At 45.3% G+C, this 72,089-nt stretch overlaps 1 protein-coding gene across 1 annotated transcript; it reads left to right on the plus strand.

Moving 5' to 3' along the window:
* Window positions 1-1,027: 1,027 nt before the first annotated feature.
* LOC146868657 (uncharacterized) lies at window positions 1,028-55,410 on the plus strand. Its single transcript, XM_085615954.1, has 3 exons — window positions 1,028-1,357; window positions 48,790-48,930; window positions 55,110-55,410. The coding sequence occupies exons 1-3, from the start codon at window positions 1,309-1,311 to the stop codon at window positions 55,298-55,300; spliced, it is 381 nt and encodes a 126-aa protein (XP_085472080.1). The 5' UTR covers window positions 1,028-1,308; the 3' UTR covers window positions 55,301-55,410.
* The last annotated feature ends 16,679 nt before the right edge of the window (window positions 55,411-72,089 follow it).

Here is a 72,089-nt window from a genome sequence, read left to right on the forward strand (position 1 = left end):
TGTATTGATTGCAGGTATGTGTAATGGAGCAGTAGACATGAGTATCAAAATAAAAGCACATTCTGGAGCAAAGTTACACTTCCAAACATTAGTATGTAATTTAACACTCAGGTGTCACATAACAGCTAACTCTGTGCATGGGGTTAAACATTATTCCAATCTACCTGTGAAACAGTCTCACTGGTTTGATTCACTGATGGTTGGAGCAGCACAGGAGGCGGCAGGCCGCGAAAATTGGACATAAATTACTGTAGTCCTCGGATGACGTTGCAATATTTGTAGGGGAGACTGCCCTATTCTAAGTTAAAAAAAAATGAGTAAAAAATAAACATTCCTAACAATAAAGATAAAACGTGTTTATTAATTCATTCTTTTGTTCCATGGCCACGTTCTTGTTTGGCACAAAACTAGCGTGCTTTGCAAAAATCTCAGGAATTCTACGCTTTTTGTGGCTAAGAGAGTAAGTACAAAGTTGAAAACATATTAAATTGGCACTTAATTCTTTTAGAGGACACTTCTAATTCTGCTTTGAAATAGGAAGTCATTGCGAACCAATGCACATTTTTCAGACTGTATCTGACAAACCAATGTTCCGGAGACAAGGGAAGGCAGAGTATCTCCCTGCAGCCGCCGCAGGATGACTGTAAGAGCATTAAAGGGAGCGTCTGGGATTATACAAATGCTGTTGAAAGATTGAAAAGCAGACAGCGAGGAAATGAATACTGGTGGGCGGAGTAAGCGAACATCACAGTTTCACACATGTGACCTAGCCTCCGATTCAACAGCTGGAGGGACGGCACACAATGTCCACCGCCACACTCCAAACCATCGCAAAAGATGGGAACATAATGAAAACAAAGGAAACACAAAGAAAACAGCCCTTCTCTAATCCGGTCGAATTACAGGATTCCCCTTGGATTTAGGACTAAATCTTCATTAAGGAGAATTTGCCTCCGAGGGCTTAGCGTGGGCCGTATCACTGATCAACGCGGGGCTGGCCGAGGATGGAGGGCAGGTGGGAATTCATTCCAAGCGCCCAGTGTGCCTCCTTACGCCCACCAATCCACCGGAGGGGGGGATATTAGCATCGGATTTCCAATGGTTATTAGATACACAACTGGCAGGAGCGTGGGTAGAGCGAGCAAGCTTACGTGAGTTGGAGCCAGATAACCGTGAAGCTTGCTGGTGTGGGCACAAGAGTCCACCCAGAATCAGAAGGCAGGTTTCCAGGTGACGGGATGGCAGTAAATGAGGTGGAGGTATTCCCATACGGACCCTAAAAGGACTTGACGGCGTGTGCTGGTAACAATGCATGGGATTCTAATGCTGCTTGGGGTAGCTCTGCTTCTTAGCAATGGTAAGTGATTTGGATGTAAATTTACATTTTTGGTGAAGGATAAATTGTTGGAGATGAGTAAACTTTGTTAAGGAGATCAAGTGATTTGCCCAGGCTCACACAATTTGGCCAAGGGCTGAAGCCATGACCAGACCTCAGATCTCCTTGTGCTATAGCCAACAAATGGCCGCCTAGACCGCATTCTTTTTGTAGTATGCATACTGCAGCCCCTGCTGACTTGTTCTTCAGTGTGTATTAATTCATTTTCACATGATTGAGCTTTGTGTCTCCCTCTGTCTGTGATTGGTTGTGACGAATGACAGAAATGAGGATTGAAATGAGGTTTGAAAACTTGACATATTAGCTTTATTTAGAATCTGTATTCTGACCTGACATAGGACAGCAGACTCTAAGGGGTCTGTTAGGATGGCCAGTGGATCTCCACCGCTGGCCCGGCACTGGAGATCTGCCCACCATATGTCCCTGGTTCACCCCCTGCCATATTAGTATGGCGGGGGGCCCCGCGGCAGACGGGAAGACCGTCCGCCGCTTTTCCGCAGGTCGAAATATCGACCGGGCGGAAAAGGGACTCAATATGGTCTGCAAGACACCGCTATCCATATTACTATGGGGCATTTCTCATGCCTTTCCATGGCGGAGACTCCACCATGGAAAGGCATGCAGTAAATGCTACGGGGGCCCCAAGGTGTTGGAGGGGTGGGGGGGCTGCACTTGCGGGGTACCTATGGTACTCCCCAGCATTGGCATGGACAAGGTGGCAGGCACGTTGTGCATGCGAATACACCACGTCCCTTCACAACATTGTGGCGGGCGGTGCTGTGAGCACCGCCCACCACAATGCTGTGAATGCGGGATGCCACCGCCACGGTGGCGGTGGCATCATAATTGACGGTGCGGGACCGCCGCACCGCTGGCGGACGGTCCCAGCACCGCTAGGGTGGCGGGCAGATATGAATCCACCGGCCATCCTAAAAGACCCCTTAATGCGCAGACACAGAATAAGGCCACTAACTATTTCCGTAGGTTAATGCGCTTGCTGCATAGACCAGCAGGCAGCTGCCGGTCACAGGTTCAAACAAGGTCTGCTGACTCTAGTCTATTCACTTTAATGAATTAAATGAACACAGACTTGGCTGCAGAACCTTACTTCAGATAAAGATTTTGGAAAGAGTATGTATGACGCTCCAGAGGTGAGGAGAAGGTGAGATGAATTGGGCAGGTAGAGTGGATAAAAGGTGAGAAGAGGTCGTGTGAGCCAAGATCATTTAAACAGAGATAGGCTTAGGGAAAGGTGTGATGTAGTTAGACGGGAGGATCTGAGATCACTACAAAGAGGATTGGAAGCAGTGCTTAATTTGTGCTGGTGGTTTCTGGTGTTTGCATTGGCTTTTAAATGTCAGCACCGACTTTAGTGACAGTCCACCACATGGTGGCGCTATCTTTTAAATTTAGAGATGAGTTCAATAACCATCTTTATTAAGCCAATATACATTGAAAATGAATAATACCAGCCTCTCACGCCATTATTATAGATTTGTGTGGCCTAAAATAGTCTAAATTATCACACTTTCAGGAGTGCGATGGTTAGGGGGTTATGTTGATACTGCTATTGGCAGCACTGGTGGGGTAGAGGTGGTGCAGGCTGCAGTGGGTTCTGACAAGAGTGCTGGCACCTACTTTTTTTTACAAATTAAGCACTGATTGGAAGGAGGTGAGAGAAAGTGGAAGGGGAAAAAGGAAGTGGGTTCTGAGTCAATTTCTATTGTAGGGGTTACTGAAAGAACTGCTCTTTGTACCACAGAATGACAAGTCCTGCAGCAGTCCAGCATCTTCTGCTCGAGGTCTAGTGTTGAGGGCATAGACGGGGATGCAGAGGTGGCACAGGACCATAGAGAAAGAGTGCATGGTTACAGGTGATAAAGATGAAGGCGTTGTGCTAGTAGGCAGAGAGTGGGTGGTGAGAATGCAAGAGAGAGAAAGAGAGGTGCAGCAAGAAAGGGGAGGTGGATGGATGGGGATCAACCCATCTGTGGACACGTGGCAGTTTAAAGGTAACCATTGAGGAGGTGCGCATCTTAATCTCTCTGTAACATTAACCGAGAGACAGAAACTCAATAATGAGAGTGGAGGATTAGGTATAGGTGTAGGGAGAAAAAGAGAGAGAGTGAGCCAAAATAAGAGAGAAACATAGTAAATCATAGGCAAAAAGAGAGAGATGAAAAGAGAGAGGAAAGGCAATTATGTAGAGAGTTAAGGGAATGAGAAATAGATAGAGAGAAGGGGAAAGTGGAGAGATGGAGACATGAACAAAAAGAAAGAGCGAGAGAAAGATATACATGTACACACACATACACACACACACACACATTATCTACTGGCGGTCGCCAGTAGATAGTTATAGTTAGGACCGAGTTCCCATAGGAAATCTGAAAATTCTATTTTGAATAACTTTGGCGCCGGTTGACGAATCCTCGCGAAATTTTCAAAACTAATGGGGCGCTCCGCTCAGCTCCTACCCTGAAAGTCTTGGGGTGATTCGTCAAGCGGGGGCTGAGAAAAAAGGGGGGTCCCAAAACGCATTTTCCTTATGCTTTTTCCCATAGGACCTTTAGTCGAAGGTACAGCCCGAACGGCTGAACAGAATTACTTGAAATTTGGCAAAGAGGTAGTCCTCAGGTCAGGCATGTGCCTTTTGCATATGTGGTGTCAATCTGTTCAGTAGTTCCTGAGAAAATTGCAGTTAAAAGTACATAAATATCTATATGCGCGCACCAAATGTCCGCGAGCGTAATTCTGATTGGTGGTTAGATGTCAGTCAACATTCCAATCGGTCGAAATCAGGATGTGTCGGACGCCATTTTGTGTGTGACAGTGAAAAAGAAAGGTGGAGAACGTGAAAAGGGGGCAGGGTAGAGAGTTCCTGACCCCCTAGCCTTTGTCAGGGGGTCCCTGAAGGACCCCGAAGGGTGAATTTAAAAAAAAAAATTTTTTTTAAAAATCGCAGGTGCGCGCATGGTGGGCGCACCGTGAGAAACCCTTAAAAAAAAAAAAAATTAAACTGTTTATAAGTTTATAGAAGATTTTAACTATGCTGTTCAACTTTATCCAAATAAAAAAAAAAAGAGCTGAGCCATTCCATATTACAGGATACAGTCAATCTATAACTATATACATAGGTAGTTTATTGTAAAATAAATGTATAAAAAATATAATAATACATACATAAATTAGCATTTAAAAAACCTTACAAATTCACTAAAAAACCATAGGTTTCACACACGTTATAGTTAGAAATTAGCATTTAAAAAACGTGCAAATTCACTTAAAAAACCATTGGTTTCACACACGTTATAGTTAGGAATTAGCATTTAAAAAACCTTGCAAATTCACTGAAAAAACCATAGGTTTCACACACGTTATAGTTAGGAATTAGCATTTAAAAAACCTTGCAAATTCACTGAAAAAACCATAGGTTTCACACACGTTATAGTTAGGAATTAGCATTTAAAAAACCTTTCAAATTCACTGAAAAAACCATAGGTTTCACACGTTATAGTTAGCTGGACATTTCACTCGTAAAAAAACATTGAAATTCCCCCGTTATAGTTAGTTCAGCTAACTATAACTCGCGCGACCGCAATCCACTGCTGATGACGTCACATATTACATCACTGTATTCACTAAGATACTGTTAATAAGTCAGTTATACAATTAATTTTACAAAAAAAACCATCCATTTAGACACTTATTTACCCATTTATTCTTCCATTAACCTTTAGATATACATATATAAAAAATATTTATTTTTCAGAAAGACACATATTCACTGGATGATGTCATCAGTGATGTCATCAGTGATGTCATCAGTGATGTCACTGACCATGTCATGAGTGATGTAATATGTGACGTCACCAGCAGTGGATTGCGGTCGCGCGAGTTATAGTTAGCTGAACTAACTATAACGGGGGAATTTCAATGGTTTTTTACGAGTGAAATGTCCAGCTAACTATAACATGTGTGAAACCTATGGTTTTTTCAGTGAATATATATATATATACAGTATGCTAGAAAATCGACATAATAGTTGATTTGTACAGATGGGTTTATATAAACGTACATTTTCGAACACTGTTAAGGTGCACTAACATATGAATGTTTACCTATTACAAAATGGCGCTGATGTTAGAGCGACCATATGAGTCCTTTCTTTATTTTGTTGATAAGGGTTACGTTGAAAAACATGGCGTTTCCGATGTGCTGGTGACATCGAGAAAGGCATTTTCGCCGAAACGCGTCTGTTGCTGGTCATTTGGGTATTTCAATAAATTGTGTTCAAAACGTCCTGCGAGTGCGACAATTTCCTTTTGATAAAAAGAAAAGGAGCCGAGAGAGATATTGTTGCGGAGTCCACACCCGCAAAGTCTGCACCTGCCTGCGAGTGCTCCGCTTTTGTGTGGAACAACGAGCGGATATATATATATATATATATATATATATATATATATATATATATATATATATAGATAGATATATAGAGAGAGAGAGAGAGAGAGAGAGAGAGAGAGAGAGAGAGTGAGAATGAGAGAGAGAGAGAGAGAGAGAGAGAGGGAGTTGGAGACAGTGGGAACGAAAGACAATAGGAGAGATAGAGGAATGGAGAGAAAATATGGGCCTTATTCACAAAGGTAAAGATTACTATTTTTTGCCACTGACAAACTGAGTTAATTGTAAGCTTATGGCTGCTGAGACGCTGCAGTCAGGACAGAGAACTCTGCACATAAAAAGCTAGGACAGACCTATCTTTTTTATGTGTGGATCTCTCTGCCCCGACTTTGAAGTACGCAGTTGTAAAGTTTGTGGGAAAAAATTTTGTAAACTTACACCAAAGTGTAAGTCTACCTTCATGAATCAGGCCCTGACAGCGCAAGAGAGAGAGGGTACCTCACTCATATCTGTTTACATATACGTCTCTCTCTACCACATTCTAACATTTTACCTACGTCACCATCCCCGTTTCTCTGTCAAACTCTCCCTTTGTCTGCCTCCCTGTATTTTTAGGTCTCGCCTATACAGCGCCCATGTTCTGCTTAGGAGAACCTTTAGCCGTCGCTCTGCTCTTTTTGGAAGCACATACTCGTGCTTGTGGCGGCATCCACCTTGCGGGAGCGAGCAGCGTCGCGCATGCTAATTGGCTGTTGCTCGCTCCCGCAAGGCACATGGTGCCACAAGCACGAGTGTGCTTAAAAACAGCTGCTTGGTTTTTTTTGATCTGCGATCTCTATTTCAAGCCCCTAGTGTTGCAGTCTTTATTTGGTGAGGTTTTGCTTCTGTACTGGGTTTTTGGTTCTGTTTCGATATTATGTAAAGTAAGGGTTTGGGCATGTGATTTGTCACCTTTTAACTTAGTGTGGTTCTTTGGTTGTGTCTTTGGCACTATTGTCTAGCCCTTTAAGAACATTAATATATTGTCCTTCTTTTAGTCTTGCATTGGAGTTTTAGAGCTATGACATCTTAACTCATTGGTGCCATAAAGGCTTTTGTAGTCAGTCGTTTAGCATCTGCTAACGTAGCCTGTGTGTATTCTTTTCCTTGCCATTAATCCAGATTTAAGAAAGTACTTCACAGCATTAAGCGAAAATTGAATATTCTCAGTTCCGCTCGGCATAATTTTATGTGCAAACGTTTTTCTCCGTGATCTTTTTTTGTACCCCTCCCTCCCCCGAATTGTAACTTTAGTTTGGGTCAATTGGTGTTGGTTGGTGAATGGAAAACTCTGACCAAGATAACCGATGAGTTCAGAGACACCATTTGACCACATTAACTGCGGAACGCTCTCAACCAACGTGATTGTCCTCACAATGAGCTCCCAATCTGACTGCTCCAGAGCGCAAGAACCTGCTGATGCTCCCAGCAATAATGGCACCCATGGGAATAATATAGGAACTATCACTTTCTCCCCTCTCTCGCATACACGCATAGCAGGTCACAGCACCATCATTCTCTGAGTCGGACACTGTGTTGTCGGGTAAAAAATGATGTGAACTTTTAGTTTTAGCACCCCCCCTTTAATTCTGAAGTTGACACTTTTGTTCCCAAAGTCGAAGTCTGGCGATCGCCAGTAAGGGCGAGAACTGTGATCTGCGAGACAAATGCCTACTTGGTGCAATATGAATAATGAAGCGGTTCACAGATATGCTTTCCTACCAAAAAACAAAACAAAAACAGCGACGCAGAATTCGACCATTCATAATTATTTGACAAGTACCCCCAATCCATGCACTCCAGGGATTACATCCGAAATTGGTGCAATTACTGACAGGGGAGGGTGATATGCATGGGATACCTCAGCAGAGATGTTATGACGCTACAAAGTGCAGTATTGCATGCAAAGTTTGGACATCTTCGTGCCCGGTTTAATGTCCCCAGTGATAAAGGGGTGTGCTGTGAGTTTACATTGCTAGATGCGCGTACATTTAAACGATGCAGTAGACTTTGTACCTTTGCTTGTTTTAAGACAGGAAGTGAGGTGGTGTGTTTTTGACAAGTAGCCCTGCTTGGTTTCAGGCAATTCAAGATTCATTTCTGGTCACTCCAGTCTTAGCTGCCTTTAGCCTTTCCAAATGATTGGATGTTGCTGCTCGGTGGCCAAGGCCAGGCTCCTCCACTCCGGGCTGGCGCGTTGCACTTCTAGACAAGGTACCTTTGGGAGGCACGATTGGTTGGGAAACTCAATACCTGCTTTCGGAATGGTTTTCAATACATTTCCTACAAGACCGTGGCTTACAAAGCAAGTGATAGAGCCTTTGAACCACAAGTATTTGAAAATATCAAGTGATTTACTACCCTTGTCTTTAGTCGTGAAAAACTACTCGGCAGGGTGGGAAGCATTTATGGTAGCTTCTCAGTGACGTAGGTTCCACTTATCTTCCTTCACATCTCAGTAGGTTGTACACATTTTTAAAATGCTTCTTTCTAACAAAGAACCTTTTGGGTGACCAGCAGCAAACTCCCAGATCATTAGAAATCTCTTTTCCGATAGACACGGTGTGCCAGATGGTGGACTTACACAATCAGTCACACCCCCCGAAATCAGTAGCTGCTACCGACACAACACACACCAAAAATTGCATCTTTTTACTACTCTGAATCCTGGATAAGCCAACTCAATGGTAGTTCCATTCATTGTTTGGGATCACTTGAAATGTGGGGCTTGATAGAGGAAGAGTTTGCCTTTGTTTTTTTAATTAGTTTTCAGCAGACTCTCAACACTTAATATTGACACCTTTGTGTGCTTTGCAGATAGGTTTGATGAATGCCACCTGAAATGTACAGCAAATACCACTTGAAATGTATAGCTTGAAATGCTTAGCGACAATGATTGTTATTGGCATTATTTTATTGTGTTCAGGAAATCATTTAACAACATTTTCTTTCTTCTGATGAACATCCATGTAGGGGATTCATCTGCTTAAATTGTGCCCTTGTAATCGTTTTGTCTAGACTGTTTATAGCTCATCCTAGATCTTGGGTTTTTTATTTTTACCCCACCGCTTGTATGTTTTCTGCTCTCTGGATGATCTACCAGTTCTGTCTTCTCTAAAGGTACTCTTACCCTGGCAGTACCAGCACTTCTTAGGCTGAGATGTAAAGTGTACAGGAGGTTTGCTGCCATGGGTGGAAGTGTTTCCATAAGTGATGCTAGACAGGTGCAGTGAAAGCACATACAAGTTAGGGTATTACAAAGATTGTAGTTAGCCTTGGTAGATAGACAGGACATTTACACACAAGACTGACCTCTCTGGGGGCTCACACATGGCTAAAAGTAAAATAAACTATTAACTTACAGTGGTTACATTTCAAGAAAAAACCCTTTAGTGCCTGCTTCTTTCTAGGGCATGCACCCAAGAGTTGGAACTCCTTATTTTACGTAAAGTCAGAGAATTTATGAAAATAGCTGAGGCAGCAAAAAAGTCATTCAATGAAAGGAGGGGGGTAGAGGGTGAGGCTGTCAGGCCGATCCGGATTTGGAATGTGGATATTCTGTGACAGCAGGCGGTCCAAAGTGGCCTATAGTGCAGGCAGTCACTGTCAATGTCAAACCACTGGCTTTGTCCCAGCCCTACCTTACCTGTCATTCACGCCTGTCCCAGTCTCACCCCTCTTACATGGCATTTCTTTCCTCGTTGCTCTTTCTCTCGCCATTTCTCCCCCTGCCAAATCCTTCGCCTTTCTTGCTTAGGTCCACCACCAGACTCTGCCCTGTCTCTTCCTAATCACTCTCCTTCTCTTCTCCCCTGCCTCTCAAGGAAAATTTGGAACATAGTAAACATGCATTCCTTTGGAGTGCTCACTGCAAAAGTAAGAGTCCCCTCAAGTCAACGATGGAAGGATACAAATCATCCAATCACAATACTGTGAGAACAAAATGTTCCCGTGTTGAAACAGCACAAGAAAACGAGAAAATATCAGGCGCCTGGGATGGGCAGCAAAGATAAAGAGCAAATATCTGACCCAAATACCTCTTTAACTATGTAAACTAGTAGACATAACAGGACTGCCAACATGTCTGTAGCTAATACTTAATGTGTGTGTCTGTATATAATATATTTATATTGGTAAATTGCTGCTTGTACTGCAGATTCTTTTATACAATAGTGCAGATGTTTGTTTATTCCTGCATCTTCTTGTACCACTTAGGGAGATTTAACTGCTGTTCATTCTGCACTGTTGTTTTCATGGTGCCAGGGGCTGTCACTTCTGGGAGGCTTGATTTTAACACTTCCAGAATGACTGATTTGCCCGTTTTAGAGGCTGCTCCTTCTCTTTCTAACCAACGGCTGATAAGGTAACTCAGCACCTCCTTCTACAGTCACCAGTCTGTCAGTCACTCTGAGCCAGCATTTCCATTAGCGCTCCCTGATTTCTGTTTTTCCTGTCATGTTTAGGTCTCGCCTGAGCCAGCGCTTTAGCGCTGCTCTGGCGAGAGCTATAGAAGACGGGGATTTGGAAGTGCAAATTAGTGCTTTTCAGGCCCCCAACTACAGTGCATGTGCGCCGGGCGCGCGCACCATTTGGCAGCCTGCGTGTACATTTCGCGGGCGCTTTGATGTTCTCAGTGAGCCGCGCGGCCACTGCGAACATCAAAGCGCCCGCGAAATGATTACTTTCACGAAATGATTACTTTCACTTTAGCGGCCGCACAAGTGAAACATACCCTCTAATTCTTCTTTGGGCCACACCTAACCAACCCTTTCATCCTTACAATCTAACGTTCACACCTACTTGGCAGACTGGTTCTCTGTTGCTCTTTCCTCCTCTGCTCTCTCTGCTCAGACTCCGTCCCTCCCCCTGTTGCAGCAGCTGGCATTACACGGGAGAGGGTGGCTCTTCGTGCCTACCAAAAAATGAACGTGTACGTGTATAACATAACTGGTGCTCATGTAAAGCGCTCCAATACAGAGTTCGCGCTATATAAATTTGCAATTAATAAATATAATGTGGTCCATGGAGCTTTTCGCTTTCAAGGTGCCTGCCTGTTCGTCTGATTTGACCTGCCAGAGTGATTGACCACGTCTGAGATCGCTCCCACACTCTGCTAAAAAAAACTCGGATTCCTTCCAGCTCGCATCACCCCTCACCCAAACACACTTATCCCTCGGAGGTGCACGAGATTATCTCTGTGCCCCCTTTTCTCTAACCCCTCTGTGGATGTGCAGTCAAGAGAAAGAACTCCCCCTACGAAGAATCCCAGGCCCCGTGACCTTTAACCCCCCCCCAGCACCAGCCTGGCTATCATTTACCCCCCTCACCCACCTCGCAAAGTGATGTCATTACTCACTACAGAGCATCAATTACAGAGGTGAGCCCTCATCACCCATCATCCCATTCGGCGCAGGAGCGCTGAATGGAAAAACAGCACACCTCATGTCCACCTTGCTGTGCCGATATGGAAGCCGCCGGGGGGCTGCCGTAGTGCAACACCCCCAATCCACATCTGGGACAAGCAGGGGGTCGCGCTGGGATGGAAGCTGCAGTTTCATTGACTCACCTAGACTTTGGACCTTACACTTACCCAAGGCAAGCAGATGAATTCCTGAAGACGAACTCCGCAGCAACCGCGCTAACCGCCCGAGCATCCTAAATGTGGATCATTTATATTTAGAGCAGGTGGGTTAGCACGGGAATCTGCAACTGGCACATCAGCCCAAGATCTCCGACACCCATTCAGCTATCTAACTGGGAATGTAACCTCTGTGCCCCGCAGTTCATGTAGACTGCATGATGCCAAGGGTCATTGTTCCTGCCCCAGAATTTTCTTCTAAAGGGGTGATCTATTTATCGAATTGTATTCACCAGAATGCATTTGGTTATACAATTTAAGCCCAAGACCCCAATTGGAGAGGATATGGCCTAACGGCCAGAGCTGCTGACATCGGAGCTGGGGAACCAGGTTCGAGCCCCGACGTCGGCTCAAAATCCTGGTATTCTGGACAAATCGATTAATCTCCCCGTGCCTCCCAAAATTAATGTGTCCGTGTGTAACGTAAGTGGCGCTCAAGTAAAAGCGCTTCAATACCTTCAGGGCGAGTGCACGCTATGTAAAACCGCAAAACAGAAAAAAAACAAGAACATGGACTAGTCGGTAAACTGCAGCCATCCGGTAAACCTTAGGAATGCTTGACATATGGTCATTATTCCTGCCACCACCCCCGGAGTGTCTTCTCACGCTGCTTTTAATTGGATCCATATCATGTGAGACACTTCTTGCCAGTCCTGGATTTGAAATCAACAGCATGTGCATGCTTTTAGATCGAGTTACCTTATGCTTTACGGTTACGGTGACTTGTGACCAGGTGGTATAACGCTAGTGTGACACCACTTTTCCATTGCTGGACTTTGCCTTACATAATATTTTCATCAGCTGTGTTGGTCCAATTGAAATGAACCCAGACTACACTCCCAGAATACAATGACCTGTAAAATGCCCAGGAATGCAAACGTGGTGTTCTCTGACATGGAGCTATCTGATCACCCTGGTAATGGTAACAAGCATTGGCATAGCCAATAGGTCTCGCTTTTGGGACCTTATAAGTGTTTAACTATGCAACAGTTGCATAACTAAATACTTATAAGGTCCCAAAAGTGAGACCTATTGGCTATGCCAATGCTTGTTTTAGAGTCGGAAGTAAAAACAGAGGCAATAGGATTTATAGAGCTCCGTAAGAAGACGGGAAGTAAGTCCTGCGCCTGGGAAGCTTGCAACCTATTTTGCAAGTGCTCACTTGCATAGCAAATGTCTTCTTTTAGTACTTATATTTTTTTGCGTTGATGGGGACTCTTTTGCTTAAAAAAAGACATGTATGCCACCGGCTGATGTGAGGATCGGACGTTTGCTGGAAGAGCAGACCCTTAGGGGCGGACATGCTAGCTGCACTTCCAGCAAATAAGTATCTCTATGTATCGACCTCTTTGGGAGATCTAAACAAGGCAGAAGTGAAGCTCGACAAACCAAACACTAAAAGGTACTGCCTTTTCTTTTTTACTCTAACGTTTGTTTGACCGTTGTCTAACTTTAAATCACCTATCTATTCAGCAATGGTTTGTGAATACGCGTGTAAGTGTATAACCGATAGCTTGACAACAAAGGCTTTCTATTAATAACAAGCATTGGCATAGCCAATAGGCCTCGCTTTTGGGACCTTATAAGTATTTAGTTATGCAGCACAATATCCTTGGTGCAACAACATCAACTGCTGCATGGCTAAACACTTATAAGGTCCCAAAGGCGAGGCCTATTGGCTATGCCAATGCTTGTTTATTCTGGCTGCTTTACCTTTATGTCTTTACCTTACCTCTCTCCCTAATTCTTTACTTCTCCTGTATCTCTCCCCCCTTCTCCATTTCTGCTGCCTAAACCACTATCTTTACTTCACTACTTTACTCCTGCCTCTTGCTCCTCCCAATCTTATGTCTCAGCAGATTTGGAAGTGCACACATAGAAAGAGGGGAGAAGGGGCAAGGCAGGGTAAGAGACTAAAGAGAAAATCATATGATTTAACCCAACAGTGTAATGAAACTCCTTCTACAGAGCAGTGATACGATTTTCACTGCTGCACCGAGAATGGCAGTTTTGGTGGAGAATTTATTTCTGATTATTAATATGTGAGTATTACTATCCAGCAATTAACAGTACAATTTCAAGAGCTTTGGGCACTTCTCTTATTTTAATATCATGCACTAGTCCAGTAAACAACCCCCAACTCATCGCGTCTTTGCAACAATGAGCAGAGCCGCCTTGTTAAACACTTCGAGGCAGGATTTACAAGAAGGTGCTGCAGCGTGGCACCGCAAGCCCTTTGGTTACGCCACGCTGTGGCACTTTCAGAGCACAGGAATGCGACATATTTACAATGATATGTGCTCTCCCCTGTGCTGGCTAACAAACAGTTGCCATGCACCGGCACCCTTTTACCATGGTGCAAGGATGGCTGCGTCATGGGATGATTGTTTTTGTGCAGGAAAAACAATCACTACAGGCATTTTCCCCGCATTGAAAGAGGAAAGAAACAAGGAGAAATTAAAACATGTCTCCTCATTGCGCCTCACTACGCCACCCCTAGGGTAGTGTAGCATGCTGACGCATTTCCAGGTTTCAATTCTCAATGCGCAGAAGTGCTTTGTGATTCAGAATTTTTATTATGAACCACAATGCACACTTTGTGATCTCTTGCATGTTGCACAGGAAAGGGGTGGGTGGCCGAGGTGTATGTTTTCCCCTTGCGACTTGCAATAGTATAGATGCAAGCAGTCAATCCTCTACAGTTTACACTATGCTTGTGCATAGCGAGGCCATCAAGAGGAGCCAGTGTCCCTCAGGACATTGCACGTACTACCAGATGTGCAAGTCACTGTGTGCCACTTTATGTGGCATTCTGACATCTGTCTCTTTAAGAACCAGGGGTGCAAGGCAGACACATTCTGAAAGAGACTCCTGGAATGGAGGTCGGCTTGCCATGGCAGGTCTCCATCCGAGTATTTACAATTTTCTGAATTGAGTTGCAAGTCAATTCGTGCCTCTATATATATCCTTGAGGTGGGTGGTTTGCAACTTCTTGTGAAATGTACCCTCGCACTGAGAGGGGTATATGTTTCCTCACACCGCAAAGAGTTAGAATGGCCATGGAGCACTGGGAACAAATTCTTTGTACATGAGACCCAAGGACCAGTTCTTTGTACATGAGGCACAAGGAACAGCTTCTTTGGATATGAGGCCCAAGGACCAGTTCTTTGGACATGAGACCCAAGGACCAACCTCTTTGTATCAGAGGCCCTGTAGTGAGGGCTGCAATTTATATACATACACTGCTAAGTTAGCATAACCGCGTTAGATGTTAGAAAGCCATCTTGCCACTTTGGCTGCTTTTGCACACGACACTGCAGTTACATGTTATTATTTGAAAAATGCTTGCTCGCCTTTTCTTCACATGAGAACTGTCTGTTGTTCACATCCCTAGCCATGAGCTGCGACCTTGGTCTGAACATTGTGTAAAGAAACAGTCTGGGTCGCTAGACGGTGCATGTTTTTGGGTTCAGGTTGATCGGCCCACTATTTAGCCATAACACGCACACAGCTGCAAATACCTGAGAGTCGAGCGCTTTTAACCCCTTCAGTGCCCATGACGAGATAGTCTCGTCATGGAGCGCGGTTGCGCTGTGCCCATGACGAGACTATCTCGTCATGAACCCCGCCCGCTAATGAAAGGCCCGGCACAGGGCGGGGAAAGGGCGGGGCACTGAAGAGGTTAATTTTGCTGGCTGCATGCTTAACACACACATTCTGAAGAAGAGCTTTCCCAGGAGCAGAGCACACCTGAGCCTGTGATGTGATTCAACTAAGCTGATCTTTACGGTATGGGGTTCCCCATTCAAGCCTAGAGACCTTTTATTATATAATAATATTAGTTTACTAGCGAAAGGAAGGTGGCTGTATTCCACTGTCATTTGTAATATGATCTCTCCTTTCATTTTTTATGGTATTGTAACAATGCTGATGGTTTTGATTTTAATCATTTGTCTGCTTATGTTAGCCAAAGTACTACATCTTAGGACAGGAGGAAAGTAAAATAAACTCTTTAAACTTAACGTGTCTCTGTTTACTCTTGTTGTGGACTGATATGAGAATAATAACGAATAGGTATTTCTGATTCCCACCATTCCTGAGAATACACTAAGTCGCTTGTTCTGGGTTGTCTATACATTGGGACCGCCGAGATAAATACGGATAACGAATGGGACACTGATGCTGGTCGGATAGGGGTTCTGAGGTGAGTTTTTGGTACACCACAATTCACTGAGGTCCTGGTTTCCTGCGCATAGTTCTGTGCATGAGCAGAATCCATGCAACATGGCGCACCTAACGTTTGGTCTATTGATATGAAACACCTTAGTAGTGCTTGTATTAGTCCATGACTCCCTCACTCTTGTTTCCGGATAACGGGAGTGACGGATTTTAACCTGATAGGTTCTTTCAAGCTTGACCATTAAAAAGGTTTCTTCGATTTCTGAACCCTTGTTCTACTGATTAAACTTGTTGTTGATCTTCTGTGTGTCCTTATGGCGGTCGACATTGCTGCACATAGCCGTACACCTCTGCGACGTCATTTGATGACTTATGGGGTATTTTTGTGCTGAGTGCAGATGGGACCCATCCTTATGAGTTGTTCTACTCTTGGGTGACACTGCCAGCAGTGAATGCGGATGATAAAACGTTTCACTCGTATACTCACACGCGGGTCCCAGCCAATTAAACGCCATATCGGACGCTAGAGATCCCCCTTTCAGCCTGGCAGCATAGCATTTGGTTTAATGGCGTCCTTCCCCATGCGGTTGCACCGGCTAGAATGGGCCCTTTGTCAATTCCAGGGGTCACATGGCCGGGGCTTGCCGGATTTACGCCTCACCCCCGCTATTTGACTAGTGCGGTGGATGAGCTGCGTGTGCTCCATACAACCCTTATTTCAGTATATAGGCTTTGGTGCAATACATTTCACGCAATGTGCAGGAAGGTCCTGCTGTTGCGGGACTACCAGCTGGTCACCCGGCGGTTGTTATTAGTCCCGTCATAGTTAATTCGGTGATGGGCAAGCGCCCCCAAAATAAGGATGATTTTCCTTATTGGCTTGCCAAGAAATTAGACCAGCTGGAAGCAGTGTTTCCACACTCTACAGAGGTGGAGAAACACAGAATACTCACCATTAGTTTGCCGAAAGACATCATCCCTGATGTGTCAGATTGTGACAACTGGGGAAAGATCTTTGCCGCAGTCTACTCGAAGGGCTTCGGCACTCCGTCTATGGCCGTGCTGCCCTCTGTCATTAAACGTGTTGAAGATCAGCATGGACCCGAGGCTGTAGAGTTGGGAATGAGGCTTGTCGGAGTATTCAACGTTGTTGCCCCCCTCGTCCTTGGTAATCTCAAAGGAGATGCGGTACAGTTCCAAGTGGCAAATGGCTTAGCCCGCGTCGCTGAACTCGATAAGCCCAAAGAGTTACCTAGACTTATTGCGGAAGCCTATAAAACTATTGGCCGCTGTAGTTTGGGAGTTAAACCAACTGTAATCATTCCTGACTTGATACAACAAACAAAGGTGAGTTCGTCTGGTAAAGACGATCGTCCAGCTTTTCCAAAGCAGAATTGGAGAGCAAAGAAACAGGGAAAGCAGCAACAGAAACAGAGGTCTCGTCCTGCGTCTCCCGTACAGCAGACCAGCGAACGCACCTATGATTTGCGCGATCGTACTAGTATTAAGTCGCCTGATAGATTTCAGGTTATTGAACAACGCTCTCCTCGTTCTTCACAGGAAACATCGGCCTCACAGTCCGATGGCGGAGACCGTGGCAAAGGTCGGGGTGCACAACAAGGTCGTGAACAACCCCGTCAGACTGACGGTAAAGGCAAGCAAGACGAGTTTGCACGTCAACGTCCCCCGTTTCAAAAGAAGAATGTTGCTGCACTGACAGCGAGGTATGCCACAGATAGTGAGAATGCAGCTTCGGAACCTGACATGGGGCCTAACGCTGCTCGACAGCGCAGCGGAGGTTACAGTAGTGCGGCAAGCACTGCGTCCATATCTGGAGGCGACAGCAACTGACACGTTCATTACTGTAGAAACTGCTGACACTAGAGTGTCTCCCCCTGACAGACTATATGACATAGTCCTCCTAATTGAAGGTGACATACAACGTACAATTCAAGGGATTTTTGGGGATAATCTGACCTCTTCTTATGACATTCTCCTAGCGGAGGCAGACTGGCCCCCGGCTTTCATTTTAGATGCTCCTAGAGGGGAGGAGTTAATCCTCCCGTCCTTTGCGCACACAGTGCCAAAGGACCACGCTAAAAGGTTCGCTGAGGAGTGGGCTCTGGTGCTAGCACCGGCTTTGTATCGTACTCAGGTGAGCTGGGATAAATTGTCCCCCAGCCATGAGATTCCATTGCGGTCTATGCCCCAGCCACAACCCCAATATCCCATGCGTCGTGAAGCCAGACCTCACGTCGCGGCAATCCTTGAACAATTGGAATATTAAGGTGTTATTGAAACATGCGTGTCACCAATGAATAATCCTTTATTCACTGTGACGAAGCCTGATGGGTCGTACCGCCTAGTTTTGGATTACCGGCATTTAAACTCTCATTGCCGGACATGCGCGGTACATAATACTCACAGTTCGGCTCTTGCCGATAGTCTCGTGCGAAAAAGGTTTAAAACCACACTTGACATTTCCAATGGCTTTTACAGCCATAACCTGTCCTCTATTAGCAGTCAGTGGACAGCGTTTACTTCGGGCGGCAAACAAAAACAGTTTAAAAGACTAGCCATGGGCTATAAAAACAGCCCTGGCGTATTTGCCGCACGTGTAGTCTCTCTTTTAGAGAGCATAGATCCAGATGCGTACTCGTATGTCGATGATATCTATCTAACAGACGACGAGCTGTGGCCGCATCTGTGTCGCGTTGATCGCATTATTGTTATGTTCGCAGACTTCGGTTACAAATTCAATTTTGCGAAGTCTCACATTGCAGAGTATACAGTGTTGTTCTTGGGCTACGAACTCAACAATGAAGGTCGAGGATTGGCTCTGCACTTTCTGGAGAAGTGTGCATGCCTGCGTGCTCCTACAACACTGAAGAAATTACAGTCTTTGCTGGGCTTTCTGAATTTCGGTCGTACGTACATTCCTGATTATACCCAGCGTATCAAGCCGCTTTATGCCTCGGTACAACCTACTTTTTCCAAATCGTGCTGGCTGCCGGAGCATTCAGCTATTTTACAATTACTGCAAGCTGATCTTCTTGCTTCAAAATACTTACTGACACGTGATAACCGCACTAATCTGGTAATAAGAATTGTGCCAGGCGCAGTGGGTTTCACGTACTTAACGTTCAATGAGGGCGACACCGTCCCCATTGCCTACAAATCACACCTGTACACTTCGGCTGAACTGCGCTTTTCCTCTGTCGAGAAAGTTCTTACGGCAGTGCAGATGGCGATTCTCAAAGAACGAGCGCTGTCGCAAGGAAAACACATGTTGGTTGTCACACCATATCCTGCCCTTGAGGCAGTGACCAAAGCGAGTGTACCAAATTCTAAAGCTTTGCATCCTCGGTGGATACAATGGGCCACTTCCTTGACATCGCCCGATGTCACCTATCTTTTTGATGCCTCATTACAGACTCAGGAGTACTTGCAGTATGAATTCGTTCATCCGGCTCCTCTGTCTTTGCGCCCGCTCGAAGATTACCATTGTGTCATTTACAATGACGGTTCTGCGCAACCGGCGACTGGATCGAAGCAAGCCTATTCAGCAGCCTGCGCAATTGTGGTGGGTACTTTCGTAAATGATGAATTCCAATCTAATGTCGTGCATACGCAGTCATTGGGTGATTGTACCGCACAGTTGGCGGAGCTTCGTGCTCTGGTGCTTTCACTAGACTTTGCAGATCCTCGGGTCACTACTCTTATAGTAAGTGACTCGTTTTATTGTGTTCAATCTTACAACGACAATCTATATTTTTGGTCTCAAAATGAATATCGTGATTCCAAAGGTAGCACAATTAAGCATAAAATGCTTTGGGTTCGAGTGGCAGAACTTAAAGAACATCTGCCTCTCGTGAATGTTATTCACACTCTCGGTCACCAACGAGTTGGTGTCCACGCTGTCGGCAACAGCTTAGCTGACGAGGCAGAAAAAACAGCAGTGGCAACATTTCTAGTAGCAGCAGTTACAAGATCCAAAAGTAAGATTGATGATGACATTTTGGCAGCTATTGCTGCTACAGAAAAGGGAAGTAATTATCCGAGAGGTTTCCCTTCTCGTTACCATTATCACTTACGTCCTGATAACATCCCATTAGTGAGAATTAACGACGTTGGTGACAGATTGATTCCCAACGCGGACTGCAGACCATCGTTGATAACAGCAGCTCACGAGGGTCTGGCCTCTGCCCACGCCTGCGTTTCAGCTACTGTTTCTCTGTTACAACAATGTTACTGGTGGTGCAGTTTATATAAACAAGCACACGCTTATGTTCTTGATTGTGACATTTGCCAGCAGATTAAACCTTCAACTGCTGCGCGCCCACCACAAACTCAGTTGTACATATCTAATAAACCGCTAGGGTGTGTTTATTTAGATCACTGCGGTCCTTTCACCTCTGATACTGCGTACAAGTACATCTTGGTTGCAGTGGATTCGTGCACACATTTTCTGTGGGTATGGCCACAAAGGAGTGCTGATGCTCGTACTGTCATCAGGGATTTGCGTGTCTTTGTGGGAAGTTTTGCGTGTGGTACCTTTCATTCTGATCAAGGCCCCGCGTTCGCCTCTAAGGCGTACAAAGGAGCCATGAGAAATGTGGGGGTCCAAGTCAAATTTTCGTCTCCCTACCGACCTGAGGGTAATAGTGTGGTGGAGCGGATGAACCATGAATTAAAGCAATCTTTGACAGCTAGGGTTTTAGGCACTGGCAGGAACTGGCTAGCCCATCTGTATAACGTCCAACGTGCACTTAATAATCTCCCTAGAAGGTCTCTGGATGGGCGGACCCCATACATGATGTTCTTTGGCATACAAATGTTTGTCCCGGACCTTGATGGTCTAGACATGACGGTGTCAGCTGCACCCTTTGATGTAGATGATCACTGTGCTGTATTGCAGACTCTACAAGAAGCCAGAGACAGTCTCGCGAAGGAACACGTGCCCTCCACAGCTGATGCTGCGCTTCAGATTCCGGTAGTCGGCTGGCTACCTCGAGTTGGTGATCTGGTCCGTGAGAAGGTGGAGAACAAGAAGGAGTTTGGCCCCTCTTATCGTGCACCGGTTCCAGTGCTTGGCGTGCAGGGTACACGAACAGTCATGTTACCTCCACTTCCTGGTCGCAAGGATAACAGGTACATCTCTATTGACAATGTCAAGCTACAGCGAGTGGCCGATTCTTCTTAGTATGACTCCAGCGGTTTCTTGTCCTGCGATGCTGAGAAACTCTGTTTTGGCTCCAGCTTCTACCACCTTGTCTGATGTTGCCATCGAGATGCATACAGTTACTGGTCCTTTGTTGCTACCACCGGCTGGTGGTCTACTTGAAGATACTGAGTATGCTTATCCTGCAGATGTACCATTGCCTGTTTTACAATCCACCGCAGTTAACCAGTCACGCTTCTCCTTTGACACTAACTCAATGACTTCCAATGCCCCATCAAAAGTTTCTATTTTTGCTGTCTGGTTTAAAAGACATTTTTTAATTCCCCCTTGGACTTACATTTGGCTGGTGCTCGTATGTATTTTTTTGTTCATGTCCATTGGATTTGTGGTGGTATTTTTTCTTCTTGTGAATGGACACTACCTAAAAGAAAGATCTACAATTAGACTAATTGATGGAACTTTGGCCCCCCCACTCCTCCTCGCACATCATGAAAAGGGATCAGACTTGTGTGAATATTACTGCCTGGCCTGTGTTAGATGGGATTGCGTGGGATGCTGTTAAATTTCAAATTCATGGTCCCACTGAAGTTATCAATGTACCAAATGTATTTCTTGTTTCTATGGGTGATGTAGTTAAGCAAAGCATCCGCTCAGATGATTGGGATGTTCAAGCCATAGAAGCACTGTTTTCTGATTTGAAATATTATGCTGTGGTTGATGCTGAGGATTTGTATTTAGATACTGCTAATCATGATGAGCAGTTTTGCTATCAACATTATGGCAATCATTTCCTTCATAAAGCCAATACGTTTAGAAATTTTGTAAATTACACACAATGGGAACACAGTCCAGCGCCAAGGCTGGGCAGCTCCACCACATTAGTGAACAAATTCACATATTTTTCTAACTTCAGTGTTTCAAATCCTGCCTCCTTTTATTTTAAAGTGGCAGCTGAGTCTGCCTCGAAAGTTAGGCTGACACACACAAAATTGTTATATTCCAAATCCTTTATGGATGATTTGGCAATCAGAGGTTATGATCTGTGGAAAGCTACTATTGATCTTAAATCGGTTTGGGGTTCTAAACCGTGGCAGGTACAAGGAACAGAACCTTTGCATCGTGCCTGCCTCATCCCGAACCACATGTTGTTTTTTAATTCAACGATTTTTCAGACCACCTGCTTTGGATTGGCTACTTCTAAAAAATTTAATTCTCCCTCTACTCCGGATCTGGGTGGTTATCCCAATTGGGATAATCATACAGATCTGATCCTTGATGCGTTGCAGTCGTACGTTTCTAACACATCCTTCAATATATCCAAATTAAATCTGGAAGGATGGTTAATATGGCAGACGAGCTCAGATTCCTGTCAACATCGTTTTCTGGATTTAAAACCGGGGTATACGCAGGTTAGTGTGGACCCCCGTTTTGAATCATCTCATACTGTAACTACCTACTCTGTAGGGAAGTTATGCCGATCTTGGCTGCAACACTCCACCTTGGCATCTGTTAAACTTCATTTATCCAAATTACATGACAAAATAGATTTGAATGATTTTGTGAAGGGTCCTGCGGGTGGCAGGTCCAAAAGATGGGTATATGCTGTTCATAACGAAGTTTTGAAGTTATCACAAATTGAAGCTGCATCCAGATTACGGGCTATTGATCAAGCCAATATGGGAAAAGTATTGGCAGTTATAGATAATAGCATTAACACCCTTTCTTCCAGAATTTACACGTTAGATAATATCGTTTCATCTGTTGTTGACATTGTGCAGGATGATATGTCTGTTTTGTGTCATGGTCAAAACCAATTGCGTTCTATAATGCAATTTGCATGGACATTGCAAACGTTAAAGGCTGGAAAAGTCCCTTGGGACTACATGAATACTTCATCTTTGTTCCTTCCTTTTAATCTAACTGCAAAACAACAGTTCATGTCCATGAAAGATGCAACATACTCATTGCTGCACATTGAAAAGTTAGAACCCTTGCCTTTCTCTGTAGACGAATTGAACTCCGCTGTTTGGCTTATCAACGGGTTAATTACATTACCATTTCCCCTGTTTAAGTTCAGTTCTTGCATGAAACATTATGCGCTAGGCAGATATGAACAACTAGGTACTGCCTTCCTGCATGAAGTTTTGTCACTCCCATTCACATACAGGTGCGTGAGAGACGGTAAAGAGGTCTACTTAAAAGGTGAAGAGTGCACTTCCACTCCGGATCACTCTGTAGTATGTCGGCACATTCAATTGCATGGTGCATGCAATGTGCACGCTCCTAATTTAGCTTGCATCCTGAAAGGGATTCCTGTGCCAGCTATTACACCATCATTCATGCTGCTGGCTAACGGTAGTTATTTGCTCTTAAATAATGAAGCTTGCTGTGGGATGTTAGTGGGAATTCCCTACATAGTGACTGTATCACAGAGAGTGGTCTGCTGTAACAACGTCCTTTTCCCACCCCCGCATGGGCGGCTGGATGTATCCATCTGGCCTTCCATTCCAACCTTGAAAGCAGAGTTCAACATGATGAGCAGAATAAGGGCTCTATTGTCTCAAAAAGAAGTCACTCTGACTTCTTCCCGGGAAACATTTGTCCTTCACGTAGCAAACACGCGCACCGAGGTGCAAGCGCTTTTGAATACTGATCTCCCACTTCATTTTGTGGCCTGATTCAGACTATCTTTAATGCCTCGTCAACAAGTGGCCTGGCACATTTTTTCAAAATTGTGGGCTCCGGCCTCGTGACCTCCTTCCAAACTATTTTTGGTGTGATCCCGGCATTTTTTCATTCTATTTTTTCCAGCGTCTTTGGAGGTCTCCCGTTGATTCTCGCCCTCGTGGCTGGGCTGCTGTTGTTGGTCTGCTTACTACGCAATGGCTGCACACTTTGTGTCACACGAGAGCCTGTCCCGGCTGCTCCATCTTCGTAACCGGATGCTTGAATACTATGGAACACTACCACTGGCAACCTTGAGCTTAGCCTATTGATTGTCCTTCCGGTTTTCCTACTTTACATCCGTACAACCTGTATTTCATTGCCTCGAATGTCCGTTCCAATGGGCTCTGGATTTGTGCTTGTCAAACTCGGTGTCTCCCGCCCCGGATTATGATCGACTAATGAGTCCCTTAGTGGCTCATGAGTTGGACTGTTCTGGTGTCAGGATTATGGCCTGTGGAGCGGCACATGGAGTCCTAGGGAATTGGGACATTGGTACGGCTGCGGATGACTTCCTGGCAAGAAGTTATCTTGAAGAACACTCCAGTTGTCCTCTAATGGTACTAGAGGCTCCAGTTGTCGAAGAACATGTGTGTTCATTCACCTTACTGAATTGGATGGACAATTTTGCAGGACGTTCCAATGATTTCCTCTTGGAAGCTGTTGCTACTTACAGTGCTTATACGTTGATGGATTAACTTGGATGTCGTCCAACATTCCTTTGCACAAACTTTTACCTCTTTATTCGACATCCATCGATAATTTTTTTCCCCTTTTTATAGTTTTTTTCCCCTTCTCTTCGAACCTTCACTGCCTTTATATGGATTTCCAATTTGTGCTCTTAGTTCCGTTCTATCGACCTTGAACTCTGCGTTCCTTCATTGTACCCCTATTAGTTAGTGGTCCGATCAAGGGGGGGTGTAGTGAGGGCTGCAATTTATATACATACACTGCTAAGTTAGCATAACCGCGTTAGATGTTAGAAAGCCATCTTGCCACTTTTGCTGCTTTTGCACACGACACTGCAGTTACATGTTATTATTTGAAAAATGCTTGCTCACCTTTTCTTCACATGAGAACTGTCTGTTGTTCACATCCCTAGCTGTGAGCTGCGACCTTGGTCTGAACATTGTGTAAAGATCAGTCTGGGTCGCTAGACGGTGCATGTTTTTGGGTTCAGGTTGATCGGCCCACTATTTAGCCACAACACGCACACAGCTGCAAATACCTGAGAGTCGAGTGCTTTTAATATTGCAGGCTGCATGCTTAACACACACATTCTGAAGAAGAGCTTTCCCAGGAGCAGAGCACACCTGATCCTGTGACTAAGCTGATCTTTACGGTATGGGGTTCCCCATTCAAGCCTAGAGACCTTTTATTAATATAATAATATTAGTTTACTAGCAAATGGAAGGTGGCTGTATTCCACTGTCATTTGTAATATGATCTCTCCTTTCATTTTTTATGGTATTGTAACAATGCTGATGGTTTTGATTTTAATCATTTGTCTGCTTATGTTAGCCAAAGTACTGCATCTTAGGACACAAGGTTTATAAAATAAACTCTTTAAACTTTACCGTGTCTCTGTTTACTCTTGTTGTTGATATGAGAAAAATAACGAATAGGTATTTCTGATTCCCACCATTCCTGAGAATACACTAGGGGCCTCATGTAGGTAAATAAAAATTACCGATTCTTAAATACCGAACCGTACCGATTCGGTATTTAAGAATCGGTAAGTTATAGAAACGATTGGCCAGGTATTGGCAGCTAGTAACAGCTCTTGCGCAGCGTGGTGAGCGCGTTCTGTTTTTAAAAAAGCCCGTTTTGTACTTTTGTTCGTTTATTTTATTTTTCCCCTGATTTTAATAGGCAGTACTCCTGGGGCTCACCCCTTACTTGCACTGTAATTGGTAAGAACACCGCCGCTTGTGCGGGCCCGGTTTCGGGGTTGTGGAGGGTTTCTTTTTACTTCCTAGTGGGCGCCATCTTGAGAAGGGCTTTGACGCTCTTCCAGCGCCATCTTGGGTGTACCGGAGGGTCGTTTTGCTCCCCACCTGGAGGGACTATTTAAGGCGGTCCGTGGGCACTGAACACATTGATAGAAACGATTGGCCAGGTATTGGCAGCTAGTAACAGCTCTTGCGCAGCGTGGTGAGCGCGTTCTGTTTTTAAAAAAGCCCGTTTTGTACTTTTGTTCGTTTATTTTATTTTTCCCCTGATTTTAATAGGCAGTACTCCTGAGGCTCACCCCTTACTTGCACTGTAATTGGTAAGAACACCGCCGCTTGTGCGGGCCCGGTTTCGGGGTTGTGGAGGGTTTCTTTTTACTTCCTAGCGGGCGCCATCTTGAGAAGGGCTTTGACGCTCTTCCAGCACCATCTTGGGTGTACCGGAGGGTCGTTTTGCTCCCCACCTGGAGGGACTATTTAAGGCGGTCCGTGGGCACTGAACACATTGATAGAAACGATTGGCCAGGTATTGGCAGCTAGTAACAGCTCTTGCGCAGCGTGGTGAGCGCGTTCTGTTTTTAAAAAAGCCCGTTTTGTACTTTTGTTCGTTTATTTTATTTTTCCCCTGATTTTAATAGGCAGTACTCCTGGGGCTCACCCCTTACTTGCACTGTAATTGGTAAGAACACCGCCGCTTGTGCGGGCCCGGTTTCGGGGTTGTGGAGGGTTTCTTTTTACTTCCTAGCGGGCGCCATCTTGAGAAGGGCTTTGACGCTCTTCCAGCGCCATCTTGGGTGTACCGGAGGGTCGTTTTGCTCCCCACCTGGAGGGACTATTTAAGGCGGTCCGTGGGCACTGAACACATTGATAGAAACGATTGGCCAGGTATTGGCAGCTAGTAACAGCTCTTGCGCAGCGTGGTGAGCACGTTCTGTTTTTAAAAAAGCCCGTTTTGTACTTTTGTTCTTTTATTTTATTTTTCCCCTGATTTTAATAGGCAGTACTCCTGGGGCTCACCCCTTACTTGCACTGTAATTGGTAAGAACACCGCCGCTTGTGCGGGCCCGGTTTCGGGGTTGTGGAGGGTTTCTTTTTACTTCCTAGCGGGCGCCATCTTGAGAAGGGCTTTGACGCTCTTCCAGCGCCATCTTGGGTGTACCGGAGGGTCGTTTTGCTCCCCACCTGGAGGGACTATTTAAGGCGGTCCGTGGGCACTGAACACATTGATAGAAACGATTGGCCAGGTATTGGCAGCTAGTAACAGCTCTTGCGCAGGGTGGTGAGCGCGTTCTGTTCTTAAAAAAGTGCATTTTGTACTTTTGTTCGTTTATTTTATTTTTCCCCTGATTTTAATAGGCAGTACTCCTGGGGCTCACCCCTTACTTGCACTGTAATTGGTAAGAACACCGCCGCTTGTGCGGGCCCGGTTTCGGGGTTGTGGAGGTTTTCTTTTTACTTCCTAGCGGGCGCCATCTTGAGAAGGGCTTTGACGCTCTTCCAGCGCCATCTTGGGTGTACCGGAGGGTCGTTTTGCTCCCCACCTGGAGGGACTATTTAAACCAGTCCTCCGAGCGCAGCGGGATCGCGCAGCGGGTCGGCCTCCGCTTTGCCGGAGTCTTGCCAGAGTCTTGCCAGAGTCTTGCCAGAGTCTTGCCAGAGTCTTGCCAGAGTCCTGCCAGTCTGCGCCCGTCAGCGTCTCGGCAGCGGCCGGAGCTGGACGCTGGGGTGCCTTTTTTTGCATTTGCTTGTAGTACTTCTGTGTTATCTCACAGATATGTTTTGCTATATTTCGGCAGACTTACTTGCCTTACGCCCCCCTAGTGGGCAATGTCATTCTTTCTTTCTGGGTAAAAGAGGGATGAGAGGACTTGTACAGAGGGTGGTACAGTTTTCTTCGAACAGACGTTGCATTTAATGGAATTTTCACTGGGGGCGCAGATATGTTAAAATCAATGGGCACGGTGGAGGTGGGTGTAATAGTTTAACTGAGCAGAGGTTGAGTTTAATGGTATAGATTTAATGTGAGCACAGATTTGTTTTAATTAAAGAATGTATCATTTTTTAATGTTTGTCTTACACTTTTAAAGCATGCAGTTGATACGTATTTTTTTAAATCATCACAGATACCCCTGACGAAGGTCCAAGTGGACCGAAATGCATTGGGTGGAATTTAATGTGACGGAGGAACTTAGTTTCAGCATGTGCCTATGAATAGGCCCGGATGGGCAATTCTGGAGCAGTAAAATGCATTAAAGAATGGAACTATGTATCTTTGACGTGATGGAAAAAGGATTGAGATAATTTTTGAATAAAATGGATGAACTGCAAATTATCACTGATTACGTGGATTACTTTAAAACACAAATGTGAACGAAGCTGTGCAACTCTTGACTCGCAAACCGCTTGTCATTTTCTCATGATGTTTTCTTCCAATGCGCACTCGGGACGGAGCGCATTTAGAGTGCATGCACGCTAAAAAAGATAAATATGGATTAAAAGGATTGAATTTCAAGGAAAGGTGTGCTGCAGGATCACTACAATGTATATTTTCCAGCCGTTCCTACCCTGTTCAGCACCCCACAGATACAATGTATACACGAACATTAAAGCGAGATGATCACGTCGAAGTTTCCATGAACGATCACGTATAAAGTCTGGATTAATTACATGCTAGTAGATTTGGTTGGAGTTTGAATTTTTTGCATTTATATTGTTTTTTGTATTTATTAATCACGCAATGTTTAAAAAAAACACGGGTGGCAAAAACAGGACGGCTTTGGGATGTGCACTGGTAGTTTCGTGGGCGGGGTAAATGTCACGTGTTATTTAATAGGTTTCAGGTGGGGAAATGGCAGTGGAGTTAAAAGTAGCAGCGCGGGGAGAACTAGAAGTAAACTGGTCCTGAAGTAGGAGAGAGGCGATCGCGTTGTTAAGAAATCTGACTTGTTAAAATACAGGTATGAGGAAGGGAGAGTCTTGGCGATTGGGAAAGTGGGTAAAAGAGGGATGAGAGGACTTATACTTATGCAGGTTCTTGTACAGAGGGTGGTACAGTTTTCTTCGAACAGACGTTGCATTTAATGGAATTTTCGCTGGGGGCGCAGATATGTTAAAATCAATGGGCACGGTGGAGGTGGGTGTAATAGTTTAACTGAGCAGAGGTTGAGTTTAATGGTATAGATTTAATGTGAGCACAGATTTGTTTTAATTAAAGAATGTATCATTTTTTAATGTTTGTCTTACACTTTTAAAGCATGCAGTTGATACGTATTTTTTTAAATCATCACAGATACCCCTGACGAAGGTCCAAGTGGACCGAAATGCATTGGGTGGAATTTAATGTGACGGAGGAACTTAGTTTCAGCATGTGCCTATGAATAGGCCCGGATGGGCAATTCTGGAGCAGTAAAATGCATTAAAGAATGGAACTATGTATCTTTGACGTGATGGAAAAAGGATTGAGATAATTTTTGAATAAAATGGATGAACTGCAAATTATCACTGATTACGTGGATTACTTTAAAACACAAATGTGAACGAAGCTGTGCAACTCTTGACTCGCAAACCGCTTGTCATTTTCTCATGATGTTTTCTTCCAATGCGCACTCGGGACGGAGCGCATTTAGAGTGCATGCACGCTAAAAAAGATAAATATGGATTAAAAGGATTGAATTTCAAGGAAAGGTGTGCTGCAGGATCACTACAATGTATATTCTTTCTTTCCTGGCAGCCGGGCCTTAAGAAAAGGTTGTCCAACTTGCGGTTGGCGTCTTCCAACGTCTATCGGAACTGCGCTGGACAATATTCCGGCCCCTTATCAATGTCTTCTTCTTAATACTAGATCCTTGACCTTTCACTCCCTTGATATCTGGAATTTATTACAGAATTCCAATATATCATGCCTATTTCTTACTGAGACCTGGCTGAGTGACTGCTCTGCACCTGATTTAGCCAACGCCATCCCTCCGGAATACAACATCTTTAGGAGGGATAGAATATCAGGCAGAGGGGGAGGTGTAGCTCTTGTGGTAAATAAAAATATTCCCTGCTCAACCTTCCCGGTAGAGAATATTCAGGGATGTGAAGCCTTGGGTTTCACCCTTCAGCTCTCCCCCCTCCAGGCTTGTACCGGGATTCTCCTGTATAGAGCCCCGGGACTTGCAGGGCCGTTCTTTGATGAACTACAAGTAGCTCTCTCAGTCCCTTGTCTCAGATCTGAGCATTGTATTCTTCTTGGGGATCTCAATGTTCACATGGATAATACAGCGGACCTCGATGCAATGAAACTCAGTGACATCACAGTTCCATTAGGATTGTCTCCGTTTCTGCAGAAACCGACGCACAACAAAGGCCATACTCTTGACCAGATTTTTTCAACAAAATCTATTACGATAACGTCTATACAACCAGTATTATGGTCTGATCATTTTTTGATCTCCTTTTTTGTGCCTGCCACTGCTCTTACTCGGGTGAGAGAATCAATAGAGACCACGCGAACTTCGCGCCCTTTCCATCTGCTTTCGGTGGATATGTTATCTGAGGCCCTTACCACCTTTCCATGTCCTCTTTTGGGCAATTTGGAAGAGAATCTTAGTCTCTTTCAGAATTGGCTGACAGCCAGATTTCAGACCTTAATCCCCGAAAAAAAGCTTAAATCAGGCGAACGTAGAGCGTCGGCCCCATGGTTCACTCCCCAGCTAAGGGAGCAGCGGCAGGGTTGTAAAAGGGCTGAGAGAGTTTGGAGACGGACCTATGATATGACTGAGAAATTGAAATTTCGAGCAATAACTAAAGCCTACCACCAGTCAATCTGGAATGAAAAAAAGGCCTATTTTGAGCGTCGAATTGATGAGGCTGAAAATGGCTGTAAAGAAATTTTTAAAGTTGTTCTGGATTTCACCTCTCCAGCTATCTGTACACCATCTCATACTCATTCAGAAGTATGGATAAAACAGCTTGCAACTTTCTTCACCAGTAAAATCACAACCACTCAAGCCTCTCTTTTCCACCCTAGCTCTCAGTCGGTCGTGGGTCCCTCATCCCTCCCTTCATTTAGGGAGGGTCTAGGCCCCTCTCTTTTACAATTTCCACACCTATGCCTTGACACTTCTCTCGAGCTTTTGTCAAGCTTGAAATCAGGTTCTCCACTTGATCCGTGCCCGGCTAAACATCTGGGGAAGGTGGCACCCGCTTTAAATGCCTTGCTGAACCCCCTTCTGAATTCTTCGCTGTCAACGGGAGTGGTCCCGCAGGCATGGAAACATGTTCTGATCCTGCCATTGATCAAGAAGCCTACCTTGGACCCCCTCATCCATGCCAACTATAGGCCTATTTCCCTTCTCCCTGCCCTGGCGAAAGTGGCCGAGAAATTTGCACATCGGACGATTTCCAATTTCATCGAAGGAAACGACCTGTTGCATGACACGCAATCTGGGTTCCGTGCAAATTTCAGCACGGAGTCGGCTCTTCTCGAGGTCACGGATGCCATCAGGGAAGTACTCGACTCTGGAGGAAGGGCCATGTTGGTAATGTTAGATCTGTCGGCGGCCTTCGAAACCGTCCCTCATGATCGCCTCCTTGTAAGACTCTGGGAGAGCGGCATTCGGGGAACGGTGTGGAATTGGCTTAAATCTTTTCTGGCCGGCCGCCGGCAAACGATCTGGGCGCCCCCTTTCTCCGCTGATATGGCTCCACTAGAGGTAGGGGTACCGCAGGGTTCCATTCTTAGCCCCATGCTATTTAACATCTTTATGGCCCCTCTGGCGGTAGTCGCGGAGTCTTTTGGCGCCCAGATCGTATCTTACGCCAATGACACCCAGCTCCTGTTCACTTGTGATAGGGGCGGGTCATTCGACGGCGTACAGATCAGGGATTGCCTTGGTGCGGTTTTTGAGTGGTTCAGGTGTAATGGATTAAAGTGCAATTCCGATAAGTCGGAGCTGCTCTTTTTTGGTTGCACCTGTGAACCAGACTGGAAAGCTTGGTGGCCACAAGATCTGTTTCCACCTGACAACGTGTCTCTCAAGGCTAAAAATTTGGGAGTGATTGTGGACAGTGAATTGTCCTTTGGGCCACATGTTTCGTGCCTCTCAGGTAAATGCTTTGGCATTTTACGGATGCTGAGGAAGTTTCTTCCTCTAGTGTCTTTCCAGCATAGGAAGATTATTGTTCAGGCCTTGATCGGATCTCGACTGGACTACGCAAACGCCCTTTTCTTGGGTCTACCAAAATATCTTTTGACCCGTTTGCAAGTGGTCCAGAACTCGGCAGCCCGTGCTATTTACGGGCTCCCGAGAAGAGCAGGTGCCACGGCTTTACTGAATTCTTTACACTGGCTACCGATCGCTAAAAGAATTCTTTTTAAGTGCCTGACTTTTGCCTTCAAAGCTTTACAAGGATCTGGCCCTAAGTACATAAGGAAATGTCTCTCCCGATATGTACCCAGCAGGTCTTTGAGATCATCTTGTCTATCCAAAATGACAGTCCCGGTTATCAGGCGTGCAAGGATGGGAGGTCGATCATTCCGCTACCTAGCCCCGAAGGAGTGGAATGAACTACCACTTTCTCTCAGACAGGCTCCCAGTCTCCTTGCTTTTAGAAAAGAGCTTAAAACGTGGCTTTTTACTAAATAAACTTTTTACTAAATAAACTTGATCCTTCTCTTCTGTCTGCTTTTTTAGTTGTTATGTCTTGTTTTGCCTGCCGATATTCTTCATCAAAGCGCCGGGATGCTCCTCGGAGTAGCAGAGCGCTATAGAAGAAATAAATTAACATAACATAAATTAACATATGTAGGTAATAATTCGGTAATATTTACCGAATCGGTAACATTCGGTATTCAAGAATCGGAATTTACCGAATCGGTAAATACCGCGGTGGTATTTACCGAATCGGTAAATACCGAGGTGGTATTTACCGATTCGGTAAATACCGAATCGGTATTTACCGAATCGGGAAAAGAAAATCACATGACTGGATGAAACAGCCAATCCTGTGCAACCACACCCCACCCAACCAGGAAGTGGCCACACCCAGGCAGGTGCACACAATTAACAGACTCTGGAGAGGCTTGGAGTGCAGAGGAGAGGCAGGGAGCCAGTGCCTGTTTGTGCAGCTCAAAATCATCATGTCCAGCCAGAGGACACAGAGAGATGGAGGGGAAAGGAGGAGGAAGATGAAATTCAGCCCCAAGGAACTCCAGGTGCTAGTGGAGGAGGTGGTGAAGCAGCACCAGAAGCTGTTTGGGAGGCAGTCCCTGCAAGTGCCGGAGTCTGAGAAGCGCACTATATGGCTGGGTATCCAGGCGCAGGTCAATGCTGTGGGAGTGACCCACAGGGACATTGAGGTACTCAAAAAGCGCTGGTACGACCTGAGGATTGTGACAAAGAGGAAGATGGGGGAAATCCAGAAGGAGGCCAGCCAGACTGGAGGTGGAATCAACAGGGCACCTGCCCTCACCGAACTGGAGGAGCTGGTGGAGGCCACAGTAGAGCACGAGAGCGTCGTGGGGCATGGAGATGCCGACAGCTCTGCCAGAGCCGCCACCCAACAAGGTAAGACGAATGCACAGCAATGTAGCCCCTCCTACCCCTATCCCACATCCCCCATTGTGAAATGAGTATCCCACTCCAGTCCATGTGTTAGTGCAGACAGGCAATGCATTATGGGAGATGTAGTCAGGGAACCCTCAACCATGAAGTGAATAGCACAGGACAACAATGCATGGTACACACATTAGCCAAAAGCAGGCAGAGGGCAATGTGAGAGTGTTACATGAATTTATTGTGATGCTTGCAATGCAGCCCTTCAGGTACACTGAGCTGATGTTGCATTTCTGTCCACAGATGTAACATCGCGCAGGACTGCACATGGTACAGGAGAGAGGGCACACCGGCAAGACAGGTCAGCTCTGGCCAGCACGAGTACTGCACAGCCAGCATCACCACCACCACAGCCTGCATCACCACCACCACAGCCTGCATCACCACCACCACAGGCCGCATCACCACTCATGCATGAGTCACCGCCCACATCACCACTTGCAATTGTGATGCCGAGGAGGCGTGCTGCTGGCAGGTTGGCAGCGTTAGAGACCTCATCGGACGACAGCAGGGGCCCGGAGCCAAACACAATGCCCCAGGATGGGAGCTATGCCACTGTGCCCACCACCTCACAGGGAGCACACACGGGTGCAAGACGGCGCCGCAGGTCGCGGGTTCAGAGTCCACCAGCAGACGGTGACAGCCATGGGGTCTTTGCGGGACTCGAGGGCAACATGCTCAAGCAGCAGCGCCTACAAACAAAGGCAGTCATGTCAGTTCAGCGGCATGTGCGGGGACTGAGAACCACATTCAGAAACATGGACAGGAACATCAGCGCAATGGCGGCGGGGATTACTGACATGCGGGACGTGTCACAGTCCATGAAGCTGTTGTGCAGCAAGTTAGACGCAGATAGAGCTGCAAGGCGCCGGGAACGCCAGAGGGGAGACAGGCACACCAGGGCACTCAACCGCCTGGCAACTGCAACTTCACTACTCTGCCGGCGCTCAGTCAACATGCAGGAGGGCCTGACACACTGCAGCAGCGACGTTACTAGGGGGATGGTGCAGGTCACCAGTGCCCTGGAGGTGCTATTGACCAGTCAGGCGGCCACAAGTGGTGCAGGGGATGCTGCAGAAAGCATCGACACCAGCAGCAGGAGCAGCATAACACCCCCGGTCCCAGATACCCGCAGGAGCAGCAGGCGGCTTGGGGTTGGCAGTAGTGAGGAGGCTCAATCTGTGCTATCCCGCACTGTAGCGCGTGGACGCAAGCATTAATGCTGCACCGCATATCCAAATACTATTGGGTGACGTAACACTGGACTTACTCCTTGTACATACGCAATGTTGCCAGAATGGCATATTTTTGGTGTTGTGGCGTAGTGCCGCATTAAAACTACGTCATGACATACAACAATTGGCTGTGTCCCCTTACTTACTCAGAAATAGTTGCATGTGATCTCTGCCCGTCTCTCTCTCCCATCTGTTGCTGTTGGCACTCCAGCAGCTTTGTCCTCTGGCTGACCTGAATCATCCTCATTGTCCTCAAAATCTGTTAGTTCCACCTCTGTACCTCTCTTCGTGGCAAGGTTGTGCAGCATTGCACAAGTGGCAATGATCTTGCAACAGATGATGGGTGTGTACTGGCGTGCGCCTCCGCTTTTGTGGAGGCAGCGGAACCTGCTTTTCAATAGTCCAAACGTGCGCTCCACCACGTTGCGTGTAGATTTGTGTGCCACGTTATATCGTCTCTCACTCTGGGTTGATGGGTGTAGGTAAGGAGTGAGGATGAATGACCGCACGGCATATGCACTGTCGCCTAGGTGAGTGAAAGTGAACCATCAGTCACATGTCTCAATACACTATGATTTGCAAGACTCATGGGGCTTCACTGTTACTTACCTAGCAGGTATCCGTCTCCAAATTCTCCAGAAAGCAGTCGTGTGTAGATCCCACTGTTCTGGAAGATGTAGGAGTCGTGGGTGCTCCCAGGAAACTTCGCTACAATATCAGTGATGATGTTCCCTGCATCGCAGATTACCTGCACATTGATGGAGTGGGTGGACTTTCTGTTCCTGTAGATGTGCTCAGTGGCAGCTGGTGGGCAGATTGGGATGTGTGTGCCATCAATACAGCCAATGACATGGGGGAACTGTGCCATGTGATAAAAGTCTGTTTTGGTTTTCTGCAGTTCAGCCTGTGTGTTTGGGAAGCTGATGTAGTGGTGCATTCTCTGCATCATGGCATCCAGGAACTTCCTGAAGAAACGGGACAGGCAACTCTGGGATACACCGCCCACCACAGCTATCACCCCCTGGTAACTACCAGATGCTAGTAGATGTAGGCTGCAGAGCACCTGCACATGTGGTGGTATGGCATGCGCCCTTCTTGTTGGCTGGTCCAGGAGTGGGTGCAGGTCCCTGATCAGGTCCATGATGGTTTGTGGGTGTAGCCTGTACCTTTCATGTATCTCTGCGTCAGTCTGTTGAAAGAGTGTGATGCGCTGTCTGTAGATGCGTTCCTCCCGTCTCCAAATCCTCAGACCTGCTGCCTGTAGACGTAGGCGCCTTGCAATGACATACAGAGCGGCCATGTTGTCCACGCTGTTGCATTTTGGGATTGCTTATATGCACTGTTGATGCTTACCACCTGCTTTCAATCCGTGTTAATTACCGACTCTTAATTACCGAATTTCATGGATTTCTTAATTACCGAATTTACCTACATGTCTTTTTCAATTTTACCTCTTCATATTTGTCACTTCATATTTACCACTTCATATTTACCACTTCATATTTACCGAATCGGTAAATCTGTATTCGGTAAATATGAATCGGTATTTACCGCTTCATATTTACCGAAAACTGGTTTTTGGCCTCCTACATCTCACTTGACTAAATACCGGTCGGTAAAGGCATATTTACCGAATTTCGGCCGTTACCGACCGGTATTTAGCTACCTACATATGGCCCTAGGTCACTTGTTCTGGCTTGTCTATACATTGGGACCGCCGAGATAAATACGGATAACGAATGGGACACTGATGCTGGTCGGATAGGGGTTTTTGGGTTCTGAGGTGAGTTTTTGGTACACCACAATTCACCGAGGTCCTGGTTTCCTGCGCATAGTTCTGTGCATGAGCAGAATCCCTGCAACAGCCCAAGGACCAGCTTCTTTGCGCATGAGGCCAAAGGACCAGCTTCTTTGTACATGAGGCCCAAGGACCACCGTCTTTGTACCAGATGCCCAAGGACCAGCATCTTTATACATGAGATCCAAGGACCAGCAGCTTTGTACATGATATCTAAGGACAGGCGTCTTTGTACATGAGATCCAAGGACCAGCATCTTTGTACATGAGACCCAAGGACCAGTTCTTTTGTACATAAGGCCCAAGGACCAGCTTCTTCGTACATGAGGCCCAAGGACCAGCTTCTTTGCACATGAGGCCCAAGGACCACCGTCTTTGTACCAGAGGCCCAAGGACCAGCGTCTTTGTACCAGATGCCCACGGACCAGCGTCTTTGTACATGAGATCCAAGGACCAGCGTCTTTGTACATAATATCCACGGAACAGCATCTTTGTACATGAGATCCAAGGACTAGCGTCTCTGTACATGAGACCCAGGGACCAGTTCTTTTGCACATAAGGTCCAAGGACCAGCTTCTTTGTACATGAAACCCAAGGACCAGCTTCTTTGGATATGAGGCCCAAGGACCAGTTCTCTGTACATGAGACCCAAGGACCAGTTCTTTGGACATGAGACCCAAGGACCAGCTTCTTTGTATATGAGGCCCCAGGACCAGCTTCTTTGTACATGAGATCCAAGGACCAGCTTCTTTGGACATGAGGCCCAAGGACACGTTCTTTTGTACATGAGGCCCAAGGACCAGCGTATTTGTACATGAGATCCAAGGCCTAGCGCCTTGCACATGAGACCCAAGGACCAGCGTCTTTGTACATGAGGCCCAAGGACCAGCTTCTCATTACATGAGGCCCGAGGCCCAGAGTCTTTGTACATGAGGCCCAAGGAACAGCGTCTTTGTACATGAGGCCCAAGGACCAGCTTCTCTTTACATGAAGCCTGAGGCCCAGAGTCTTTGTACATGAGGCCCAAGGACCAGCTTCTCTTTACATGAGGCCCGAGGCCCAGAGTCTTTGTACATGAGGCCCAAGGAACAGCGTCTTTGTACATGAGGCCCAAGGACCAGCTTCTCTTTACATGAGGCCCGAGGCCCAGAGTCTTTGTACATGAGGCCCAAGGAACAGCGTCTTTGTACATGAGGCCCAAGGACCAGCTTCTCTTTACATGAGGCTCGAGGCCCAGAGTCTTTGTACATGAGGCCCAAGGACCAGCTTCTTTGTACACGAGGCCTACGGACCAGCGTCTTTGTACATGAGATCCAAGGATCAGGGTCTTCGTACATGAGCTCCAAAGCCCAGCGTCTTTGTACATGAGGCCGAAGGACCTGCTTCTTTGGACTTCTACCCCTTGTCTTTTGCCAATCCAATCTCAACTATGTCTCTCCGCTGCTCCCTCTTTTGTCTCCAGTATACTGCCTCACATTCTGATATTTAACTTGAATTTTTGTTCTTCCTTTTTTTGACTGAGATTAAGAGGTGCATTACATGAACAGATGAATACAAAAATACAATTGGTTAAACCAAGCAGAAAATATAGCGGGATCAAGAGCTATATTCTTTAAACACAATGCATATGGAACAAAAAGCATACAAATGGCATCGCACCAAACCTAGCCTTAGAAATATGCCATATGTACAGGCCGGATTCCCATCATTCCCATAGCATGGTAAAATCACCCCCTTGACTAATTCTCGCTGGTTCAATATGCGTATTGGGAATGTGATGCCCAGACTACAGAAGCCAATCAACATATTCAACCATTCAAGATAATTGGAAGGGATGGATTCAGTTCAGTGATGGGCTAATATGAGCCTGGTCACAGCATGGCATTAAAACAAGCATTGACGGTGGCAAAAGATCTGGTTTTATAGTACTAACACATGAAGTTTAAACACATTAAAGTTAGATGAGAAATCTCCCTACTTACAAAGTAGTTCCTTAAGCAGTCAATACAAGTAGGAGATGAGGCGGAACGATACACCAAAACAGGGAAACATTATGGGATAGACAAATACTCCACTGGGCTAAGCCAAGAGGTGATTGAGAAACTCCCAAGCCAATGGCTGGAAATCTGGTCAAGAAAAGGCAATGGTTGAATGGGATGGATTGTAAGCTCACTCTATGAAAAAATTAACCAACAAGTCAGCTTGAAAACTGAACTGTCAAAACACAAGCCTAACAAATGAAGAAGCTTGTCTTTAGACTCTGTTAACTATATGCAAGTAGAATTATGTAACAGAGTTCTTTCTAGCGTACATAGGTGTATCTCTGAAAGCGTTGAGCATATTACGGCCTTCTCGCTGTATATTACAGATGTATGGGGCATGATGTAGGATAACATAGCCTCCTCCTCGTTAACCATGATCCATTTTGAGGTTGGTCAACAAACTGTGCGGTGTAAAGTAGGGCTATAGCGGTATCTTAGCTGGTATTAAAATCATATCATAGTTGATGAGACAATGGCAACGAAGACCCTGCAATATATCACAACACAATTCAGGATGTTATTCTTTCAGCATCTAACTGTGAGGATGTTCCAAATTGTCAACAGTTGATGCAACAGGCATAATGGTCACCAATTTTAGTAGGATAGGCTGTTCTTTCAGCCTCTCACTATGAGGATAAGTATACCACTGTCAATTAATGCTTGTAAACGAATTTGAAGATAGTTCTGTATCATAGCTTGGTTACATTGATATTGACCGATTGAATCCAGTAAGCGCAGCTCACTGTCTGATATGAAGGGGGAAATTGAGTATTGATTAGAGAGTTGATCCACAGGGGTTTTTATAGGTCCCAGAAGGCGGGGAAACTTTAGCCTCATCTTCCCCTCCCACTCGTGAGTTAGAGATAACAGAGGCATTTGTAACTCTGGTGCAGAAGGACAGGCTCCCCATTACGTTTTCGAGGTATAATATGTGGGAATTGTGATTTGAGCAGCCGGAATTCCGGGAGGAGACCTGGAAGCTTTTAATTGTGATTGGGCCAGGAACTCTTGTTATCGGCCCATTGGGGACTACGATTACCCTTGTCCTCAGAATGAGGCTCTTAAACATTGAAACGCAGATTTATCATTATTTCACGCAGCGCAGCAAGCCACTGTGCTGCGCAGTGTGAAAGGGCAAGAAGGCACTGCATTTAACATGATATGGCAAACTGCTGTCCTTTCCTTGCACTGGTGCACAATGTGTTGCCTAGCGCCAACGCAGACACCCTAGCGCCGTGGTGCAAGGTTGCCTGCGTTACAGACAGCAATGTTTTGGTGCAGGAAGGGACACCCTCCTCCACAGAAACATTCCTCAGAGGCATTTTCCTCTTTCTATGTGTGCTGCAGAATAAAGATATTTCGACGCATTCCCAGGTCTACCACTAATGGTAGATATGGTAATGCGCCAAAATCCATTTGTGGATGGGGGGAGAACACCCACGCTCCACCCATGTCATGCCAGCCTGGGGCAGAGTAACGTGACGCAGCAATTTGCGCTACGTTGCGTTACTCTAGATTTATCAAGCCACACAGGGCCACGCAAGATGACCTTGCATGGCTTGATAAATCTGACTTAGTATTTGAGTCGCCAGAGCGCCCCTTGTGTGGCTCAAGGGCGACGCCACTCAACGAGAAATCTGCCCCTGAATTCCTGTATGCACTTCTCCCTTGGAAGCCAAAATAAAGTTTGTGATAATAATTGTAATCTTCTGAAAATAACAGAAGGGTAGAGACAAAAAATTGACTCTGTCTAGATATCGATCAAAGAGGAGGATCTATCCATTTCTATAGTTTCTTGCTCATTGAATGTGTAATTGGTTCAAAACGTATTTTCCAGATGATATTAAAATAAAAGGTAATTTAACAGCAGTTTCATCCACATTTAATATTGCAGCACATTAGTGGTGTGGAGGTCTTCCAGAGGTCTGTTTAACACATCTAGTAGAGGTAAAATGTGAGATTATTGCAAACGAATTCCTGTCTCCAGTGGAAGGAAGTGAGTTTATCCAGTTGCCATACCGCAAGAGTACCCTGGCTTCCTATAAAGTGCCCAATTTCCATCCAAACATCTTCCTAAGTGAATCTATGAGATGGATTCATGTTGTGGCTTTAGATGAGAGGGCAGTGTGGGCGGGAAAAGTGATCACTATACATTCTAGGGCAGATGTGCTAGCACAAGGTCATGATTTCCCTGTATAGCAGTCGTCCTTCCTTCAGAGGGCACGTCCACTAGAATCTGGACCAATTCCAGGATCCCAAACCAGAGGCACCTGAACACATCCATACAGGAATCCTGGAGTAGCATGTCTGGTATTTTGCTCTTTATCCACTTTAGGTGGATTGTGAATGTTTCCTGTATTTTTAGGAGACAAGTCCACGTTTGTTAGGTCGAGGAATTATTCTTTGTTTTTGCTTTGCAGGAGATGAACTACTTTTTTGTTGGATGAGGAGTTGGAGAAAGGATACTATGGGGAAGGCAGTGTGCTTGCAGTAAACAACACAAGTTGCATTTAAATTACTGCAACCGAGTTCACCTCACATACTCTTCCCTCCTCTCTCATTTCCCCATTCTCTCTTCCTTTTATGCTACAATCTTCTCGCTCTGCCTTCTTTATGTATTTTTCTTTATGCTGTTTCCTCCCTCATCTTCTCTTTTTCCTTCTTAACACCATTTCTGCTATTCTTCCTTTTTTCTGTCCTTTTGTTTTTTCTCCATCTTTGTCTTCCAATATGCACCGCTTTTCATATTTTGCCCATTTTTCTCCTTACCTTTCTTTTATCGCCTTTTCCTCGGGTGTGCTCCTTTTACCCCTTTGTCCATTTTTTTGTTTTCCTCCCTTTTCTCTTATCTCATTGTCCTCTCATTTTCTTACCTCTCTTTTTTCCTTTTTGTTGCTACCATTTTCTCTCCTTCTGTCCCTCTTGTTTTACGCTTCTCTTTCAACTCCATTTTACTCCTTTCTTTATTCAATTCAATCAGGTAGAATTTACAATGCTTGATACACTTTTCTACTTTGCACGTTCTGCTTTCCACACCCTCTGCACAATTCACATAGTGTGATTGGAAAGTTTGTAAATTTCTACTAATTGCATTTTACCTACCTCATGGCTGTTTGTCTCATTTAGAGTGAGTACAAAAACAGTTATTTATTAATTCAATATACATTAAAAATGACTAATACCTGCAGCCCATGCTAATCATATAGCTTTGAGGGTATGGAATAGTCTAATTTGTCACGCTTGTAGGAGTGTGACTGTTACTAGCTGGTTTGGCACTGTCATTGGTAGCACTAGCAGGGGCAATGGGTGTAGGCTGCACTAGCCTCCTGATGAGGGCCCTGGCACTTCATTTTTTACAAATTAAGCACTGCGGTAAGTACAGAAAAGCAGGCAAATGCACAACCATTTTATATCGAACACACATGTTTAGCCCCTTCCATTGTCCGTAGACATACATACCTGAGCCCAGATTTGCACAGATGTCTCGCAACGCAGGGCAGCAGGTAAAGTTGCTGCACTTCATTGCGTGAACGGGACAGAGCAAAACAGTGCCATTTCTATTAAGGTGTGGCACTGTTCTGCTCTCTTCCTGCAATGGCACACTTTTGGATGCCATAACCAATGCTGTCACCCTTGTGCTATAGGGCAAGGGTGTCTGCGTAGTGTGAAGCATAGGTTTTGTGCTGGAAGGGGTCCCTTCTCGAACAAAAACTATGCTTTAAGGCTATTCCTTCTTTGTAAGTGTGCTGGCCAATGCAACATACATGCAAGGTGGGAAAAACAAGGAGAAATGAAAAATTTCTCCTCATTACGCCTGCTTTGAGGAGGAGCAGGATTCTGGCGCCAGACCCTGTCTTCAATGCCTTGTAATTATGGATTTGCATCAAAACCCATGGGTGGTTGCGTGGGGACCATCTATAGAACACCCCCTTGGGGCAAAGTAAAGCAAGACAGCGCATTGTATGACTCTGCATTCATTTGTGTTACAATCCAACACAAATTCTGACTTTCGTTGAATAGTAAATCTCACCACAACACTTTGTGTCAGGTTTGCGTTAAAAAGGTAATACAAACCCGATGCAAAGTGTTTGTAAATCTGGGGCCTGAGCTCACACCCAGAAGTCTCGTTTGTACAATACCTAAGGAGTACCACCATGGTGGAAGAACCAGGAGGTAGGGATGGAGGGAGGAAGGTGACCAAGGACTGGGGCTAGGAAGAATAGGATGCAGTGAGGATTATTGTTAGGTAACTAGAGCATTAACCTTACTGATAGCATGGGGGTGAAGCAGGTTTAATGTAGTCTTCGACTGACGCGCCTTTTCACTTTTGCTAGACACACATCAAGGTGAGTCGCTGTTTGACGAATCCTCAAACCAATGCTACACAAGACATTCACCTTCAGCTGTGCTTAGGAGCCGCGAAACATACCCTTGTAGAAATGAAGCCTGGATAGAAAACAGGAAGGCACTTCAATAACTCAAGAACAAAACCAACTATAGTGGGCGTATAAAGTACATTAGCAGGTACATGATAAAACAGCAGTCAGGAACGAGGGGGCTGGACACGTTAAAAAAACACAGATGCCAATAACGTTTAGCCAAGACATGAACGCCAACCAAGGATGGTCGGTCAGGCCATGATGCGTGCTACATGAGCCGAGTACAAACCACCTTGGTAAGAAGCAGAACATAAGAGGCCAATTAACTAAAAGGGCATTGGAGGCGCTGACGCATCAAAACATAAAAAATACAGAATAAGTGCAAATAAACAAATATCCAGATTTTCCTAATGGCCTGCAAGAAGTTAAAACTGGAAACACTGTGGACACCGCAGGACGGATCTACACCTTCTAGTAGATCACACAACGCAACATCTGATCCAAAATCGTAGGACAGTCATTGACTAGCAATAGGAAGAGGAAACGTGAACACAGTAAACATGTCACTTTTTGGCTTATCAGCTGTGAAGCAGTTGCCACTAAGAGCCACGAAATCACCATGGAACAAGGCCACCGAGGTGGAAACAAAGCCAAGGCCATTGCACCGCCAAAGTGCAGGAGCAGGAAGTGCCTCTGTCTGAGAATACACTGGCCCAAAGGTAAGTCCAAGATAGCAGGGGGGGACCAAGCAACACTCCTGGTCAGGCCTCAGGTGAAGAAGCATACCACAGTAGTAAGTAGGTCATTCAAGCATCCATACCCGAGTAGGGTCCAAAGCTAGCTCAAGGTTCAATAACAACTACAAGGAAACAAGTGCAGAAACGCACAAAGACACAGAAGTGTCCAACCATGGCAGGGAGCACTCCAGGCCCCGCTGACTGCACCAGAGCTTTCCTGAGACTGATGAAGAATCTAAGCCCCCTTGAATGCATTATTTTAGTAATATGTTTTGCTTTTTTGTTTCCTTGATACTATGCCCTCTATGATGGTAGAATACTCCTGTGCATAATGACTGTTTGGTCAGCCCTTTTGGGCTGCCCAAAACAGTCATGCGCACTTTCTTGGGCTCCATGCAGGCTGCCTTACAGCCTGCATGGAGAACATGCTCACCCCTCCAGTCCCTGGCTGAGCGTCATGTCATGGAGCTCAGACCAATCACAACGCTGCATTGCCTGCTTCCTTTCCTGACCTGGAGTCGGACACTGGTGAGCAGGAGAGAAGACGTGGAACCTGGCGGTGGCCCAAAGTGAGTTTTTTTTTTAAGCAGCATGCGGCCCCCCCCCCGCCGAGTTCCCCTACCTGTGAGCTGTTCCGCCTGCCCCTGCATTGTTCATCAAGATGCTGTTTATTTTGTTCTTGCAGTATTGGCTAGTGATCTTTGAAAGTTGCGGAGCGTAATAATTGCCCTGAATTGTAGCAAGTGAGCCCAATTGCTTCTAGGGAAGTTTCAGAGTAGCTTCGCCACCAGTGGCAGCTCCTCCGCTATGGCAAAGGAGCATCGCTCCCGCCAGCACCTTCAAAAACATGAAAAAAAACGATAATGAAACAGGTTTAAAACACATTTTCGTATCGTTTTATTTGTCTTCTGTTTGAAGTGTCTTGGGGGCGGGGCCAGGGGGTAACAGTGTTGAAGAGGGAGTGGTTGGCACTGCCTTCAGTGCGCATGACAGCTTGGTCAGCCATCTCAGGCTGGCTAAACCATCATGAGCACTGAAGCAACGCAGGTAAGTTCTTTTTTTCTTTTTCTTCGTCACCCCCATCCAACTTCCTGACCCCCCAAACCGCCTCGTTTTCCTGACACGAGCCTCTCCTGTTTGCCATCCAAGAAAACTTTGAAAAAATCGGGTAAAATATTGTGCTTTGATGCAAAATGTACACATAAATTTGATTAAAAGCAATTGACTCTGATGAGGACTCATTAAATATTCAAGTTACTTCATGGTGTGCGTAGCAAATGAAACCTGATGCTCCACAGAAGTTGGTGCTTTTTTTTAGGTCGAAGCCTACCAGACAGTGCAGTTGTCTGGTTGAAAACATATTTGGTACATGCTGAATGATTACCTAGGAATGCATTTAGTGCTTATCATTGGCTTTGTGTTTTGTAACTCACATTTGCTTGCCTTCTATCTGCAAGATTTATTTGTTTTAGGCTGTCCTGCATGCCTTTGTCCCTCCCATGAAGCATAGTCTGTTTACCATCTCTCTGACTGCCTCCTTGTATTCTTCCATTGCTATTAGGTACTGTTTTTACTTTTTCACGTGTCACTTCATGAGAGTACTGTCTCCCTTGTCTGCTAGTTCAGTAAACAGTTAATGTGCTATATTTCTTTGAAAAGGCTTCCTGCCTCCTGTCTTTCTGCAGGACTGATTCTATTTATCTCTGGCACTACCAGTTCATCAATCATGCATGCTTGTGAGGAATAATGTTCTGTTTAGGAGCTTATTTACTTTCGTCAGTGCTCTTTACTAATAGCATGAATTAAACTATCCTCTTCCTCAATTTCACATGCCATAGGCACTGGGAGGAGGGTAGTATGCTGAATTTCAGAAGTCAATGAGTAATAAAGAGGCCTTTACATTTCGTCACATTTGCTATATGTTCAAAGACAGAGATCACTTGTCAGGCTCCACCTTTTTTAAAAAAGAAGCTTGGCATTTACTTTTCTTTCTCTGACTGCAAAGTGAGAGGATTTATGTGTCAATCTTGCTGGATACTGGGAGTGTAAAAGGAAATCCTTTAGAGTGTCATTTTGTCTAAAACAGAACAAAATGTAAAGATCTGTAAATGAACTGTACAAATATTTCAAAATATACCACCAGTTAGGAAAGCACTAATATAGCTCATGTGTTTGTAATTCTGTAGTGCAGTGGAAGCAAAGATACTAATATGACAAAAACAAATTGGTACACTTGCTGATGTTGATTTCCACAAATTATCATTTGTGCGCAATATAGTTTTATCAGTAAAACTGTATGTCTGTGCAAAACTAGTGGTCATTTCATTGGGAAATGTGTTCTCTGTAAATTGCAGTTCACTTCAACACCATGCTTTAGCAGTATATTTTCAAGAGTGTGCTCCAAAATGTACCACCAGCTACATACTACATCCTTACAACTCTTCTACTGAATACATTTGTTGACCAGCAATTCAGGTATAGCATATCACAGTATTTTCAAACCTGTGTTTCTTCTAGAGACTAGCGAGCATATTTATCAATATATGATGCAGTGCAGCAAGCCACCTTGCTGCCCTTACAGGGAAAGGGCAGGAATGCACCATATTTAAAATTATATGGCACGTTCCTGCCTTTTCCCAGGACTGCCGCACAATGTGCTGCCTAGTGCCAATGCAGGCACTCTTGCACCATGGTGCAAGGGTGCCTACATGGTAAGCAAAAATGTTATTGTGCAGTAAAGGACACCTTCCTGCACAACAACAATCCCCTGAGGCATTTTCCTTTTCTATGTGTGATGAAAAATGTAACACATACAGAAATAGGAAAAATGAGGCGATATAGAGGTATTTCTCCTCGTTGCGCCTCCCCTGGGGATGTGCAGCAGTTTTTATGCCTTCCCAGGTCTACCACTTATGGTAAATCTGGGAACACCCATGCACCACCGATGGAACACCTCCCTGCGGCAGAGTAGCGCAACACAGTGATTTGTGCTGTATTGCTTTACTCCAGATTTATCAAACCACGCAGGGCCATGCAAGGTGGTCTTCCATGGCTTGCAAAATGGCACTTAAGGGTTGCGTTCCACATGCACCCCGTTCAGTGGTGCAAAAGCTGCCCAGCCATTTAATAAATAGGCACTAGGGGCATCATTTAGAGGGCAGTATGGAAAGCAACCCTCAAAATAACTCCATAATAACTCCATGGCCCGCATTCCACACCTTGTACATCCTTCACTCCACCTACACCCACCTTACATCACCTGTGTCCAAACCCCCAACCCCCTCTGCGGCATTAATGCAGCCCACAGCAGCAACACAGATCATATTTTTTTGGCCTGTGAAGAAAATATTTGCTAATACCCATGGTGTACAGAATAACAAAAACCAGTGGTAAAGCGAATAGGACCCAAAGGCGCGACATATCGGTTTTGGAAATGCTTATTTAAAATGTGCTACGAGTGCCCCCATTTGTCAAAAATTGCCTCTATTATGCCAGGGCCAGGATTTTGCCATGGGTGACCCCCATTTGCCATCAATGCCCCTTAGGAAAAAATGCATGCAATATCCAGTGCCAGAACTTGGCAATTAATGGAATCCATATACCATGGACAACCCTTGTGTCAAAAATTACTTGAGGGCCAGCATTCTGACATGATTGCACTCCTCCTATATGCCATGGTTGTCCTCCCGGTGCCAAAAATCCCCTCCAATATGCCAGTGCCAGCGTTTTGCCACTGGCACCACTTTTTCATAAATTTCCTCTCGTATGCCAGTTCAATCATTTTTCCATGTGTGTCCCATAAACAAAGTATACCTCTAGTATGCCAGTGCCAGGTATTACCACTAGTATGCCAGTTTCAGTAATTTGTGTTAGTAGCCTGTCATTCTAAGAATGTTCTCAAATATGCCAGTGCAAGCATTTAGCCATGGGTATTTCTATAAGCAAATAATTACCTTCATTATGCCAGGGCTAATGGCAAACTTGTAAACATAATAACACATTCTCACTCACTCACATTAACTTAGTCACCCTCCTTCATTCACATGTACTCTCTCTCATTCATTCTCATTTGCTTTCTGGAATTTGCACTTACTCTTACTCGTTCACCCACTCTCACTCACTCATAGTTCTCACTCACTCACACTCACTTGCAATCAATCTCACTCTCAGTCCCTCATTCTCACCCAGTTTCAATTATTTTCATTCATTCTGGATAACTCATTTGGATGCACTCTGGCCCAGTATTTCGTACTCACAGTTACTCCCACTCACTCTCGCTCATTCTCACTCACACACATTTTCTCTAACACTCTTTCACACTCATTCTTACTAATTTTTTCCACTTGCTCTCTCACTTACATTCACTCTTACTCATTCACACTCACTTTCACTCATGCTTACTTACTGACACTCAATCTCATTCATGCTCACTCCTTCTCATTACCTGTCACTCACTCTTACTAACTTTCTCACACACACATATATTCACACAGAAACATGTTCACACAACACACTTTCTCACACAAACACAGTCTCACCTGCATGCATGCATGCACACAACACACATTTAAAAATATGTTCTTTTTACTTACCTTGGATGCAAGCGAAGTTCCTGTTTTAGCAACTGGTGCTCCATTTTTATTAAACTAATAAGGAATAATAAACTATTAAAAGGCATTGCTGCCGCTTTCCTTGCATCCAGCAATTTTCAGGCAACTATAAAAATGTCAAGTAACTCTGGTGATTGATGGACCTGCTGCAGAGAAATCGGAGTTTTGACTCATCATAAAGTAGTGCAGGAGGATAAAATTCCTGCTGCAAAGCACGTGTACCATGCAGATCACAAAGTGCGTACAATGTAAATAGGTCAGTTCATTACTGCTTCTGTCAAAAACACCTTTTGTTACTTGCAGTTTATAAGTTTAAATTCTAATATAGAATAGTGAGCTGCTAACTATCATCAAAGAACTGCATGCAAGCTATAGATAAGAGCATTATGATTGTCTTAATGTTGCAAAAAGGGTCACTTGGCTGGATATCAATTCTTATTAGTAAAGCCAACCCCCAACCATGTTATTATGTTTTAAAATCGGAATTTGTGCTTCTCCAGACCAAGCACTGAAACCATATTGTCTACCAGTAGGGATGACTTGTGACTCCCACACCTTTTAGTCCTCTGTGTGATGTAACATTTCCTATACAATGATTTACACACTTATGATTCATTGTCTCTGTGTAATGTGTATGTGACGTAAAGTGCTCTGACACCTTACAATGGTATGAGTGGCACTATAAAACAAAAGAAATGCATGAGACAGGCAGTGATTATCAAGACTTTAGGGGCCCTGTTAAAGAGTAATTCACTGGGAAGGGAACATCTTGTGATGTGTAAGGGAAGGAGATTCATTAACTTCAGCAGTAGGTTCTGTTTTTGCTGTGCTCTTACCATTCTTCCTGCTTGTTATTTATGTTTATTTTTTCCAGTTTCCGGCCTCCAGTGCTACGGCTGCAACATTATCATAGGCAAGAGGCACATGGACGTGGGCTGCTCCAACCCGGAAGTGATTGCCTGCTCTGAATCTTACAACGGATTCAGACACAGATTCTGCATTAGAACAGAGAGCGGTGGGTGCTGCTGCTGCTGCTGGGGGGGGTGGGGGCTTCAAGGGGCGATCTGTGGGGGATATTATCAACGCTTCGCGTTAAACATCGCCGCCTATCGCTGGTTTACATCGCCGTTTTAGCGGCGTATTTACAACGTCTTGCTCACAGGCGATGTACAAAACTGCGATAGACGGCGATATTCATCACTAGCGTGTGAAATCAAGCGATGATTTCACACGCTAATGAAAAGCTTGATAATAGGGGAGTGTGGATGTAACCAAACAATCCACCTCCCATTCAAAACATGCCTAAGTCAAGTTTTGATTAGGCGTTAAGGATCCTGCGAAAACCGCGGTTAGCGCGGCTTTCATCATCGCTTCGTGGTTCCGGGGCAGCGTTGGAAATAACGCGATGTCCTGTTCGCGACCTTTTGTGATGGTGTTACAGGAAGGTACGCCTATTTTTCATCTCATTAGCAATGTATATCGCTAAGATGCGTGGCGTTACAAAAACGGCAGCTAACATGCGCTAATGCATGTTAGCGCCGCCTTGCTAATAGGGTGTTGAAATTATCGCCGCTCCAGCGTCAAAAAGTGACGCTAAAGCGGTGATAAGGCCCTTGTAAATATGCCCCTGTGTTTGTCGTTCTCGCCAGCATAGTAAAATCCCTGGACATTAGGTTACTTCCTACCTCTCATTCTAAGTGTAACAGAAGAAAAATCCCACGAACCAAAATAAAAGTGGCCCACATTTGTGTACTGGGTAGTAAAAACACGTGGCTCACTTTTGTAAATCAAGCATCTCTGGATATTTTAAGACATGCTGGCTGGGTGGTTTCTTGGGGGGGGGAGGGTAGTTGCAGGTATTTGTGCTTGCTGCTGGCAATATGTGTGACTATATTAAAGAGATGCAGGAGTGAGATTCACTATGTTCCTTCATATCAAAAATATAAAAACATTGAGCTAGCCCTGCCCTTTACTGGCAAATTGTGATTGGTCCACCCACCCTGCCTGCGATGAGAGAACAACATCTACATTTCTGCTTGTCTAGTCATTATTCAGAGACCTTTACACCAGCCCAAGTAAGCCACTAAACTGTCCCACCATACCCCAAAACCAGTGTAAACACAGCCTCAAAACCGGCCCACACACTGGCCTGTCAGACGCGCCCATATGGCACTGCCAGATTACCCTGTAAGCCAGTCCGCCCCTGGTCACTGGTGTCTGATGAACTTTGATCCAAGTGTGGCATTATAATACCAGCCCGTACTGCACTGAAAGAGTGCAGCAAATATACTTGACCATATCTACAGGCAGTGCTTAATTTCTAAAAGAGAGAGTACCGGTGCCTGAAGCTCTGCTCAAAAGCCTATGTCAGTGCAATGTTAGCGCTCCGAATACCAAGGCTTGGTAGGACTAAATACATCTTTTGCCTCTTTAATTCACAACTAGACACTCCCTGCCCCTTTATCTCACTCTGGTAGGTTTCCTGCTTTCTTCCTGTATGATAGTTTTTCTGTCTTTTCAATTTGTGTTTCCCCCCCTCTTTTGCTCTGGGGAAAAGACAGATGTGGAAAAATAAGTGCTGGTCCCCAGAAATAAGTGCAGGTGGCCCCCACTGACAACCACCGGCTTAAATTAAGCACTGTCCACAGGAGAATGAAGGGTTTCGCCCAAGCCCTCAAAGGAAAGGCTTTAAAAATGCTTCCACTTTGTGCATTTTACAGAGTAAATAACTACAAGCCAAAGGCTTTACTGACGGGTCTGAAATGGAACACAGAAAACAGTATTTCAGGGTCAAAGTAGTGATCAGATATGTTTCTACCAGAAAATTATGTGCACAATAGAAACCATGAAAGCCATAATAATCTGAGAAAGTTTGGACCAATGAACAAGACTGCCATGGACGCTGCTTGGATAGGTCATGGCTACTTAACGTGCCAGTGGAGCTACTCAATAGTCTGATTTCCCTGCTGGTCAATATACAATTAAAGCTGAATAATTTGACAAGAGCTACTAATGGTGCGTGCTGGTTCTGAGTTTACCATTAGTCTTGGAGGCTGCCTATTCTCATCAGTTCACAGCCCTTACAAATTGAGATAGAAACATAGGGGCAGATTTATGTTCCCTGGCGCATCCCTGCAAATCAGCATGGATGCGCCAGGGAAGATGCGTCACGCAAGTTTGCCCTTGCGCCACCGCAGATGCGCCGCATTTACAATGCGGTGCATCCTGGCGCAAGGACAAGCAGATACGTGACGCATCTGCCGGCGTAAGGTTGGCGCAGTGCTGAAGTTGTGTCGCAAGCGCGACGCAACTCCATCACTGTTCCAACCTACCGCATACCTAACATGGTGCGTCAATCCTTACGCCTGCTTCAAGCAGGCGCAGGGTTTTGACGCATCAGCGTTGGGAAAGTGACTCAGTGAAATCTTATAGATTTCACTGAGTCACTTTTCAGGGGCGTTCCTGCGACGGAACGCCCCCTCCTGCGTAGAAACGCCCACATGAAACCTGACGCAGGTTTCACGTGGCGCAGGGCTTTACACCGTGACGCATCTCCATAGATGCGTCACGATGTAAATTGGGCGCAACGTGGCGCAGGGTTTACGCCGCCACTGCATCACAAAAGGGACGCAACGGTGGCGTAAAAGGGGCGCAAGTCCCACATAAATCTGCCTCATGATCCTTAAGTTGCAAATACTGCCATATTTCCAGTTTCCACATTGGCCCAATGCAGTCCTAATTGTTATGCCATATAGTTGGTACATTGTCCTAATGATGCACTAATGTGACCTCAAGCAGAACTATATTCCACATATCCACCCAGTATCTGGAACAACATCCCTGTGTCCATCAGAACCCCCTACACATTGCTCCAATTTAGGAAAGAGTTGAAGACTCAACTCTTTAAAGAACACTACATCTCAATGCATTAACTATCCACAACCCACCTACCTCTCCTCTTACTCGTTGACCTTATGCTTGTCTTTGACTATGTACAGCACTCCGCTGCCTTTTGGCTAGGTTTATGCAATAGAAACGTCATATACTTATATACATACAAATAGCAATAATGCCATTTTGAAGATTTCCTAAAGCCCAGCACATATACATACGAGTAACATTAGAAAAGAACTTTGGGCCTGATTATGATGTTCGGGAATGGAACCACCCAACTAGCTGTCGGCAGTCTCGCCATAGTAATTACGATGCAACCACCTTCAAGTCAGTCGCAGTGTCTATTTTTTGTACTGCTGAATGTGCTGCGGGCTGCAGGAACACTCTGCAGACCAAATAATACACATTTTGCATATCACTGCACTATGAGGCAGACACCATGCAGTACCTGCCACATGATGCAGGGATATGTAGGGAGGCACCATAGGTGTACCCCAGAACCCAAGGCTGTGAGTAAGGGGAAAGTTTGGCCCGCTAGGGGCCCCCAAAGTCCCTTTCTGCCTGCCTTTTCATGGTGGATTAACCGCCATGAAACGGCCAGTGGAAATGGTCATTGTAATCCCTTCTGCAGTGCCTGAGGAGACACCGCCACTGTTGTAGGGATACAAGTCCCTCCGACGCACCGATGGTCTCCTTGAACCCGTAGAATGCATGGTGGTCGGTCTCTCCGACCGCCAACCATCTGCCCTCCATTGTAATGTGGAGGGTGGACCTCCATGGTCCAATGGCGGTGGGACTGCCACAAACGGGCTGACAGTAGCAGTCTCACTGCCCTCATAAACAGGCCCTAATTGTCTCAGGCTTAAGAAACACACTTGCGTTGACTCCTAGTGATCCATAACCTTCACATTTAAAATCCCTTGCTTGTCTTTTAAATGACAATAAGCACAGCTCCTGTGGAGTCTCAATACTAAAATCTACTCTGTTGTGCATCTTAGCTAGAAATCTCTAGTCCTTCAAGTGACACATGGGCTATTTGGACCACAGAGGATGAAGAGGGGGGCAAGGAAACTCAAGCAACAAATATCTTGTGGACATTGGGAGTACAGTGTGTGATTGAGACCTGAAGCCATAATTTGCATTATGGACATTAACCTTGACCTCTCCTCCATTGAGATGCCCTTCCCAAAAGCTGCAGATGTAATCTGTGCAAAGCCTTCACATACATGAGCCCAGGGGTGCCAGAAGCAGAAGTGACTTGACTTAAGCCAGAGAAGGAAAATTACTTTGAAAAATATAACCAGAAAGCAATGAAAATTTGACAGGAAGTTGCCTACATTGTATTTGCACCCCCTGTTTTCCCTCTTTTCCTCGTTCCCTTACTAGCTACAGCTTGTACTGCTACAAACGTGAGACCGAGATTACCAATATATTTTGCCAATGACGTCTTAGCAATCAAATGCCAAAAAGCTTTACTGCTAAATTGGGTGAAAGATGTCAAGATAAAGCAGTATTAATCTTGAATCCAGGTATTACTTTTTAGACAAAAGTTTGCATTCACCATAGTTTTAAAGATTATTGACATGAAGCAGCAGATTCACAAAAGTGACCCAAATCGGCACAAAATCTTTTTTTCCCCAATGTACTTTCTGGAAATAACGGAAAAGTAATGCAAACACTGCTTTGCATTACTTTGCACCATGGGGGCGTACCGTGGGTGGTGCATGGGCGTTCCCATGCACCCACCCAAGGTTTCTCACGCTAAACCCAATTTACTGAACAAAAAACTGCGCCCTTTTGAAGTAGGCACAAAGAAGGAGAAATGCTTTCATTTCTCCTTCCTTTTCTGACTTTGCACGTGTGCTGCACTTTACAGCACACCTACAAAGAGGGAAAATGGTTAAAGTGAGTCTATGCATGGTATTTTGTCTGGAAGGGTTCCTTTCAGTACAAAACCTATGCTAGACTCACGGAGACACCCTAGCACCATGGCGCAAAGGAGTCTCCATGGTGCACGGCAGCTGATTTCAGCGCCGGCGTTAGTGAGAGGGGAGGAGAGTGCCTTATTTTAGTAAATAGGGCTTTCTCCTCCTCTCTCCTTTTTACTTAGTGCAGCATTTGCGGCTGCTGCAGTGCGCTACGTGAAAAAATAGTAAATCTGCCCCAAAAGAATTGAATTGATGAGAAGGGGGAGGACATGTAAGCCATTATATTTATGTTCTGGTTTGTACTCAGAGCAGCTTAGGTTCTTATATGTTGCGAGGATTGAGCCGGTCGAATTGAGCAGGGGACGGATGCCATGCTAGGTACTGACATAGAGGAGGTTCCTCAGGTATGAGAAAAAGGTCTTCGGCGATCAGTCTGGAAAGACATAGATGATGTGTTCAGGTGAGGGAAATAAAAAGTAATGGAAGGTCAAGCACTTCGGGTGGTTCCGAAAAAAGTACCTGAGTAGCTGGAAATAATTATTTCAGGCAAGTAAGGTGCAGGTATTCTGAAAATAAGCAAAAACCATGTCAGAACCCATGACAAAGTGGTCTAAGAGTGTGAGCGGTATTAAAATATCTAGACCCAAAGCCAAAGTAAAGCGTAAAACATACCTATTCCTGGGGAAATTCTGTTCCGATAAAAACATAATTTTATGTTATGTTGTGTTACATCACTTGATCGGCAATGATACACTGAGAAGATTTCATGGGTTTAGCACAGAGACCCCAATGTGAAAGGACTACCTGGTCTTAAATATTGTGGTAGAACAGCAAGTTTGGGTTTTTCCCCAGAAGGTAAAGCGCCATGTCACAAGTGTAAGCAAAGCTGAGAAAGTCAGCAGATGGTTGATGCCAATATTGAATGTAATTTGCCCCCGTGTTGTTGTCCACAATAAAAGGGGACTTGAGTAGAGTGATGCCCTTACACCAGAGACATCTTCCTGGAGTGTACTGGAGATGGTTGATGTCTAGAAAGGTAGGCGCAGGCCCATAAAAGGTATTGTGTTGATTACACAGCACTTTAAAGTGGACATGACATACATGAAAAGAGGAGTAGGATCCAGGCGTTTGAGGATGCGTTGAGTTTCCTCAAGATGCTCAACCTTCTTAGGTATGCCCCAGTCTTTGGCCACATGGCATAGGATGGTGGGTATAAAAATGAGATTCTCCTAACCTAAGTAGTTCTCACTGACTCTGGTCAGTGTTTGCAAGAACAAACTGTTGACCTGGACAATTGCTGTGGATCTTTCTCCAATTTGCATATGATTGATGCCGTGTTTTGTTTTGTGTTGCTTTGTTTCCACCGTTTTAGTGGTGACGGGGGACCCTCTGACCTTGGGATGTGCTACCTCCCGTCACTGTCAGCAGCATGAGTTGCCCGGCGTGAGGATACGATGCTGCGAGGAGGATCTCTGTAACAGATCGGTCATGGTGGGCCTCCACATCATCCTCATTTGCTTCTGCAGCTCCATCTCTTCTACTCTTCCTGGGATCCTTCTCTGAGGAATGGAGGACCTCATCCAATCTGAGAGACAGACACTGTATAGAGTTGGAATATATTCTTTTTAGTATTAAAAGATTGTGTGGTTAGAACCTGGAGCGCTTCCAGAAGAGACTTTGAGCCATCACTTTTTATGTTTGTAAATTAAAGTCATATCTACAGCTCTGCTTTGTAAATCCTTCCTTCAAACTCATGCTAATGAACTGTGCACTGTTATGTTGCAAGTTGTGGAGATGGTTTGCAAAATAGTTGCACAGATGCAAATTTGATATGCAGTTATGCAGGCATAACAAGCCTCATTTTTAAAAAAATTTGCAGATCATCTGGGTGCATCCAGTTCATTGAAGGGGCATGGCTGTAGATGAGTGTATGTGCTGGTACTGCACTTTAGCTTGGTATTAGCGTCATCTCCATTTGTCTTATGCAGATCAGGTGCTGGTGTACAAACATGCAAGGTATAGAAAAAACCCTAAACCCTTCTCAATCTCAATCATTCTTTGTCCCCAAACATAAGTAGCCTCATTATTCTAGAGAATAGAGGCAGAAGCACTTAGTCGATGATCTTCATGGAATGAGAAGACAGACGACTTAATGTTGCACATTTTTAATACATTGCGTGACACCGTCCTTAAACCAAGAAGCCAATTTGTCAATCATACGTTTCAGCAAGAGGAATTCTCATTTCCCTTTTTGCCCTGTAACTTTTATGGATAGTGCTATAAGTAGAGCACGCGCACATAGTTCTATGAGGCGGAGGTTGTTTTCTCCCACTCAATGAAGCAAGAGGTGATGCTGCAGAAGGAGGGGACACATAAGCCACTCTGCATGTGCTAAAAGTGCCATCTTGTAAACAATGTCACAATAGGTTTAACAACCCAACCAGATGTCATCAAAGAGACCTGGCAGAACCATTATTGTTGGTGATTGTTGATGATGTATGATTTGGTAAGAGGACAAGCTTTTTCTTTTTCGATAGATGGTCCCTTAAAGGCCTGACAACCTGTTTCCACTGCAGGGTCTGTCTACGGCATGCTCTATGTACAGGAATGGGCTGTAGTTAATTTCACCCTTTAACTTTTAGCAGAAAAATGGGAACGAAAAACTTTTTTTCTGCACATTTATACAGTAAACTGAAGGTTTCTCTGACGACAACAGTGTTTTTTGAGTAGCCCGGTTTAGCCTATCATAGTGGAATATCTGGACAATATTTGTTTTTCTTTTATAGTGTCTTTACTTAAGGTGCATCAATAGCAAGTATTCTTTAAGGCCCACCCTATTGGTCAATTGTATTATGGGCAATACAACTGAGGTTTGCTTTCCCACTCTGGCCATTCTCGCTCTGCAGATCACATACATGTCCACAGTTTTTCAGAATACTCATGGTTTGATGTAAAAGGGCGATCGCTCATTCAATCGAAAGATGTTAGACTTCCTGGAAAAGTTTGCTGGATGTGAAGGCACCCTAAGGTGCTCAAGCACTGGTCTGCTCAGTTTCATTTCACATGGTAATGGGCCTCCCTGTGGTTCCTAATATACCCTCTGCACCACAGGACCAGTCCAGTTGGGGCACCAGATGAAACCAAAGATTGCTTGTCTAGAGAAGCCTGGCATTTTTGGGGTCAGTGGTAGACCTGGGCATGAAATTCAGCTCCACTCGCGGAGTTTGTCCCACTCTGCGCTCAACGTGGCATGCAGAGTTCCCCAAAAAGTTTTCCTCTCTTGGCAATGCGAAGTTGACTATTGAGAGCGAGGAAAATCTTACTCCAGACCACCTCATGTGAAAATTCTCAATGTGAGCGGTTGTGGATGGTCACTACCGCTCAGGCTGACGTAAACCTTCCGTTCACGTTGAGAAAGGGGGGTCTTGAGTAGAATATCTACTTGAGTGGCAGAAAGAAGCAGCGCCCTCTTGCGCTGCACGTGGTGGCATGTGCACTGATTTTACAGCACGGGACATACTCGGCTATAAAAAACAGCACGAATGGTGTGACCTAATGCACTCTGACTCTTGCGGAACTCCCTCCGTGAACTCGGCCCAGGCCTAACCAGTAGGGGGCAGGAAGGTAGCCCACGGTGTCAATCGCTGCTCTCATTGACCTCCGTCATGGCAAGGGGCAGTAAAATAATCCCACATGTTCCATGTCAAAACGCACTATTTGGAAACGTGAAGGAAGCAAAGAAATGAATGTCAGAACTCTGCAGATATCAAAGGTCATCGTGTTTTGGGACGAAATGGGTGAAGATTCAGACTAGGCTGAGAGTCTGGGTGCTGTAAGCAGGCGTCATAATAAATGCATCTATTTACTTGGAGGGTTTGTTATGCGCGGCCTATTACTGACTGTCACGTCAGAGCAGGCGTCCAACACCTATTGGGCTCAAAGGGCTTCAGCCCCCCCCCCCCCGTTGTGTGTGTCACCCCAGGCCGAGATAGCTTCCCGGGCACACACACAGCCTCACAGGTCTTTAAAAGACCATTTACTTGCTAACAAGGCTTTGTTGCTTTTCACCCATTCTTAGTGCCCCTGCACTTGCTGGAAGAGTCAGCCCCCCCGAACTTTTTCATAGCCCCCCCGAAATTTTTCGTAGCCCTCCCCGAAATTTGAATCTAGTTGTTGCCTCTGCGTCAGGGCACAGCGTATGTTGGGTGGGGCTTTTAGGAAGTACTGTAGGGTTGTAGATGCAGTCCCAGATCGTCAGGAGTCACACAGCTGGCGTTCATTCAAAATGTATTGATGTATGATCACTGGGCAGGATGATGACATTTGCGGAAACCAGCTGAGATCAGTTGTCCACACTGAGATATCTGAATGGTTGGTGGGGGTGGGTCAGGCTGCTTTGGAACAGCATGTAAGATTAGGGATGAGCCTTGATAAGTTTAAGGATGAATGGCTTGCTTTGGATATCCGATCACCAGGTGAGGTGGGGGGGAGATTAAAGGAGTGTGGGGTAAGGGAAAATATGTCTTTGTGGGGGAGGTTCGCTACCAGGGGCTCACTTTCTCACTAGAAGAATAGCCTTTGTGGGATCACCCCCACTTTTTGATAACTGTAGGGCTGGTGTAATGACTTGAGGTAGTAGCCCTCCCGACCCCCACTCTGAGACAAAGGTGGGTGACTCCTTGCTAGCTCATAGGTTGGAAGTGAGGCCGACTCCAAAGTTGATTGTCCCTATTGGAATGCTGGTAGCCCCACTAGCTAACATTAGGTTACTTTTATTAGTTCTAGTAAGGTGCAACTTCTAATGGCACTTGCTAGAAGGATGGTTCAAAGCGTCAAATTAATAGTTACATTAAATCTAACTGATTAGCAAAGTAGGATTTAACATAATTATTTTAGAAAAGTAGCTTTAGAGCTTTACCTGAAAGGCCACTGGTAGCCTTTTCTGATTTGCCCAGCAGCTTGCAACTGCCAGGCCTGGCCTGTCATTAGGTGCTAAGTTGTTAGACTTGACATTTTTTTGGCTTGTTTCCCCTGATTTTTTGCCTTCTGACCTCCCAGTTTATACTCTGATTTTTGCTGGCTAAGGTGCATATTATCAAGACAGGTGATAAAATTATCGCCGCTTTAGCGGCAGAAAAATGCCGCTAAAACGACGATAATGGGCTTCATAATATGCTCTATGGAATTCCAATTGAAGCTCAGGTTTGATGTCCTTCACATCTAACATGGGCTTCAATTGGAATTCCATAGAGCATATTATCAAGCCCATTATCGCCGTTTTAGTGGCATTTTTCTGCCGCTAAAGCGGCGATAATTTTATCGCCTGTCTTGATAATATGCCCCTTAGAGTCTCTGCGCACTTTGTCACTGCTGATCAGTGTTAAAGTGCAAGTGCTCCTGTTGTAAATTGTGTTATGGATTGGTGCTTCCATAATTGGTGTATCTGATTTACATGTCAGTCCCTAGTAAAGTGCACTGAGTGTGCCAGGGCCTGTAAATCAAATGCTGTTAGTGGGCTGCAGCACTGGATTGTGCCACCCACACAAACCGTCTGTAAATGTAACTCTGGCCTGCCATTGCAGAGCCTGTGTGTAGTCTGGGACTGCCATGTCGACTTGGCAAGTGTACCCACTTGCCAGACGCTAACCTTTCCTTTTCTTAGATGTCAGTCACCCCTAAGGTAGGCCCAAGGTACCCCTGTGGGCAGGGTGCAGTGTATGTGAAAAGAAAGACATGCCCTGGTGTGTGTGGCATGTCCTGATAGTGATTTATTGCCAATTTCGTATTTTTCACTATTGCAAGGCTACCTGTTCTCATAGGACAGAATGGGGAGCTTGTTTATAACACCTTATAAACATAACTGGCCCTGGGAACTAGGTAGAAAACAAAGTTTAGTATGCCTGAACTCGTTCAGTGAGGGTGATTTTTACATTCTGTGATTGAAAATACCACTTTTAGAAAGTAGGTATTTTCTTGCTTAGCCATCCAGTAGAACTCTGTTGGGGTTGTGGATTGACTGTCTGGGTATTGGATGACAGGGGCTGGGGAGGAGCTGTGGCTCCAGATAGTGGAGGTGGGTCAGGAAAGGAAAGGGCAGGAAAGGGCTGAATAGACCTGGGCTGCATTTAGAGTAGGTGGAGGAGATTTCCTTTCACCTGAATGGGCCTGGTCTGCCTCTGACAATGCCGTCTCCACCTTCTGCCAGGAAGCCACACCAGAGCGGACAGAGCTGGTTCTGGTTGGGCACAGACACTCTCTGCCGGAGAGGACATAGGAGTTTTGGGCTATAAAAAGGGGGGCTCAAACCCCTGAACTTTAGAACTCCTCTGGACCAAGAAGACTGCCAAGAAGAAGAGCTGGAGAAGCTGTGAGGAGGAACTACCACTTTGCTGTGTTGGCCTGCAGTGGCTGCTTCTGTCTTTGGCAGTGAAAGGACTGGACTGAACTTTCTGCAATCTATCTTTGTGAGTTTCTCCAAGGGCTTGAGGTAGAGCTTGCCCCCTGTTCAAGAAGTCTCAGGAACAACAAAGACTTCAAGTTCTTCTGCTCTCAGCACTGGGGACTGTGTGTTTTGTGCTGCAAAAGCAGAAAAAGCAACCCGATGCCGTCTATGACACCACTGCCGACTCCATGTCCTGAAGGCACCGCAGAGGGCACCGCTGCAACGCCGCACCGCGACCCTGGTCTCACTGACGAACCCTGCTGATGTCGCCACCGAGCCGCTGCTCGCACCGTGACCTGTGTGCACCGCATTTTGCATCACACACTTCACGACGCCACCTTGGTATCCCTGACAACCACGCTCCTCGCCGAAATTGACGCCGCTTCTTGCACCGTGGTTCGAGGGCACAGCTCGTAAAGTTACACGACGCACCGCCCTCATCCCGCACCACAGCCTTGGCCTACTGACGCCGGTGCCAGCGACTCCAGTTTGTCAGCCGACGACAGCGCTTCAGCAACGACAACGCTGCTGCTTGCACCATGACCTGCCAGCACCGTGACAAGCACCGCACCACTTCGCACCGCGACCCTGGTCTCACTGACGATGCCGCCACCGAGCCTCTGCTTGCGCCGCTACCTGAGAATACTTTGTACCAGAGCACCCGACGCCTGCCGACGCCAGCGCTCCTGACTTGAACCGCGAGGAGTTCGATCTGCAACGCCTGTGACTTCAAGGGCTTGATGACTCCTGCACTGACCTCCGGAACCGAACCCTGCCATCGCCGTGGTTTCGAAAGTTCAACGAGAGGTCGCTGATGCCCTGCATTTCTAAAGGTACTGTTTTGCGGGTCTTCCCGACACCGTAGCTGGCCTGGACGCCGCGGTCAGCCAGAACTGTTTGGATTTGTTTGTTCGCGACGCCGTGATAGCCCCAGAGGGAGCTATCGACTTCAAGGAACTGTTACTTTGATAACTGAAGATTTCTAAGTACTGTATTGAGGATTTTTATCGTTTTTGGTCTTGTCCTAAGTATATAAAAATATTGGATATTTTTATAAACCGGTGTGGCGTCCTTTTGTAGTGCTTACACTGTATTACTGTTAGTTATGTGCGAATGCTTTACACACTGCCTCTAAGAAAAGCCTGACTGCTCGTGCCAAGCTACCAAGGGGGTGAGCAGGGGTTATTTTAGAAGAGTAACTCCCTTATCCAGACTAGAAGAAAGGGTCCCTACTTGGACAAAGGTACCTGCCTCTGCCAACTAGAGACCCCCATTTCTAACAGAAGTGCTCTCAGGAACTGAGAACAAAAGAGACATCTGCTGGTTGGAGTTTTCCTTGCCTGTAGTAGGATGGCTGGGGAGGGGGTTAGTGTGCTAATCATACTTCAAAGGAAAGTTGCCCTATCACCAACAGTCTGTAGTCCCCAGGTAGCCACACCTCTTGAATGGGCTAGGGCTTTCTACATGGAGAAAGAAAGTCTGGCCATGTTGGTAGTGGGCATAATAGTGCATTCTGGGATAGTTTGATTCCACACTTCTCAGGAAGTAGTCACAAGGTTGGTGAGATTGCCCAGTGTGTGGTAGCTCTATTGGCTGGTGAGTCCTCCCTTCTCACCACCTTGTTCAAAAGATAAAATTGCCAAAGCTCCCAATCAAACTCAGAACACTACTAGATCTGTGAAAAACAGAAAAAGGACGGTGACTGTTGTACCCCTGGACTGCACAGAGAGAGCCATCATCAAGAAGAACTGCACCTGCCGCACCTCAGGTACCACCAAGGAGCACTGTGCCTGCTGTTTGACTTATGAGGAACAACCCCAAGGGCTGGACCTGCTCCCACTTGTACACAGGACAGAAGAGTCATCTTTAAGAACTAGTTGTGCCTTGTGCATTGCATTGTGCAGCACACATAGAAACAGCAAATTGTCAATGATTGAGGTACCCCTTCCTGCACATAAACAATCATTTAAAAAAAATGCAGTTTTGCAACTTCTATGTGTGCTGCATTAAGCAGCACACATAGAAGTTACAAAACAGCATTTAAAGACTGTTTATGTGCAGCAAGGGGTACCTTTTGCAGAATCCTGTAACGTACATTAATATCTTATGGGTCGTTAAGAATTGTCATATTTCTCTCGCTCAGCTCTTAATCAGATTCCAGGCCTTCGGCCCACCTGTTGGCCCAATTTAATTACTCTGCACCTAAGCTGAGGGAACAAAGGCCTCCCTACAAACAGGGAGCATTTACCAGAGATTGACTCAGTTCCCGAAAAGCAAGGGGTGGGGAAGAAAATCTGCTTCCGATAATTATCTATTACACTTTAACTGGGCTGGGCCAGCTGACATCAACTGGACAAAGGAAAAAGCCCAGACATCTGGAGCCAACACAGGTGGGGGTCCCCTTTGAGGTTTTGGTGGGAAGGTATCTGGCAGTGATGTTTGCTGTGAATGAAACTGAGGCCCTAGGAGGAGATCTTCACAGAAAAAACTTTACAGCCCCATTTTGGATTGTCCTAGAATGCTGTGCAGGAGGGTTGGGACAGGGGTCGAGGGATGATGTGTCATCCTAGGTTTGTCGTACATATCAAAGGAGGGAGTGGAGAGAGGAAGTGTCCAGAGGGACACAGGGAGTGGATTCAATCTCCTCTAGCTATAATTACCAAACAAAAGAAATCCACCCGCAACAGTTCAAAGGTGTAAAGCGATGTATGGCCTTGTGGGAGATGTGGATCCTACAGTGGTAGGAGGCACATTGTGTTTTTAAAATACCCCTCACACACCAAAAGGGCCCTTGGTGTCATGCTTCATCATAGGGGTCTTTGCACTCCTCTACGGAGTGTGGCGTGCTACTAACCAACGAATACGCGGGAGCACTTGATGTAACCACTATGTGTAGTGTGTGAGGGTGTGTGAGTGGTAGGGTCTACAGTGATTAGTGAGTGAATATTAAAAAAATACCTGGCAAATGAGGACTAGAAAAAGTTTAATAAACCCCTTTGCTGGTATTGGTAAAAGCAGTGGAAAGGAGGTTTAACGTATTAATGTACGACATCTCCTGTGTGTCTGCGTCAACATGTTTCAAAGCCAAAAGCTTCTTCTTCAGGACAGGTACACAGATCCCTACCCTACTCACAGAAGACAGTCAATACCGTCGAAAAACATAGGGAATACTATGTGTAATTTATATGCAGTGTGCCTATTAGGCTCTATTGGTTAGGCGACAAAGGGCCATATGTAGAAAGCAAATTTGCGATCGCAAACGCTGAAATTCGCCGAATTTCGGCGTTTGCGATCGCAAATTTGCTAAGTGGAATGTAGGAAGGCAAATCTGCATGCAAAATAAGGAATCGCTAAATTTGCGATTCCTTATTTTGCAATTGCATTTAAGGAATCGCAAATTTTGCGATTCCTTAAATGCAATGTAGGAAGCTCCAAAAAAGTGCTATTTGGCCTTAAGGAATCGCAAATTACCACCAACTACAGGTTGGTGGTAATTTGCGATTTCTTGTAATAATGCAGTTTTTTGCATTTTTCAAAGTGGAATGTGGTGCACACACATGCCCTTAGGGCATGTATGTGCACCACATGTGCACCCATGCTAATTTCAGGGGTGCAACAGGGTGTCCTATTGACACCCTTGCAACCTTGAAATTGCATTCTCAATTTGCGATTCTCTAATTGAGAATCGCAAATTGAGAATGTCTTCCTATTCATTCCTATGGGCCTTTTAGCCCATAGGAATGCATGGCAAGGTATTCCTTATTTGCGATTCTCAATTAGAGAATCGCAAATAAGGAATGGGTGGGATTCGCAAAAAAAATTGCTAATCCTACCTACATTGCATTTTGCTATTCTCTAATTGCGATTCCTTAAAAATTGCAATTAGAGAATCGCAAAACACAGTCTACCTACATATGGCCCAAAGTGAATATCTCTATCTCCTTCTGAAAAAAACACAAAGTATAAAGATACATTTAGCTAGATAAATTGTTCCAGTCGTGAAGATCGTGACCTGTAAAGTGATATACACAGTGTTTAAGGAAAACCAGAAAAACTATATAGTGTCAGTGCAGTTTTCCTGTAAAAAGGTGGACAAAGACTAGACATACACAACATGTAACATAGAGCACACACACTATGTGGGACTATTCCTTGTAAACCATTGGTAAATGTTTTTTGGAAAAAGGAATTAGTGTAAACTGTGCGAAGAAGATGGCATACTTCCTATCCAGAAGTTCAATGCCTCATGAGCCTGGGAGGAAACGCAGCGGACTCTGTGCTAATGAGCACTCTGTGAGGAAAAAGGACCTGTAGATTAACAGAGAAATCCTCACTTACTTGGTGAAAGCAGATCGTGGTCTAGTTTTAGCGGCTATGCCGTACTTACGAATGTGAGGATACTACCTCAGCCGACCGTCCCCTCTGTGGCTCCCTGGATACTGAGAGACCGGCAGGCGGTCGGTGTTAAATACTATACTTAATTGGCCAATTAAGTGTAGGTACGTGCGTGTCGGCATGTCCGTGTGCAAGCCCGATGTCGAGCGCGGAGTTAGGAGGACAGATTAAAAAAAGACTAGACCGCTGTAGTGAGGTGTGCGACTGCTGCGGAGAAAGGCGGGAGTAAGTCTAAACACAGTGCGCTCAGTTGCTCTGCGCATGCGTCTGCTCATGACGCTGATCGTGCTGAAAGTGAAAACGGAACGCTTCATGGTAGAAGTAATGCTGTATGAGCGCATTGTCGGAAGGAAATGATTCAAGCCCAGGCTGAGAGACATAGTGGTATACAAGTGCTGAAGCGTTAAAAAAAGGGGTCAGATACCAGATATTAAAAAATGCATAGATGGACCTAGTACGCTGAAAAAGTCTTATTGTTTAAATATATCTTTACTGTCCAAAAACTCCAGCGCTACTGGGAGGTTAGGTGCTGGTATGTTTATAGATCGTCAAAGAAGTTAAATGCAAAATAAAGATAAAGATCTTAGTACTGCACCCTAGAAATGATCTATGTGAAAAAGGGGGCGCGTATTTATTAGCGCTTCGAGAGTTTGATTGGTGCTAACTCAATGCGTTAAAAAAAATGGAAAATGCTGGCAAAAAATAAGAGAAAGGTAGGCATAAAGCCTAAGGCCACCATCAAACTAATGGGCGTTTTTTCAGTCATTGTTATATTCCCCAGTGGGGGATAAGGATCAGTTGATCACGAATTCCTTGTGATATACTGAATGATGTACATACTTCTAAAAAATAGATAGATAGATAGATACCATGGTTACCTGCATATGTGGACAGAAATATCCAGTTCAAATGAAAAGGTTCCACGGTATATTATCATTAAGACCTACGGTGTTGGTACCCAGACGGAAAACCCAGCATCGTTCTTTTTCTAAAAGACCCTGGTCTGTTGCTAGTTGTTCTATTACTGTCCATCGGAGGTCATTAACTCCGTGGGTTTCTGACAGGTAATGTGTCGCCATTTTCGTGATGCTCTTTTTACACCAAACGTTGCTCTTGTGCTCTCCGATGCGGATTTAACCGGCCGTGATGTCATCCCAATGTATTCCAAACCACAAGGGCACGTTATCATGTAGATGACATTGCGACTGTTGCAGGTGGTAAACCTTCTCTGTTCCCATTCACTGCCATTCCTGAATTTGATCTTAGAACTCTTGCTGGTTAGATGGCAAGTACTACAATTGCCACATGGGTGGTGACCCTGGATTGGTTGCAGAAGAGGAGTTCTTGTCATTACTGTTGGATCAGCTCGTGGTCGAGTGTGGACAATCATGTCTCTGAGGTTTCTGCCTCTTCTGTGTGCGAACATTGGTTTTTCAAGATTGAGATCTCCACAGTTAAGGATTCTCCAGTGTTTGGTCACAATCTTGGATATCCTGTTGGAATGGGTGTCATATGTGGTCACGCAAATAGGTCTGGCGTCTGGGTCTTTTGGCACCTTGTCTTCCAGCAATGCCTCCCTGTTGTAATTTGCCAGGTATTTTTAAATATTCACTCACTAATCACTGTAGACCCTACCACTCACACTACCTCACACACTACACATAGTGGTTACATCAAGTGCTCCCGCGCATTCGTTGGTTAGTAGCATGCCACACTCCGTAGAGGAGTACGAAGACCCATATGATGAAGCATGACACCAAGGGCCCTTTTGGTGTGTGAGGGGTATTTTAAAAACACAATGTGCCTCCTACCTAGGATCCACATCGCCTGCAAGACCATACATTTCTTTACACCTTTGCTTGGCACTGGAACTTAACTGTCAACAACGGCACTTGTGAAAGTCTACCATAAGGTGGCGCTATCTGGCTAATTTAAAGACGACCACAACAACAGTTAATTATAAATTCAATAAACATTAAAAATGATGATTAACTGTCTCCCAAGCCATTTTTATAGCTTTGGGGGCCTCGAATTGTCTGAATTGTCCCACTTGTAGGAGTGTGATAGTTAGTAGTTGTGTTTTTACTATTACTGGCAGTAAAGCAGGTGCAATGTGTGGTGCAAGCTGCAATGACCTCCTGACGAGAGCCCCGGCATTTTTTTTAAAAAAAATTAAGCACTGATCAAGCTCAGCATGCTGTTGCTATATAATGCTCTTAAATAAATTGACTGAGTGACATGTTCCATACCACTTGCACAAATCAGCATTTCGCAAATCCCAATGTGCCAGTTTGTACAAACACATTCAGAACCTTGTTTTTTTTAAATTACCAACACCACCCTTGCATGATGCACAAAGGAGTTGGCAAATAATATAGGGTGAAACATTGGCATTCTTCCTCCAAGTGCACTTGACTCATTTTAATATCACATTAAGAAACTCTAAAGAAAGCACTATTGTCTGGTATTGTCTTGTGTTGTAGTTGCCTTTACATACAAGTGCTGGTTTCAGTTAATTTGGTAGTAATCCCAACTTTTTTTCATTGAACTAGAAAGAAGTTTAACGCAAAGTTGGTGTCTTCCATACCTTTTTATTTATTTATTTATTTTCTGAGGTTTATAGAGCGTGAACATGGCACTTCCAGGTATCAGAGCGCTGCACATATACCTATCAAGTCATACAATAGCGGAAAAAGAGAAACACAAGTGACAATCAGTGAGGGAATTATCATGAAGTACATATATACATTATGTTGTTAAGTATATCAGTTCCAAGATCCTCTGGAGTACACCCAATGATAGCCAAGCTGAAGAACGATCATTGCTCCTGGAGAAGGAATATTTGCATCAATAGCTTTTTAGCTTTGTTTCTGAAGTAGGCAGATTAGAGGATTGCCCTGATTTCCGGAGGTAGAGTTTTTCCAAATTCTGTGGGCAAGGCCAGAAAAGGAGCGGTTGTATGTTTTCTTTTTTTAGAACTTCTGTGGTTTCAATGGAAGGGAGTCAGTGCTTCTTAGGGCATGCCTGCCCCCGAATAACTCAAGTTTTTTGGCCAAGTAAACAGGAGTATTGTGGAGGAGGGCGTTGTGTGTCATTGGATACTAGCTGCAAACAGGAGCCCATTAAGATGTTTTCAGTCTGGAGCAATGTGATCTATTCTCCTGGAACTTGTTATGAGTCTGGCTGCTGAATTCAATGTGGCCTTTAATAGGGTCAACTTTACTATGGGAAGGCCAGCAAGAGTGGCACACCCTTCATCAAATCAGGAGATGACCAGAGATTCTACAGCTAATTGAAAATCCACAGGGGGCTAGAAGGGTTTGCTTTCTCTAAAGATATTAGGGGCCGATTACGATGGCGGAAGGCTCGCCACCGCCAGCCGTGCGGTGGCGGGCCCTCCGCCATCCGTCAACAATTTTTCCCCCGCCAAATTACGGTGGCGGGGGGAATCGTCCTAGTACTGTGGTGGGTGCAAAGACCGCCTGCCACGGACCGGTCAAATTGTGAAAAGTGGTGGCGTTGCCTAGCAGGCACTGTCCGCCAGATTACAATGCTGGCTCAAACCAGCCTTTCCATGACGGTGAAATGCCAAGAAAAGGCTGGTGTGCATTGGATTCGGACCCCCCTTATGTTGGGAAGGAGGTGATGCACGGGGGTACATTCTGCTGCACTAAGTGACAGGCACCTTGAGGTACCCAATTGTTACCGGTGTAATGTCAGAAAAGGATCGGTTGATTTTGATTCTCTGAGATCTGTTTTGAAGGAAAGACGCAAACCAAAACAGGACCAGATAGCCCCATCCTGTATTCGATGTCAATGATGCTGTCATGTTTGATCGTATCAAACGGCGATGAGAGATCATGAAGTAGGAATTGACAGGAATCATTCTTATCAAGCAATCTCAGGGCATCATCAACAATATGGGCCATAAGTAAAATGATGTGGTGGAGGGAGGCGTTAGCCTTTCTGGCTTAACGCCTCTCTCAGCCACTTCTGAACTGCAAGGCTGCGCCACATTTACAAGAATGTGGTGCAGGCTTGCGTTTCCCCCTGCAACGGCGCTAAGTTTAGCAACTTATCGCCAACACGGGCACTCTTGCACCATAGTGCAAGGGTGTCTGCGTGCTAGGGAGGATTGTTTATGTGTATGAAGGTGCCCCCTTCTGCACATAAACAATCCTAAAATGCCATTTTGTCACTTTTATGTGTGCTGCATGAGGCACAAGGCAGCACACATGGAAAAAGCAAAAACGAGGAGAAATAATGCATTTCTACTCCTTTCGCGAACTTAAGACCAGGATTTACTTGGTCTCTTTTGGCGCAGCCTCCTATGTACGTCACCCTTGTTAATAGGGGGCAGTATCAAAATAAATGAGTGTTGCAGTGGAACGCTCACCGCAACATCCACTGCCTACCTCTTTCATGCTAACATAGCGTGAAAGGGGGCCTTGTTTACAAGGCAGCGTTAAGTCACATTAAATGTCTGAACGCTGCCTTGTAAATAAGGCGTAGCCCCTATCACCACCACAATGTCAGTAGTAGTGATGTTGTGGTGGCAAAAGGGGCTTGTACATATGCCCCTATGTGTCAGAGCCAGTTCCGTGCTATGACCAGTTCTGAACCCAGATGTTTACTAGTAGAAAAGCAGGAATTAATCAATGTGGTTGCAGAGTTGAAGTTGTACACATTTCTCCAGAAGCTTTACTAGAATGGGGATGTTTAAGATTGGGCGAAAATTGTTGGGGTCAGACTGGTCAGCATTAGGTTTTTTTAAAAATTGGGGTGACCTGTCCTATGTCCTATCTTTAGACTATCCGGGACCATGCCCTGGGAGAGAGATGCTTGATGATCTTTGACCATAAAGGGAATAGGGAAGAAGTAAGTTATTTGACAAACTTAACTGGTAGTGGATCATTAAAATGGCTAGAGGGTTTTTTTGAGGTCATTATTGTGAGTTTGTCAATTTCATCAGGGATTTTGAACCACATAGCCCTATTTTTTTGTGGTATATCCAGTACAGTACAGGGAGAGCAGGTGCTGCAGCGGGAGAAGACTGGGATGGAATTTTTCACTCATAAATGGCAGAGTCACGTGCTCCGACTGCACCGCCTACCCCCTCATTGGAGCCCCTCCAAGTATTTTAATTACCATCAGAAGAGCTGTTAGACTGGGACTAACAAGCATCACTTGGGAGTGGGGCAAGCAATTCATCTGTGGCTGCACATAGTCGCCACTATCTCCAGCTAGTCTGACCAAATTTCTCTCAGATTTTGAGAGGAAGAAAAGCAAACAAGCTATCTCGAACAAATTACGCTCAGTTGAGGACTGTAGGCATTCCATAGGAGGTGCATTGGAGTTCCCATGCAACTCCCATGGATTTTGGTGCAAACCCATATTTACAAAGAGTTGTAGACATTAGTTTGCATCAAAATGATTCGCCTGCTTGAGACGCATGGATAGAGCACATCTTTGCAATTTCTTTGAAAATATGACGTAGTTCTGCTCTCTTCAGGTGAGGCAACGCAGCGTAGCGCAGCAACTTTGCCTGCTGTGCTGTGTTTCATCACATCTTTGTAAATATGAACCTTAATGACCCATTTACCAAAAAAAGTTGTAAATCCTCACCTATAGAAGTTCTCCTTTAATGGATGTAAATGTATTACTTTTTTTAATTCACAATCATTGACAGTAGTAGGCTTTGAAATCAATGCCAGTCTCAGGTTTCCAGGCATTCTACTTCAGATCACACACCAAAAAGGTGATGGAATGAAAGTTTGCAAATAGTCTAAATCACTGGCATTCTCTTGGGGAAGCATTCTAAATAGTTTTTCACCCACTGTGCCACTCAAGACAGAGGGCCTGATTTAGGATTTAGCAGATGGCGTAAAGGAAGACAGGGTGGTGGAGAAATTACTACCTTTACTTCGCCTGCCACATGACGAGATGTCCACCATCCCAGTGGACTTGTACATACTTTGGCAGTAACCCGTGTGATAGTGTTTCTGCCAATATAGGTAAAGTTTAATGGACAACTTCATCAAACATGTCGGCTGGCCGTCAAACTTTTCCAATTTTTTTTTCTTTCAGAAACAAATTCCAAAAGGTGAGTTTGTTTCTTAAAAGAAAAAAAGACTCCCATACCATTTTCTCCCATGATGTGGGGATCATTTTTCTTTTTTTTTTTACTGACCATCACCTCAAGTACATACCTAGCAGTGATGAACAGTATAACATGAAGACATCTGTCTGTCCACTCTCAGTAGGGTGGTCTTTCGGATGGCTTTCTTTTATGCTACCAATTCCGTCGAGTTGTCAAACTATGTGGCATACTTACTAGAAAATGACGCAGTTAACTTGCTGCGCTGAGCTGCGTCATTAGGAAAGTGCAGGGATGCATCGTATTTACAGCAATATGACACATCCCTGTGCTTTCCTCTGTGCTGGCACACAATTGGCTGCCTAGTTGCAACACAGGCACCCTTGCACTATAAGGGTGTCTGTGTTGCAGGGATGATTGTTTTTTGCACACAAAAAATAATTTATGGTATTTTCTTTTTTCTATGGGGCCGATTCCGATGTCGGAAGGACTCTGGTCCGTCCGACATCGGTCAGGAGCCGTAACCGACCGATCTGCTGTCGTCGGTTACGGCCCTGCAAGTACGAAGCGACCGAACCCTGTTCGGTCGCACTCGTATGCTTCACAATGGAAGCATGCATTCCGAGCGGAATGCATGCTTGCATTGTGAAAAGCAGGGGTGCAGTTCAACCCAGCACCCTGTGGCCGGCACCCCAAGGTGCCCTCCGCCGGGGGCAGGGATCAACAGAGGGGCACCATAGGTGCCCCCAGGCTGCCATTCGCCGGCCTCGCACCCATGGGGGCCCTCTGGGGGCCCCCAAAGACACTTTCCGACTGCCTATTTGTGCCGGAAAGACCGACACGAAAAGGCAGTGAAAAACTGCCATCGAACTCGGTTGTGAAGAGGCGGCCGGGGGAGTACTGAAGGATTTCCAGATGGCGGACAAGCTCTCCGAGCCTGTCGGAAGCCATCCGGAAATCCGAGTCGGATTCCTTTCCGACCAAGCCCATCGGAATGGCTTGGTCGGAAAGGAATCCGCCCGACACGTTCCGATTCGGTCGGAAGGGTTCGGACCATAGTTCGGATCCCTTCCGGCCGAATTCGGAATCGGCCCCTATATGTCTTGCAGAAATCAGTACACCTAGAAAGAGCAAAACACGAGGAGAAATAAAGGCATTTCTCCTCGTTGCACCACTTTAACGCCTCCCTTGGGGAAGCCTTAGAATGTGATGCAGTCCCAGGTTTATGACACCTTGTAAATATGGGAATGCTTCAGAATCCATGTGAACAACCACAGCAACACCCATGGAACGCCCTTTTCACGCAGAGTAATGCGTGAAAGGGGGCAATATTTACAAGGTCATTAAAAGCCACGCAAGGCCTTGTAAATATGGCTCAGCAATATGTGCCAACAGAGTGTAAAAAAGTGACTCTCTGG

Source organism: Triturus cristatus, chromosome 1_2 (genome assembly GCF_964204655.1).
Source record: "Triturus cristatus chromosome 1_2, aTriCri1.1, whole genome shotgun sequence".
Taxonomy (NCBI): domain Eukaryota; kingdom Metazoa; phylum Chordata; class Amphibia; order Caudata; family Salamandridae; genus Triturus; species Triturus cristatus.

Bases quoted from the DNA above. Each gene is read 5' to 3' on its own strand.
- LOC146868657 (XM_085615954.1), top strand. From the start codon at position 1,309: ATGCATGGGATTCTAATGCTGCTTGGGGTAGCTCTGCTTCTTAGCAAT. The intron at 1,358-48,789 runs GTAAGTGATTTG...TATTTTTTCCAG, and splicing joins AGCTCTGCTTCTTAGCAATG to TTTCCGGCCTCCAGTGCTAC. The intron at 48,931-55,109 runs GTGGGTGCTGCT...CCACCGTTTTAG, and splicing joins CTGCATTAGAACAGAGAGCG to TGGTGACGGGGGACCCTCTG.